General features: G+C 49.7%; 3 protein-coding genes and 1 pseudogene across 4 annotated transcripts; 3 read left to right on the plus strand and 1 right to left on the minus strand.

Annotated features, from left to right (window-relative positions):
• The first annotated feature begins 37,622 nt into the window (after window positions 1-37,622).
• Window positions 37,623-38,726, plus strand: LOC147981101 (uncharacterized; annotated as a pseudogene).
• A 1,208-nt stretch (window positions 38,727-39,934) lies between these two features.
• Window positions 39,935-44,362, plus strand: LOC125545757 (exocyst complex component EXO70B1). 2 transcript variants are annotated; one of them, XM_048709791.2, is made up of 2 exons: window positions 39,935-42,139; window positions 43,974-44,362. In XM_048709791.2, the coding sequence occupies exon 1, from the start codon at window positions 40,124-40,126 to the stop codon at window positions 42,116-42,118; it is 1,995 nt and encodes a 664-aa protein (XP_048565748.1). In that variant the 5' UTR covers window positions 39,935-40,123; the 3' UTR covers window positions 42,119-42,139; window positions 43,974-44,362. The 2 variants fall into 2 exon arrangements, with proteins under 2 accessions (XP_048565748.1, XP_048565747.1); XM_048709790.2 differs by having other exon boundaries at window positions 39,938-42,139; window positions 43,991-44,362.
• Window positions 44,363-44,510: 148 nt separating this feature from the next.
• Window positions 44,511-46,974, minus strand: LOC125545759 (SNF1-related protein kinase regulatory subunit gamma-1-like). Its single transcript, XM_048709792.2, has 2 exons — window positions 45,627-46,974; window positions 44,511-45,548 (listed from the first exon to the last, which is right to left on the minus strand). Exons 1-2 carry the CDS (start codon window positions 46,850-46,852, stop codon window positions 45,269-45,271), a joined length of 1,506 nt encoding a protein of 501 aa, XP_048565749.1. The 5' UTR covers window positions 46,853-46,974; the 3' UTR covers window positions 44,511-45,268.
• Window positions 46,975-47,127: 153 nt separating this feature from the next.
• Window positions 47,128-51,512, plus strand: LOC125545760 (putative mitochondrial import receptor subunit TOM20). The gene is made up of 6 exons (XM_048709793.2): window positions 47,128-47,351; window positions 47,472-47,550; window positions 49,521-49,690; window positions 49,858-49,905; window positions 50,305-50,385; window positions 51,014-51,512. The coding sequence occupies exons 1-6, from the start codon at window positions 47,250-47,252 to the stop codon at window positions 51,164-51,166; spliced, it is 633 nt and encodes a 210-aa protein (XP_048565750.1). The 5' UTR covers window positions 47,128-47,249; the 3' UTR covers window positions 51,167-51,512.
• The last annotated feature ends 11,672 nt before the right edge of the window (window positions 51,513-63,184 follow it).

Below are 63,184 nucleotides of genomic sequence, written 5' to 3' on the forward strand. Positions count from 1 at the left end.
CACTTGTGATGCATTTGGCATCGATGCCCCTCCATTGCTCACCTGGTGCCCCAATCTGGATCACCTAGTTTGCTACGGCGCCAAATTAACTCACGCAATGAAAAAACACTGCGTGGGAGAGAGAGAGAGCACTGAGGCAATAAAAAAACACTTGTTTGGGAGAGTGAGAGGCTGGTGTAGTTGGATTGATTGATTTGTTTATACATGTGGGTCTGTGTGCACAGCGGTGCCAAAATCTTTTGATTTGACATCGATGTGTATTATGTGGCATACTTTTGTGAAATATGGCATCGGCCACATAGTGGAAGGCAACAAATGCCCAAGCTCTTCACGTGCTCCTAGTTAAATGAGAGGAAACAGAAAGAGAGAGAGAGTGAAAAAATATCACTAGCCAGCCAACCCTATCGTATGAGCGAATGATATTGGTACCTCTTGATGACACGGCAATCTTATGCAGCCAGCTGCTCTAATATGTTCTCTTCTTTTGCAGATAAAAAAAGACCCGAAAGGGAAAAATGTGTTGCACTATAACAATCTCATCGAATGCCTTGATCTCCATCTTACAGAAATTGATTTGATCGACTACCGAGGCAGCACATCTGAGATTAAATTGGCCAGGTTCTTTGTTCTGGAGGCAAGTGTGCTCAAGGTAATGAGGTTTGGCGTTCTCTGGCGCAACAATGAATGGCGTGCTGATCACCGCAAGCGTCTAAGCCTAAATGACAAAGTCTTCGCAGAAGCTGAATTTTTTTTTGAAACATCAAGTGGCTAGAGACTCGAAAACTTATTTGCCCATTAGTGACTTGTCAGGGCGGTGGATTTCAGTTTGTACGATAATGCTGCATCCACCTAAAGTAACGAAAGCTCTTACGTAAACTTCCTAGTAATTCCCTCTTCGTAGGTGCAGCATTACTCCTAACATTTGTAATATCAGTTTGCAACTTGTAATATTGCCGTGTCCTATTCCTGCGTTTTCAAAATCCTGCGAATCAAACAGGTCCTGAGTTGGTGATGATGTTGTGCCTCCCATCTTTCACCAATAGCCGTCGGATCTAGATCTGACGCATACAAACCAAGCTTCTCCATTTTTTGCAAAAAGATGCCCACACTTGTTCCCTATTTACAAACAACTCCTTGTCTCTCGCAATCAGCCTTATCTCCTCCCCACCACATCTAGAAGGCCGTGGAAAAATCTGGCGCGATGGCCGCTGCCGGAGCCGTCCACCCCCAATCTTGGTGTTCCGTGCAATGCACGGGCATCTACGCACGGGAAATTATGTCGAACAGGGCTAGTTGTAAGCAGGATAGCTCTACAGCCATGATGGTAGTGACTGCAGACGGTGAGGCTGACTATGGTATGCCGAACACGGCGCCTATACTAAGGTGTCATCTCCGGCGCAGGGTCTTATCACTTCATTGTGAGGAGCAGCACGTAATAATTTGACCAACGGGTAGTACAGTGCTAGTACCCCTACTACTACATTGGTAGTAATACTACTAGTACTAGTAGCACCATTGTCTGGATTTAGGAGTACTACCACGTCCATCTGGATTTTAGTATTTGACTAGCAATATCTAGTAATGCATGTCACAAAAAATGTACTACTCCCTCTGTAAATAAATACATGGTGTTTTATTCCTATCGGCGAGAGAACTTAATGTTTTTTTGCTAACTAGAGTACTAATAGGATTACATACAATGAACTAAACACTGCATGTCATGTTTGGTAGTCTCAAGTCATTGAAAGCATGCACGGCCCACATCTCTCATTGGTTGATATGGCACGAAATAAGAAACAAGGAGGGACTTAATGCACCGTGCCTAAGTATTTTGGGATTATTTGGTTTTCGTAAGGTGACTTACACAACATTTTTGTTTACATGCATTAACATTTTATTAGTTAAATCAAAGGTCAAAACTTGGCGCAAAATGCAAAGGGGACCAATAAACCAGTAAACATCAAACTTCTCTCATTTGGCCCCAACTAGAGGTCCGGTGAGATGACTATACTGCACCAGCACGGAGGGGGACGCAGCTTCATTGACTTACGGCAACTACCTTTGGGTGAATGACACATGGGCCCAGGGGATGGCTGGCCCGCCAATCATACAGCCAAAGGCAGGTGCAGTAGAGGTGTCGGTGTCAAAACTGGCGGATCTCGGGTAGGGAGTCCCGAACTGTGCGTCTAGGCCGGATGGTAATAGGAGGCAGGGGACACGATGTTTTACCCAGGTTCGGGCCCTCTTGATGGAGGTAAAACCCTATGTCCTGCTTGATTAATATTGATGATATGGGTAGTACAAGAGTAGATCTACCACGAGATCGGAGAGGCTAAACCCTAGAAGCTAGCCTATGGTATGATTGTATGTTGTGGTTGTTGTCCTACGGACTAAAACCCTTCGGTTTGTATAGACACTGGAGAGGGTTAGGGTTACACAAGGTCAGTTACAAAGGAGGAGATATCCATATCCGTATTGCCTAGCTTGACTTCCACGCCAAGTAGAGTCCCATCCGGACACAAGATGAAGTCTTCAATCTTGTATCTTCATAGTCTAACAGTCCGGCCAAAGGATATAGTCCGGCTATCTGGAGACCCCCTAATCCAAGACTCCCTCAATAGCCCCTGAACTAGGCTTCAATGACGATGAGTCCGGCGCGCAGTATTTTCTTCGGCATTGCAAGGCGGGTTCCTTCTTCGAATACATCACAGAAGAATTTGAATACGAGGATAGTGTCCGACCCTGCAAAATAAGTTCCACATACCACCATAGAGAGAATAATATTTTCGCAAATCTAATTTGCTGACTTGTTTTGACAGTATGACGTTATGTCATGGCCCGGTGATTATTCGAACCGTTTCCTTTAACCAGCCCCGCACATAACGCGAGGCAGTTTTTCGACACGTCTTGTCAAAGAAGAGATCATGTCCCCTTATTACAGGATTCTCATCAATACGGGCGTGGGTAACCCAACCGCTCCATCGATTACGGCGCTTGGGGGATAAGCGAGTTTTACCAGGCAAGTGGGGACGCGTAGTTTCGTCCGCCCGTATAAAGAGATAAGGATTCACCTTTCTATCCACGTCTTCTTCCTCCTTTGCTCATCCATTTTCGCACACTCGAGCTCTAGCGCCCAAGTCCGCACTTCCCACCTCAACCTTCTCCAACCATGTCCGGAGCGGGAGGCAGGTGGATGGTCTCCTCCGTCACGGAGGGAGACATCAAGAAGCTGCGCGGAGCCGGATACTTAGCCGCGAATATCGCGCATCGGCTGCCCGCTGCGGGGCAGATCGTCCCTACCCCGGAACCTCACGAGAGGGTAGTTTTCCTCCACCACTTCCTCCGCGGACTGGGGTTTCCCCTCCATCCATTCGTCCATGGTCTCATGTTTTACTACGGGCTGGACTTTCATGATCTGGCCCCGAACTTCGTCCTCAACATTTCGGCGTTCATCGTCGTGTGTGAGGTTTTCCTCCGCATCCGGCCCCACTTCGGCCTGTGGTTAAAGACCTTCAATATCAAGCCGAAGATGGTACGAGGCCAACAAGCAGAATGCGGCGGAGCCATGGTGGGCAAGATGCCCAACGTTATATGGCTCGAAGGCTCCTTTGTGGAGACAATAAAGGGATGGCAATCGGCGTGGTTCTACATCACCGAGCCGCGTGACGCCAAATGGGCGTCAGCCCTCGAGTTTCGATTCGGATTCCCTACACAGCTCACTTCCTGGAAAGAGAAGGGCTTGTCGTGGGGTTCATCGGTGGAGCTGGATGGACTCCAGAAATGTATCCGGAGTATGGCGAGCAAGAAGCTCAAGCTTGTCAACACAGTCCAAGTTATGCTCATCCGCCGGATCCTCCCGTGTCAACAACGGGATTTTACCTTGTGGGAGTTTGACCCGGCCCGGCACCAGACTCTGAGCGAGCTCTTTGATACGACGCACAAGGACGTCTGGAAGGTGCTGTTCAAGGGCGCCAAGGTCCCTCCTTCTCTCGCCGAGGACCGCGGACTAAGCGCAAAGCGCCTAGCGCGTTCGGTGAGTTCAATACGTCTCGTAGGACATTTATTTTCCTAGCTTAATTATGCGTGGGGTCTAATCTCCATGCCTTTAACAGGACTGGGTGGAGATGTCGGGGCAGATTAACTGCCCGGCCCCTTTGCCCGAAGATACCGCGGGCGCTCTCCTGACGGAGATGCTGACTCCGGCTCCTTACAAGGTGCCGGAGAAGACCAAGAAGGCCAAGGGAACCCGAAAGAGTTACCGGTGCCAGGTGTTATCGGACTCATCGTCTGATAACTCTGCGGCACACTCCTCCCCCGAAGACGAGGAGGAAGAAGAAGATGCTCCCCCTCCAGGCGGGGGAGACAAGATAAGGAAGGCCGCCCCAACTGGGGAGGCCGAAGGGTCCAAGAAGGGAAGGACTCTCCTTCCAGACAGTTCCACCGCCGCCGACGAGGGCGAAGACGAGTGGTTGCCCAGGGCCAAGCCCCTAGGGAGATCGTAAGTATTCGGATACCAGAGTAACTCATAGAATTCCTTTGTCGCACTGTTTTTCCTAATGCCGGACATAATTGTGCAGGCCGCCACGAGCCACTATCGATGTATCATCGGACGGCTCCCTAGGCTCGTCGGACATGGATAGTGATCCAGTCCCGAACGCCACATCCCCTCATCCTGCCGACGACACCGAGGTGCTGTCTCAAGAGGCACCGGACCGAGGGGAGACAGTCCCGGAGGTGCCTCAAGGCGACCTTCCAGACTCCGGGAGCCGAGGGGACGGGGCCCTTGAGAACTCCGAGTTCGGCCCTCAGCCGAACACCACGCCGGAACCTCCAACGGTTCCAGGCTCGGGCAGGCGGCCTCCTTCTAAGAGGGGCAGACGCATGTGCCGGTGACCTGTGTCCATCCAGAGGCGCCAGACAATCTGTTGAAAGCGCTTCGTAGCGCTTCCGTCAACGAGGAGCACCGTACTGTTATGAGTGCGGTGGTCCAGAAGGTTCAGTCCGCCAAGAGCGGGTTGACTGAAGCCTGTGCCAGCCTTCTAATAGGCTTTGAGGTAAGTGTTTTAAAATGTAGTAGAAATATTACCACATAGACAGTAGCCCCTAATGCTTTGTTCGGTGTTCACAAAAAAAGCCGAACAGAGGATCAAATAATATCGCAGGAGTCTAATATAGGTATGTCAATATGCATACGCAGGCTTCGCTGCTGGCGTCCGCCGCACTTACTGCGGAGGTCGCTGTACTGAAGCAGGACCTCGAGGGGTCTAGGAAAGAGCTCGGCCTTGCCAAGAGGCAGCTCGAGGAGAACAAGGGTAAGTAATACCCTGTCTATAGATATGTATATATAAAAGAAGACCCGATTGCAAAATGACAGGATCATCGTATATTTACCAGGGGCCACGACCGAGCTGGTGACACTGAAGCAAGCGCTAACCAAGGCCGAGGATATAGCGGCCAAGGAACGCACCAAGCGAGAGAAGCGCGAGGCTCGGGTGGGCGAGGTGCAGCAAGAGCTTCAGGCTCTCGTGGCAAAGCACGAGGCGTTGGAGCTTGACTCAAAGACGCGGGAGTCTGAGCTTGCCGCGGCCCTCGAGAGCGCAAAAAGTGCCAAGGCCGAAGCCCAAAAGGCCCTCCAGGAGATCGATGTGATGAAGAAGATAGCGGTGGGTAAGGCTTTCTATATGCAAAGCAAGCATGTAAAAGTAAATTACCGATTACTTACCCGAATCCGGAGCTCTCCAGGTGCATTCGCAGATTTGCCCCGCAGTGTGTCCGATGCCGCACAATTTTACCAGGCCGAGGATGGAAGCTCAACGGAGAAGCTGTTCTGGTCTCAGTATGCTGAGGCCGAACATCCGGTGCCAATGAGCGACCAGCTGAAGCGGATGGTCGAGCTACATAAGGCGGCCGATCGGGCCATGAAGAGCTTTATAGTCCCGTTGTGGCCTAGCGATACCCTTCCGAACAGCTTCTTCGGCCTGGTGAGGCGGCTTGTGGATGCCTGCCCGCAGCTGGAGGTCGTCAAGCGATCTGTCTGCATTGAAGGTGCACGCCGGGCTTTCGCCCGTGTGAAATTGCAGTGGGTCAAGCTAGACGCTGTGAAGCTGATCAAGGAGGGGCCGCCGGAGGGCAAGGAGCACCGCCACCCCGAGATGTACTACGAGGGTGTTCTGCCGGGTGCCCGTCTCATAGCGGACGAATGTTCAAAAGATGTAATATTTGAGTGAGACTTGCTCGTTTTATCCTATATTTATGAAAACTTGTTTCATATGTGCTATGCAACGCTTGTTTGAATTTAAAATATTACCTTCTGTTTGGCTGTTTATCCAATCTGAGAGATGGCTAGTCCTCGGCTTCTGCCCCCATGCCACGAGTGCTGGGGTGTTCGGGATAAACCTGAGCACTCTTGTTCCCATGTTTGGGTCCTTCGAGGGAGGTGCTCAGCACAACGAACAAGGCAACCGGACTAATAATGCTTTATCACTCTCACTTAGCCATAGAATTCTATAATTTTAAATTTCGGCGAAGCCCCTGGTATTCGGAAGGCCGAATTCGGGGCGCGATACACGCCATTAAGCCGGACAGGGCCGGCCCCTCGCTCCAAGCGGCATAAGTCTTTAGGGACTTGAAAACCTCGCCGAACAGCGACCAGTCTCTCGCCTTATCATGACAGTCAGTTTTAGCTTTCTCTACTGAGGTGCTGAACCCAGCAAAACCGGGGCACAATCAAAGTAGTTCTCCTAGCGCTACCTTAGCCGATAGAGCGGAACGTAAGGTACCAAAACATAGGAGCCGGGCAAACCCAACATTTGACCAAAGACATGATTCGGAGCTGATGCATATAATGCTATAAGTTCGGGGTGCCGCACTTGTGAAAGTGTTTGGACTTTTCACACCGCATTGTGGGGTACGTAAGCCCCTAGTGTATTGGTCGTACCAAAGTGTACGGTTGCAAGGCGTCATTAATGAACACACACACACACACATATATATATAACAAGAATGCAAAAGTCGTAATGTCATGCATTGTTTATTCAAAAAAATTGCGTTAAAGCGGAGTGATACAGATAGTGCGATAAGCAAAGAGTAGGACTATGTCCCTTCCAAGGGCAAGCTGAGGAATGATATTAAATCGAATATTCCGCTCGTTACTATAATCCACCTGGGAATTCCGTGGTATGACGTAGCTGTCTGCCTCCTTGGTTGTTGCATCGTGTGTTCGGCAATAGTGCTGCTGGACAATGTTGCCAAAGATTAAGGTCCTGAAAAAAGGAAGAGAAAAATAACCAAGCGGGAAGCCCCTAGTGCGGTTTAAGCCGCGTCTTGGGGCGTGCCGCAGTTGTGCTCCCCTCCCCACCTGTGCCCATGGTATTTTTAATGCGTAATTATGTACGCGCGGCACGAGTTTCGCCGTTGGGCTGGGATTGGGGTGGCCGCCGTATTGCTACGCGAGCTCAGATCGCGCCAGGTGGTCTATTTGTCGATTGCTCCGAGCGCGCTTGAAGGTGTCCGGGCTTTGAAGCGCCGAACTGGTTGATTGCCTTGAGAAGCTGCTTTGCACTTCTGCTGCGAGGGTCGCGGTGTGCTCCTCTGTTCGGAGGGAGTGCTCTGTGTTTCCATTTACTGTAATAACTCCGTGAGGTCCTGGCATCTTGAGCTTGAGGTATGCATAATGTGGTACCACGTTGAATCTAGCAAATGCGGTTCGCCCGAGCAGCGCGTGATAACCACTGCGGAACGGGACTATATCGAAGATTAACTCTTCGCTTTGGAAGTTATCCGGGGATCCGAAGACCACTTCCAGTGTAATTGAGCCTGTGTAATGGGCCTCCACACCTGGAATGACGCCTTTAAAGGTCGTTTTTGTGGGTTTGATCCTTGAGGGGTCTATACCCATTTTGCGCATTGTGTCCTGATAAAGCAGGTTCAGGCTGCTGCCGCCATCCATAAGGACTCGACTGAGGTGGAATCCGTCAATGATTGGGTCTGGGACCAGTGCGGCAAATCTTCCATGACGGATACTAGTGGGGTGGTCCCTGCGATCGAAGGTGATCGAACAGGAGGACCAAGGGTTGAACTTTGGGGCGACTGGCTCCAACGCATATACGTCCCTGAGCGCATGCTTCTGCTCCCTTTTGGGGATGTGGGTTGCATATATCATGTTCACCGTCCGCACTTGTGAGGGAAACATCTTCTGCCCTCCGGTGTGCGACTGCCGGGGCTCCTCCTCGTCATCGCTATGCGGCCCCTTGTCCTTGTTTTCGGCAATTAACTTGCTGGCCTGCTTAAACACCCAACAATCCCTGTTGGTGTGATTGGCTGGCTTGTCTGGGGTTCCGTGTATTTGACACGAGCGATCGAGTATACGGTCCAAGCTAGACGGACCCGGCGTACTTTGTTTGAATGGCTTTTTCCACTGACCGGGTTTAGAGCCTTTGAATCCGGCATTGACTGCCGTATCTTCGGTATTTTCGCTGTTAATACGACGCTTATGTTTGTTGCGACGTGAACTGCTATTGCCGTCCTTGGTATCCGGGGTACCATGGTTCTTTGATATGTTATAACTGCGAGCCAGCCAGCTGTCTTCTCTCGCACAAAAGCGTGTCATGAGCGTCGTGAGAGCTGCCATAGATTTCGACTTTTCCTGACCAAGGTGCCGGGCTAGCCACTCGTCTCGGATGTTGTGTTTGAAAGCCGCTAAGGCCTTTGCATCCAGACAGTCGGCGATTTGATTTTTCTTCGTGAGGAACCGAGTCCAGAATTGCCTGGCCGACTCTTCTGGCTGCTGAATTATGTGGCTCAAGTCATCAGCGTCTGGTGGTCGCACATAAGTGCCCTAAAAGTTGTCGAGGAATGCGGCTTCCAGATCTTCCCAACAGCTAATGGAGTCCGCTGGCAAGCTATTAAGCCAATGCCGCGCTGGTCCTTTGAGCTTTTGTGGGAGGTATTTGATGGCGTGTAAGTCATCACCGCAGGCCATGTGGATGTGGAGGAGAAAATCCTTGATCCATACTGCGGGATCTATTGTGCCGTCGTATGATTCAATATTTATAGGTTTGAAACCTTCTGGGAATTGATGTTCCATTACTTCATCTGTGAAGCATAAGGGGTGTGCGGCGCCTCTGTATTGGGCTATATCGCGACGCAGCTCGAATGGGTCTTGCCCGCTGTGTTCGGCCCGGCCGGATTTTCTTTTACTATATCCGGTGTGACGTTTATCTTCTTGCAGAGTAGTGCACCCTCGTGATCCATAGATCGATCTTGCATGCTTTGCTTTGTCCTCCAATATGTCTCGCAGGTCTGGCATATCTCCGCATGCCTTTTTATTTGAATGGCGTCGGGGTGGAGGCTAAGCTTTTGGCTGGAATGCCTCTCTATCGCGGCCACGAGGTGGCCGATCAGCCGTATCATACGCTTCTTCCTCCAGTCAGGGTAGTAACCTGCACTTTGGGTAATTCTTGGAGGGGCACTCGAGTTTATATTCCTGGGCCGCGAGGACTTCAGTCCATCTGTCAGCTAGCAGATCTTGATCAGCTTGAAGCTGCTGCTGCTTTTTCTTCAGGCTATTTGCCGTGGCCATAAGCCGGCGCTTGAAGCTCTCTTGTTCGACGGGATCCTTTGGTACGGCGAATTCATCGTCGCCGAGGCTTGCCTCGTCTTTGGAGGGGGGCATGTAATTGTCATCCTCCTCCTCTCCGTCTGCCGCTCTCTCAGGAGAGCTGGCTCCTCCATCCTCCTGCTCTATATCTTGCTGGAGGGGATTGTTATTGTTTTCGGCACTATCCGGAGTGTTATTATCTCCTGTGCCGGTATCACCAATTTTGCTTTGGCGGGACTTAGAGCGGCGCCGCTGATGTCGGCGCTTGGGTTGCTTCTTGGAGGGATCGTCCTCCGCTATCTCGTCGCCATTGCCTCCTTTGGGTGTATCCACCATGTATATGTCATATGACGAGGTGGCTTTCCAGTGCCCTATAGGCGCTGGTTCATGTTCGTCTCCTACATCATCGTCCATACCGTCGATGTCTTCGGAGTCGAAGTCGAGCATGTCGGTTAAATCATCGACAGTGGCTATGAAGTGGGTGGTGGGTGGGTGTCGAATTTCTTCGTCGTCCGCATCCCAATCATGTTAGCCATAATCCGGCCATGGCTCTCCTGACAAAGAGAGAGACCTTAGTTAATTCAGAATGTCGCCGAAGGGCGAGTGCTGAAAGATATCCGCGGCGGTGAATTCCATGATCGGCACCCAATCGGATTCGATTGGCAGGGGCGCGGATGGTTCGGAGTCCGGAAAAGAGTCCGACACCTTGGAGTCACGGGCTTCGCGGAGGATTAGGCTGGTGTTCGGCTCGATTGCCGTTGAGACTGCAGCCCTTGAGGCGGTGTCTAGCCACCCGTCCTCGATTGGCGCAATTGGCTCCGAGCTAAGGGTCGGAGCTGATGCGGGCGCGGCCTCTGGGGTATTGTTCGGCGACAGAGCTAGGTCATACCCATCGTGACAGTGCGGCGCGCCCGGCTGTGGCTCGAATCCGTCGAAGATCAAGTCTCCGCGGATGTCGGCCGTGTAGTTCAAACTTCCAAATCTGACCTGATGGCCAGGGACGTAGCTTTCAATCTGCTCCAGATAGCCAAGCGAATTAGCCCGCAGTGCAAAGCCGCCAAATACGAAGATCTGTCCGGGAAGAAAAGTCTCACCCTGGATCGCATCGCTATCGATGATAGTAGGAGCCATCAAGCCTAACGGCGACGACACAGAGGAACTCTCAATGAAAGCACCAATGTCGGTGTCAAAACCGGCGGATCTCGGGTAGGGGGTCCCGAACTGTGCGTCTAGGCCGGATGGTAACAGGAGGCAGGGGACACGATGTTTTACCCAGGTTTGGGCCCTCTTGATGGAGGTAAAACCCTATGTCCTGCTTGATTAATATTGATGATATGGGTAGTACAAGAGTAGATCTACCACGAGATCGGAGAGGCTAAACCCTAGAAGCTAGCCTATGGTATGATTGTATGTTGTGGTTGTTGTCCTACGGACTAAAACACTTCGGTTTATATAGACACCAGAGAGGGTTAGGGTTACACAAGGTCGGTTACAAAGGAGGAGATATCCATATCCGTATTGCCTAGCTTGCCTTCCACGCCAAGTAGAGTCCCATCCGGACACGAGACGAAGTCTTCAATCTTGTATCTTCATAGTCTAACAGTCCGGCCAAAGGATATATTCCGGCTGTCCGGAGACCCCCTAATCCAGGACTCCCTCAAGAGGGCCAAGGAGTAGTACGAAATCCTACGCACCTACGCACGCTAACCAAGGGCAAGAGTGATCACTCGAATCGCAAGATCAGTTGACTAGAAACTAAGCTAGACCCATGGAGGCGATGAGCGCGAGCATCAGCTGGCTGTGCCAGATGGTCCACGACGCCGACCTGCGGCCCGGCACCGAGGAACGTCTCCAGGTAGTATTGCTTGAGGCCGCCAGGGCGAGGGGCCGCTTGGACGACAGCTTCGTCTCCTTGTTCGATGAGGTCCTCGTCGGTTTCCTCGACAAGTTCACCGTCGTCAAGAAGCTTGCGGACGACTTTGACGTAAGCCTCCAGCCGACGCGCCCAAGCTCTGCGATGCCCGCCACCCTCAACGGCCACTATGGTGACAACCTCTTCGATGCACTGGTGGCCCTGCGACTGCCCGCCGTCGCGCCGGAGAATGTCCACCTCGAGGTCGCGCTCGCCGCGCAGCGCCTGGTGCAACAAGACACCATCGACATAATCACCCACGTCTACGCGCAAATCGTCCACAAGGACTACTACATGCAAGAGGAGGACGATAGGACGCTGGCCTTCTTGGACCGTAGGGCAACCTTGGACGGCACTGTTCAGAAGCACGTTGAGCTCGCCGCCAACGCTGCTGCTCCTCACACGTCGGTTGGTGACCCCGACGCACTAGGGCGTGAGGATGTCGTTGATGGATCCGTATGTATTTTTATCTTTCTGTCAAATCCATGTAGTAGTATATGATACTACAGTAACTATCTTACCTTTCGCATCAACTTCATAATTTCCGTACGTACTCCATGCATGAACGGCGCCAGAACCAAACTTCTCATTACTCTAGGCAAAATTGTTATTTTCTATCTATCGGTCGCGCCATGGAGCAGAACCAAATTTTACAAGTTACGAGTTCAAAAGGAAAAGCCTGTCGTGTTCGCGTCGCACCCCCACACGGTTGGTCCGGCACGCCGCTCAAGCGGGAATGCGTGTGGTGTTGCATTTTCACTTACAAGCGGGACCGCAGTTGAGCAAACCGACTATCGGCAAACCCCCACCCCACCCACCGTGCGATGGCTGAGAAAACAGGAGGGAGAAGAGATGGCTGTAGCATGGACTCCAAGAAAATTGGTGTCGGATGGTGTTGGAAATATGTCCTAGAGGCAATAATAAATAGTTATTATTATATTTCCTTGTTCATGATAATCGTTTATTATCCATGCTAGAATTGTCTTGATAGGAAACTCAGATACATGTGTGGATACATAGACAACACCATGTCCCTAGTAAGCCTCTAGTTGACTAGCTCGTTGATCAATAGATGGTTACGGTTTCCTGACCATGGACATTGGATGTCGTTGATAACGGGATCACATCATTGGTAGAATGATGTGATGGACAAGACCCAATCCTAAGCATAGCACTAGATCGTGTAGTTCGTATGCTAAAGCTTTTCTAATGTCAAGTATCATTTCCTTAGACCATGAGATTGTGCAACTCCCGGATACCGTAGGAGTGCTTTGGGTGTGCCAAACGTCACAACGTAACTGGGTGGCTATAAAGGTACACTACGGGTATCTCCGAAAGTGTCTGTTGGGTTGGCACGAATCAAGACTGGGATTTGTCACTCCGTGTGACGGAGAGGTATCTCTGGGCCCACTCGGTAGGACATCATCATAATGTGCACAATGTCATCAAGGAGTTGATCACGGGATTATGTGTTACGGAACGAGTAAAAGAGACTTGCCGGTAACGAGATTGAACAAGGTATCGGGATACCGACGATCGAATCTCGGGCAAGTGTCGTACCGATAGACAAAGGGAATTGTATACGGGATTGATTAAGTCCTTGACATCGTGGTTCATCCGATGAGATCATCGTGGAACATGTGGTAGCCAACATGGGTATCCAGATCCCGCTGTTGGTTATTGACCGGAGAGTCATCTCGGTCATGTCTGCATGTCTCCCGAACCCGTAGGGTCTACACACTTAAGGTTCGGTGACGCTAGGGTTATAGAGATATTAGTATGCGGTAACCCGAAAGTTGTTCGGAGTCCCGGATGAGATCCCGGACGTCACGAGGAGTTCCGGAATGGTCCGGAGGTAAATAATTATATATAGGAAGTGCTATTTCGGCCATCGGGACAAGTTTCGGGGTCACCGGTATTGTACCGGGACCACCGGAAGGGTCCCGGGGGTCCACCGGGTGGGGCCACCTGCCCCGGAGGGCCACATGGGCTGTAGGGGGTGCGCCTTGGCCTATATGGGCCAAGGGCACCAGCCCCAAGAGGCCCATGCGCCAAGAGAAGAGGGGAAAGGAAGAGCCCTAAAGGGGGAAGGCACCTCCTAGGTGCCTTGGGGAGGATGGACTCCTCCCCCCTTGGCCGCACCTTTCCTTGGAGGAAGGGGCAAGGCTGCGCCCTCCCCCTCTCCCTTGGCCCTATATATAGTGGGGGGAAGGGAGGGCAACCATACCTAAGCCCTGGCGCCTCCCTCTCCCTCCCACGACACATCTTCCTCCTCCCTCAGCGCTTGGCGAAGCCCTGTTGGAATCCCGCTACTTCCACCACCACGCCGTCGTGCTGCTGGATCTCCATCAACCTCTCCTTCCCCCTTGCTGGATCAAGAAGGAGGAGACGTCGCTGCTCCGTACGTGTGTTGAACGCGGAGGTGCCGTCCGTTCGGTGCTAGGATCATCGGTGATTTGGATCACGACGAGTATGACTCCATCAACCCCGTTCTCTTGAACGCTTCCGCACGCGATCTACAAGGGTATGTAGATCCACTCCTCCCTCGTTGCTAGATGACTCCATAGATAGATCTTGGTGACACGTAGGAAAATTTTGAATTTATGCTACGTTCCCCAACAGTGGCATCATGAGCTAGGTCTATGCGTAGTTTCTATGCACGAGTAGAACACAAAGTAGTTGTGGGCGTTGATTTTGTTCAATATGCTTACCGTTACTAGTCCAATCTTGATTCGGTGGCATTGTGGGATGAAGCGGCCCGGACCGACCTTACACGTACTCTTACGTGAGAGTGGTTCCACCGACTGACATGCACTAGTTGCATAAGGTGGCTAGCGGGTGTCTGTCTCTCCCACTTTAGTCGGATCGGATTCGATGAAAAGGGTCCTTATGAAGGGTAAATAGCGATTGGCATATCATGTTGTGGTCTTTGCGTAGGTAAGAAACGTTCTTGCTAGAAACCCATAGCAGCCACATAAAACATGCAAACAACAATTAGAGGACGTCTAACTTGTTTTTGCAGGGTATGCTTTGTGATGTGATATGGCCAAAAGGATGTGATGAATGATATATGTGATGTATGAGATTGATCATGTTCTTGTAATAGGAATCACGACTTGCATGTCGATGAGTATGACAACCGGCAGGAGCCATAGGAGTTGTCTTAATTTATTTATGACCTGCGTGTCAACATAAACGTCATGTAATTACTTTACTTTATTGCTAACCGTTAGCTGTAGTAGTAGAAGTAATAGTTGACGAGACAACTTCATGGAGACACGATGATGGAGATCATGGTGTCATGCTGGTGACATTGATCATCATGGAGCCCCGAAGATGGAGATCAAAAGGAGCAATATGATATTGGCCATATCATGTCACTATTTGATTGCATGTGATGTTTATCATGTTTTTGCATCTTATTTGCTTAGAACGACGGTAGTAAATAAGATGATCCCTCATTAAAATTTCAAGAAAGTGTTCCCCCTAACTGTGCACCGTTGCGAAAGTTCGTCGTTTTAAAGCACCATGTGATGATCGGGTGTGATAGATTCTTACGTTCACATACAACGGGTGTAAGCCAGATTTACACACGCGAAACACTTAGGTTGACTTGACGAGCCTAGCATGTACAAAAATGGCCTCGGAACACAAGAGACCGAAAGGTCGAGCATGAGTCGTATAGAAGATACGATCAACATGAAGATGTTCACCGATGTTGACTAGTCCGTCTCACGTGATGATCGGACACGGCCTAGTTGACTCGGATCATGTAATCACTTAGATGACTAGAGGGATGTCTATCTAAGTGGGAGTTCATAAAATGAACTTAATTATCCTGAACATAGTCAAAAGTTCTTTGCAAATTATGTCGTGGCTCACGTTTCTGTTCTACTGTTTAGATATGTTCCTAGAGAAAATTTAGTTGAAAGTTGATAGTAGCAATTATGCGGACTAGGTCCGTAAACTGAGGATTGTCCTCATTGCTTCATAGAAGGCTTATGTCCTTAATGCACCGCTCAGTGTGCTGAACCTCGAACGTTGTCTGTGGATGTTGCGAACATCTGACATACACATTTTGATAACTACGTGATAGTTCAGTTAAACGGCTTAGAGTTGAGGCACCGAAGACATTTTGAAACATCGCGAAACATATGAGATGTTTCGAGGGCTGAAATTGGGATTTCAGGCTCGTGCCCACGTCAAGAGGTATGAGACCTCCGATAATTTTCTTAGCCTGCAAACTAAGGAGAAAAACTCAATTGTTGAGCTTGTGCTCAGATTGTCTGAATACAACAATCGCTTGAATCGAGTGGGAGTTGATCTTCCAGATGAAATAGTGATGGTTCTCCGAAGTCATTACCACCAAGCTGCTTGAGCTTCGTGATGAACTATGATATATCAGGGACATATATGATGATCCTTGAGATATTCGCGATGTTTGACACCGCGAAAGTAGAAATCAAGAAGGAGCATCAATTGTTGATGGTTGGTGAAACCACTAGTTTCAAGAAGGGCAAGGGAACAAAGGGATACTTCATGAAACGGCAATTTAGCTGCTGCTCTAGTGAAGAAACCCAAGGTTGAACCCAAACCCGAGACTAAGTGCTTCTATAATAAGGGGAACAGCCACTGGAGCAGAATTACCCTAGATACTTGGTAGATGAGAAGGCTGGCAAGGTCGATAGAAGTATATTGGATATACATTGTGTTGATGTGTACTTTACTAGTACTCCTAGTAGCACCAGGGTATTAGATACCGGTTCGGTTGCTAAGTGTTAGTAACTCGAAATAAAAGCTACGGAATAAACGGAGACTAGCTAAAGGTGAGCTGACGATATGTGTTGGAAGTGTTTCCAATGTTGATATGATCAAGCATCGCACGCTCCCTCTACCATCGAGATTGGTGTTTGCGTTGAGCATAGACATGATTGGATTATGTCTATCGCAATACGGTTATTCATTTAAAGAGAATAATGGTTACTCTGTTTATTTGAATAATACCTTCAATAGTCTTACACCTAAAATGAATGGTTTATTGAATCTCGATCGTAGTGATACACATGTTCATGCCAAAAGATATAAGATAGTAATGATAGTACCACCTACTTGTGGCACTGCCACTTAAGTCATATCGGTATAAAACGCATGAAGAAGCTCCATGTTGATGGATCTTTGGACTCACTCGTTTTTGTAAAGTTTGAGACATGCGAACCATGTCTATTGGTGTATATGCATGAAGAAACTCCATGCAAAGGGACAGTTTGGACTCACTTGATTTTGAATCACTTGAGACATGCAAATCATACCACATGGGCAAGATGACTGAAAGCCTCGTTTTCAGTAAAATGGAACTAGAAAGCAACTTGTTGGAAGTAATACATTTTGATGTGTGCAATCCAATGAGTGCTGAGGCGTGTAGTGGATATCGTTATGTTCTTACTTCACAGATGATTTGAGTAAGATGTTGAGTATATTTACTTGATGAATCACGAGTCTGAATTATTGAAAGGTTCAAGTAATTTCAGGGTGAAGTTGAAAGATCGTCGTCACAAGAGGATAAAAGATCTATGATATGATCATAGAGATGAATATCTGAATTACGAGTTTGGCACAGAATTAAGACATTGTGGAAATTGTTTCACAACTAATACAGCCTGGAACACCATAGTGTGATGGTGTGTCCGAACATCATAACTGCACCCTATTGGATATGATGCATACCATGATGTCTCTTATCGAATTACCACGATAGTTTATGGGTTAGGCATTAAAGACAACCACATTCACTTTAAATAGGGCACCACGTAATTCCGATGAGATGACACCATATGAACTATGGTTTAGAGAAACCTAAGCTGTCATTTCTTAGAAGTTTGGGGCTGCGACGCTTATGTGAAAAAGTTTTAGGCTGATAAGCTCGAACCCAAAGCGGATAAATGCATCTTCATAGGACACCCAAAATAGTTGGGTATACCTCCTGTCTCAGATCCGAAAGCAATAAGGGATTGTTTCTAGAATCGGGTCCTTTCTCGAGGAAAAGTTTCTCTCGAAAGAATTGAGTGGGAGGATGGTGGAGACTTGATGAGGTTATTGAACCGTCTCTTCAACTAGTGCGTGGCAGGGCACAAGAGTTGTTCCTGTGGCACCTACACCAATTGAAGTGGAAGCTTATGATAGTGATCATGAAACTTCAGATCAAGTCACTACCAAACCTCGTGGGATAACAAGGATGCGTACTACTTCAGAGTGGTACGTGATCCTGTCTTGGAAGTCATGTTGCTAGACAACAATGAACCTACGAGCTGTGGAGAAGCGATGGTGGGCCTGGATTCCAAAATGGCTCGAGGCCATATAATCCGAGAGAGGATCCATATATGAAAACAAAGTGTAGACTTTGGGAGAACTACTTGATAGTCGTAAGGCTGTTGAGTGCAGATGGATTTTAAAAGGAAGATGGACAATGATGGTAAATGTCACCATTAAGAAAGCTCGACTTGTCGTTAAGAAGTTTCCCGACAAGTTCAAGGAGTTGACTACGGTGAGACTTTCTCACTCGTAGCGATGCTAAGAGTCTGTTGGAATTATATTAGCAATTACTGCATTATTTGTGAAATCTTGCAGTTAGGATGCCAAAAACCATTGTTTCCTCGACGATTATTGAGGAAAGGTTGTATGTGATACAAACCGGAAGGTTTTGTCAATCCTGAAAGATGCTAATAAGTATGCAAAGCTCCAGCAATCCTTCTAAGGACTGGAGTAAGCATCTCGGAGTTGGAATGTACGCTTTGATGAGATGATCAAAGATTTTGGGTTTATACAAAGTTTATGAGAAACTTGTATTTCCAAAGAAGTGAGTGGGAGCACTATAGAATTTCTGATGAGTATATGTTGTTGAGATATTATGGATCAGAAATGATGTAGAATTTTTGGAAAGCATATAGGGTTATTTGGAAAGTGTTTTTCAATGGAAAGCCTGGATTAAGCTACTTGAACGTTGAGCATCAAGATCTATAAGGATAGATCAAAACGCTTAATGGTACTTTCAAATGAGCACATACCTTGACATGATCTTGAAGGTGTTCAAGATGGATCAGTCAAAGAAGGAGTTCTTGCCTGAGTTGTAAGGTATGAAGTTAAGACTTAAAGCTCGACCACAGCAGAAGAAAGAGAAAGGATGAAGGTTGTCCCCTATGCTTTTATCATAGGCTCTCTACAGTATGCTATGCTGTGTACCGCACCTGAAGTGTGCCTTGCCATGAGTCAGTCAAGGGGTACAAGAGTGATCCAAGAATGGATCACAGGACAGCGGTCAAAGTTATCCTTAGTAACTAGTGGACTAAGGAATTTTCTCGATTATGGAGGTGGTAAAAGAGTTCGTCGTAAAGGGTTACGCCGATGCAAACTTTGACACTAATCCAGATTATTCTGAGTAGTAAACTGGATTCGTATAGTAGAACAGTTATTTGGAATAGCTCCAAATAGAACGTGGTAGCTGCATCTAGGAGATGCCATAGAGATTTGCGAAGTACATACGGATCTGAATGTAGCAGACCCGTTGACTAAAACCTCTCTCACAAGCAACATGATCAAACCCAGAACTCATTGAGTGTTAATCACATAGTGATGTGAACTAGATTATTGACTCTAGTAAACTCTTTGGATGTTGGTTACATGGCGATGTGACCTGTGAGTGTTGATCACATGGCGATGTGAACTAGATTATTGACTCTAGTGCAAGTGGGAGACTGCTGGAAATATGCCCTAGAGGCAATAATAAATAGTTATTATTATATTTCCTTGTTCATGATAATTGTTTATTATCCATGCTAGAATTGTATTGATAGGAAACTCAGATACATGTGTGGATACATAGACAACACCATGTCCCTAGTAAGCCTCTAGTTGACTAGCTCGTTGATCAATAGATGGTTACGGTTTCCTGACCATGGACATTGGATGTCGTTGATAACGGGATCACATCATTGGTAGAATGATGTGATGGACAAGACCCAATCCTAAGCATAGCACTAGATCGTGTAGTTCGTATGCTAAAGCTTTTCTAATGTCAAGTATCATTTCCTTAGACCATGAGATTGTGCAACTCCCGGATACCGTAGGAGTGCTTTGGGTGTGCCAAACGTCACAACGTAACTAGGTGGCTATAAAGGTACACTACGGGTATCTCCGAAAGTGTCTGTTGGGTTGGCACGAATCAAGACTGGGATTTGTCACTCCGTGTGACGGAGAGGTATCTCTGGGCCCACTCGGTAGGACATCATCATAATGTGCACAATGTGATCAAGGAGTTGATCACGGGATGATGTGTTATGGAACGAGTAAAAGAGACTTGCCGGTAACGAGATTGAACAAGGTATCGGGATACCGATGATCGAATCTCGGGCAAGTGTCGTACCGATAGACAAAGGGAATTGTATACGGGATTGATTAAGTCCTTGACATCGTGGTTCATCCGATGAGATCATCGTGGAACATGTGGGAGCCAACATGGGTATCCAGATCCCGCTATTGGTTATTGACCGGAGAGTCATCTCGGTCATGTCTGCATGTCTCCCGAACCCGTAGGGTCTACACACTTAAGGTTCGGTGACGCTAGGGTTATAGAGATATTAGTATGTGGTAACCCGAAAGTTGTTCGGAGTCCCAAATGAGATCCTGGACATCACGAGGAGTTCCGGAATGGTCCGGAGGTAAAGAATTATATATAGGAAGTGCTATTTCGGCCATCGGGACAAGTTTCGGGGTCACCGGTATTGTACCGGGACCACCGGAAGGGTCCCGGGGGTCCACCGGGTGGGGCCACCTGCCCCGGAGGGCCACATGGGCTGTAGGGGGTGCGCCTTGGCCTATATGGGCCAAGGGAACCAGCCCCAAGAGGCCCATGCGCCAAGAGAAGAGGGGAAAGGAAGAGTCCTAAAGGGGGAAGGCACCTCCTAGGTGCCTTGGGGAGGATGGACTCCTCCCCCCCTTGGCCGCACCTTTCCTTGGAGGAAGGGGCAAGGCTGCGCCCTCCCCCTCTCCCTTGGCCCTATATATAGTGGGGGGAAGGGAGGGCAACCATACCTAAGCCCTGGCGCCTCCCTCTCCCTCCCACGACACATCTTCCTCCTCCCGCAGCGCTTGGCGAAGCCCTGTTGGAATCCCGCTACTTCCACCACCACGCCGTCGTGCTGCTGGATCTCCATCAACCTCTCCTTCCCCCTTGCTGGATCAAGAAGGAGGAGACGTCGCTGCTCCGTACGTGTGTTGAACGCAGAGGTGCCGTCCGTTCGGCGCTAGGATCATCGGTGATTTGGATCACGACGAGTACGACTCCATCAACCCCGTTCTCTTGAACGCTTCCGCGCGCGATCTACAAGGGTATGTAGATCCACTCCTCCCTCGTTGCTAGATGACTCCATAGATAGATCTTGGTGACACGTAGGAAAATTTTGAATTTATGCTACGTTCCCCAACAGATGGGACTCGTGTGGGTGGCGTGTGCCGTACTGCTAGACGTGAATGCTAGTTATGGCCCATGCCACCCCACTATATCGAGCCTATATCGAGGTACGTAGAACAAATTTCCTGCAGTCCGTGCTCAGCCCTCCTCTATCTCTCTTCTCAGCCAGCCAGCGGACGCATGGAGCCCATCGTCTGTTTGCTCACATGCGGCCCCACATGTCAGTGAAAACGCAAGAGGACCCGCTGAACCTGCACATCTTTCACCTCGATGTGCTGGTGATGAAAAACAAATCCAATAAAGATCTTCGGTGGCCGCTTTTGGAGTTACTGAAGAGTAGTAAGATTCTATTTACAGTTTAACCCAAGATGCACATCTCATGGCTTCAACTACCACTCTATTTTCTTTCATGACACGACCTAGATGCTGGATGTCCCACGTGTCGGAAAAAGGAGGAAGAACCTGACCAAATCTTCGGTTGTGCTCTCGGATTAGACTAGTTGTGCTAACTTAAAAAAATTATTGTGTACTCCCTCCATTCCAAAATACTTGACTTCCATTTGTCCAAAAATGGATGTACCTATATACTAAAACATGTCTAGATACATATATATTTTGACAAATAGAAGGCATGTATTGTGCAACGGAGGGAGTAGAATGGATGCAAGTTTTTGTATTGGGAATAAGAGTACATCCATATATTGATAGAGCGCAATTTAGTAGATGTTCTATCACTTTTAGCTAGCACATAGGCTAGAGATGAGATTAGTGCACTTGTTGATACTCCTACTAGAATAGAGGCTAGACATGAAACTAGATGCGAGGAGGCAACGTCTACTTCTTTACACTCGAAGAAGAAAGAAGCACGCAAGATCGAGCCTCCGCAGATCAACAATGAATGCATCGAGAAGGCACTAATCCAACTTACAGGATTAGTAAAATGTATTCTTGTGGTTCTTGTTTTCTTTGGTCTTGCTTTTCTAGTCAAAATTATCATTGGAGTTCGTGCAAAATGGAGGTCCGTTTGGGGTCGTGCGTTGGAGTTGGCCTTACAAGTGGGACCGCAGTTAAGGAAACCGACTATCGGCAAACCCCCACCTCGCCCACCACGCGATGGCTGAAGTTAGAGAAACGACGAGGTTGAAGAGATTGCTCTAGCACGGACTCCAAGAAATAATATGGTGTCAGATGGATGTCGTGGTGGTGGTGTGTGTCGTACTCCTGGACGTGAATGCTTGTTCTGGCCTATGCCACCCTACTACTCCTACTACTTACTCCTACTATATAGTACTAGTATCGAGGATTCGAGGTGCTGGTTACGTACAGCGAACACATTAACATATGGCTACAGTAAAAACACCCGCCCGACGCGCGAAGCATGTGAAGCTAGTACAAATAGTGTACTACTATTGTTGATTGGCCTCATCCGATAACCTGTTGCAATGCACGTACAATAATGTATTCAGAAAATATTTTTTTTGCCTCGTCGCACCACTCACTCAGAGAAGCGACTCGAAAGCCATTCATAAATTTAGTAAGTTTATCATAGGCATATCATTTTATTACATACAACAGGTCATCAACCCACATCGACAACGAGGATACATTATAAATACTAAAGTTTTCACCACACAAAAAATAACAAGCAATGAAATGAACTTCAACTCAACCATTCCTCGGTGTTGGAAATGCTTGCTTTGAACCACAAGTGATTCTCTGGGACGGGCCATCGATTGTCGATCTGGAAACCAACGCATGACTGATCATCCAGGCTGAAGCGGCCTACTATATCAGTACCAGGGTAGGGAACCACCCAAATGTCCGAGGTATAGACACAGTTGCTTCTCATAAATGGTACTATTAACGTTGTGTCAACAGCAGTTGGATCGCCTTTCACCATCATCGGATAGTTTTGACCAAGGAAGAGCGAGTTTCTCCAAGACTATCAATTATGTACCAGGGAGAAGGAGTTAGCGCTAGCACACTAGTATCCATCCCAAATACCATGCAACGGGTGTTGGAATAGGTCCGGAGAGTGCGACCATGGGAGACTACACCTGCTTCCTTAGCAGTAACATCATCAGTGGGCTGTATACACACAAGAAGAGGTGGTCCAACGGAATTAGTTGCCAGGCGCCACAGAGTATATGGGCACTGCTCGTCCTCATGCTCGTGATCATCACCATCGTCATCTCCCCCTTGGTTATAAAAATTTTCAAGTATAGGTGGTGGGATGTTCACAGGACCTTGGAAACACAAGAAGAAGGTTAATTAGTAAAGGGAAACTTGCTAACCCGCATGCATGTGGATGAAACAATTATAATTACTGTGGAAGACAAACATACCGAAACTACGAGGATCCCATGCAAAAACAGTGCCACGAGTGGTGGCAGCAAACACAAGGCCCTCGTATTGAATTGCATCACAATACTCATCCGTGTACAGAAACTGATTTTTGAGCAATATCCATCGAGTCGAACCACGAAGGACGGCAACAAGCTTGTCGAGGATAGCAACAACTTGATAGTTGTTGTAATTCCAAGAGCGGTTGGGAACTCGACAAATTTCTATCTTCCATAGAAGACAGTCACCATGATCGTATTTGAACATGCGTACAATACCGGTGTGCTCAACCTATGGGCAGTCTACTGAGATTTTTGGAAGTGGAACCCGGTCACGAGTGTACACATTCACAAGTTCCCACTCGCAGTTGGACCCAATGTAAACAACCCAATCTCCATTTGCGCTCGCCCAAGCCTTGCCCTCAAGCGATGGCATCTTAACATCATGCGTATCATTATCAAGCGGCATCAACTGGCACACGGCGAGGCCTTCGTCGTGCCGGCGCCAGTCATCAGGGTCACAGCGAAGAAGATAGGGGAGATCAAACCGCTCCTTGACTCTTGGGTTCTTTGTAATGATGTTATTAGTTGAGTCAAGAATGGGCTTGAACGAACCTGCCATGCTAGCCGAGGTGATGACGTCGCACCGATCAATGAGTTCCTCCACCACGTCATCTTTCAGATCGGGGCAAAATAACGGGGTCGTTTCCGGCCTGTTCCCTCCATGGAGAAGACGATCGAACAATGGCAAAAGAAAGGGTGAAGGGCTGAAGGAAAATGGAGGAGGGAGAGGAAGAGCGTGCGACAGCAATTCCAAATCGAGAGGGAAAGGCGAAGAGTCGGTGGACGGTTGCGAGTTTGCCACGGTTCACGAAGAGGCGCCCCGGCCTACACGTCTGTTCGGAAATACTCCTACTACTCGTCGTCGTCTCACTGATATGTTGGAACGGGACCACATGTCAACGAAACATGGTGTGTAATTTCTCGTGCAAAATGCAATATGGCCGTGTTGGCCCGAGGTGCCGCATTAGTTATCGACCTTTATTTTTTTAATGGCGTGCCAATCAGTTTTGAAGCACGACTAACTGGTACTGTAAGCAGAGAAAATATAAACTACTCTACCACTACTCCACCTCCAGTACTAGTAGTATAAAAAAGATATATAGGATGGAGCTTGAGCGCTTTCTTGCTAAGGGCTGCCCACTTGCTTCACACACTACTACCCTCTCTCCAGATCTAAAAAAGATGGCTCCTCTCTCCCTCCTCACCGGTGGTCACAGATCCGCCGGGGAAGAAAAGGTCATGCAGCATTGACGCACTCGTCGTCGGCGAGCAAGGTCACGCACTGACGACAAGGCCGTCCTCTCAGACATAGCGCCCGCGCGGGATGGCCTCCGTCCCCAAGCTCACTGTCGTAGTGTGTGCGGAGGACAACGACCACGAGCGAAGCCACTTCCCGCCGACCCTCAGGTATGCTACCTCTTTTCGAACCATAACCTTGTTTTATTGCCCCATCTGCCACGTCGTTGCATGTGGATATTTTTCCACTCCACCATCTCCCCATCTTGCTATCCTCTGCTCTGTTGGCCAAGCAGACGAAAACCATAATTTGCACTATTAAAGGAAACCCTACTTCATGCAGACTAATCCATGTCTGGGTTGAATAAGGAAAGGAAGGGAGACTGTACTGTCCAAGAGAGTAGGCATCGAACCCGCATATAGATTGAAAAGGGGAAAATCAGTAGCTAAGGAACGAGTCTCGTGTCTCTTGGTTGAAGAAGAGTAGAAAGGCATGACAACGCAATAGAGAATGACCAGGTCGATCGGTTTGTTGTCCTCGCATAGGAAAAAGGTGGCTAAAGAGAACAAAAATGGGACGTAATCCACATATGCTGCCTGGATATTTGTTGCTCTGGGCAACCATACCTCCCTCATCACTCTGCGTCCGTGGAGGTACATCGTACTGGTGCGCCCACTGTCCGAATGGGCCTCCCATGCTCTTATTGCCACTTTTTTTCTGTTAGTATAATGCCAGCAATCAAGTCAAGCAATGCTACTGCTAAAGTGATGCCACATTTAACTAATGCCGCTCTCAGTCTAATGCCACCGGTAAATTTAAGCAATGCCATTTAATGTCACTGGATTATTTCAGGGTTAGCTGTTAATTGTGGATGTATTAAATATTTTTCAGCTAAGGCATTCTAATGTTATTGCACAGCCAGTATACCAACGATGAAACTTGTTACTACCTTCAGATTTTTGCACTGTAATGCTTATAGATTACATACCTCACTTTCATGAGATAAGTTAATTTTTTTGTATAATGTCACCAAAATGCCAAGGCGCTAATGTCATTTTATTTTGGTTAAACTGCACAGACAATTATGAAGACAAGAGGAAAGGTCAAGAGTGGGCACCTCCTCCTCTGGTTGTTCTCTTGATTCGTTCGATCAAGTTTTTATGTTTGATCGATTATCAAGATTGGGATAGCAATTTTTAAGGTCCCCCCGAGTTCGAAATGATATTTACCTTGGAGGTACATGGTTTGCAATTTTTTATACTGTCATTAGTTAATAATGCTAGTTACCTTTAGACTTTTGTATTTGGTTTAATGCTCATGCACAGCTAGTATACCAATGCTGAAACTTGTTACCTTTACATTTTGTATTGTTAATTCTTATAGAAACCTTCTAGTGCTAGAGTTTATTGAAATATGTTCAGTAAAACCATTGTACTGTACCTTGTAATAAACTAACTACTCTACTGTTGCACTAGCCACTGGATTAGTGTATATTTGTAGTATTCGAATGGTGTTGCATTAGCGTATGGACATAAATAAAGTGTGGCAAGCTTTCCCAGATATGTGCTCAAGAAAACTACTACCTGTTTTTTCTAAATACTAGACGTTTGGGTACTTTAAATTGAACCGCGAAAACGTCTTATATTAAGGAACAAAGGGTGTAGAGTTCACTCAAATTATCCCGGTAAAGCTAGTCACACCTTTGTTAAAATTAATGTTCATTATGTTATCGGAGGAGGTCTGTATGTTTGTCTCTAATGCCTATCGACTACATACCTGACATCATGATGTAATGTTAAGTCATTTCCTTTTGTACAGTGTCACTGAATTGTCAAGGCGGTGATGGAATTTTATTTTAGTAGAACTGCACAAAAATTGCTTAAAAGAAGAGGAAAGGTCGGGAATGGCTCAGTTTTTCAGAAAAAACTATGTATGCCTTCCTGACATCAGCCATTGTTGCTTTATTTATTCCTTCAAACAGGTGGTTAGAAACAGTCTTACTACCTTTTCCCATTAAGAAATTGGAATGATTATATTTGTGAGTCTATGCTTCAACTAGTGCCACTTTTAGAGTAATCACACTTTCAATATCTATGCAAATAGGGATGCTCGATTTTAGTGGAACTGCACAAAAAGTCCAATTGGTTCAACATTAGGAGCATGTTTTTTTTCAAACCTTTATATCCAATTGGTGGCACTATGAGCTGTTCATTACGAAGGTACATGGTTTGCTACTATCTTGCTACTCTTTTTGTACTGTCATTAGATAGTAATACTAGTGATTTGCATGTGAATTTATTGGCAGGGTGGACCTACATTGAAGGTGCAGGACATGATTTAATGATTGGATGCTCAATTTCGATTATATCGATTTCACCTCTTCCATCACTGCGAACATGGATATCCTTGGTCTGATGAAGAATAAGCGCTATATTTCTGCTCTGAACCAGCAAATCAATTCAGTATGAAATTGTCCAGGGCAAAACATAACTGTATCAAATTGTCCAGTGCAGAACATGACAGATGCTAAGCGGAAGAGACATGTTTAAACCGAAAATACAAGGTGTGGTATATGTTTACTAGCTTCTTGATATTTGTGCAGACAGAGATGTCTGCCCGTTGCTATTTGGCAAACAAACAAAGTGTCCGCAATTTTGGTTGAACTGCACAAGAGATATTGTAGTCACTGCGTGCAGTGCCATTTGAAAATAGACACAAAAATATTGGATAGTCACTTCATGGACTGCAGAAAAGTAGTATTGTACTATTTATTGGCCAACACTAGGTGCTTCATGACTTTGGTATGATTATACAATGGGCATCATTTTGCCTAAGTTAAAGTTTGTATTCCGAAAATAGTCTCGCGGTGTGATCGAGAGAAGACCAAATCATATTGCAGTGGATGTTCCTTCATCATGTGTGGTTCATTCTCGTGGTTCCAGCTGTTGGTGAAACCACTTACGTTTGCAAGAGGAATTGTAGACTTCACAAACAAATTTGTCTTTCAGTTTGTACTGAATGTTGGCCAAGAGAAGCATCCATGTTAGTAGGAAGAACAAATGTTTTTTCTAGATCTTTGCTTTTGGAGCTACATATTTGTATATGATCTGTGAATCACTGAGATGCATTAACATGTTAATCTTATGTATGGGAATCGTACTAGTTAGTTTTAGTTGCGACGCAAGATCCGAAGTGGCTGATCTTTGCTTTTGGATCTACATATTTGTATATGATCTTTGAATCATTGAGATGCATTAAAAGTTACTTATTTCTGTTCGCTCAGTGTTTACAAGTTACTGATCGATCACTAGCTAGCCTACAAATGCGCTCCTGATAATTTTATTTGCGACGCAAGATGCGAAGTGGCAGTTTTTTGAATAAAAATGCCTACCTCTGAAGAAACTGACAAGCTACACTATCGATCCTACACGGATAAAATTGCCTACCTCTGAAGAAGTTTAAGCCTAATTAATTATGTGAGCAAAGCAGCAAGACCAAGGCATGGCAATAATTAACGGCATGCAGAAGTTTAAGCCTAATTAATTCCAGCGATTTAAGTGGCTGCATGCGTGCCCTAGGCTGCCACTCGTTGCATGCTGCTTCGCGTACTGCCTGCGAGCGATTCTGAGTGCTTGCATGCAGCCGGCCGTAATTAAGGCAGCTAACTGATGCGAAAAAAGATACGCTTTAATTGTTGCAGGCTTTTTAAATCCGTGGAATCATTATTGACAAGGAGGGAGATGATTCGAGTGCACTCGTTTGACTGCCATGCCATCGTGCGACCCAGACGGGACGGGACGGCACAGTCATAATTTTAGTTTCTCTAGTTTTCCACGGCAAGCTGGCGCGCTAAGCCATTATGCATTGAATTCCGATGACCGTCGCGCTACCTTCCGCCTATAAGTACTGCTTCCCGGCCTTCTCCGGTGCCACCGTGACCCAACTCGCCATATCCTCATAAGCCCCCACCGGCCCGACGTCGCTCGCCACGTCCGCCATGCCCCCGCCCGTCCGCGGTAGGAGACGCCGGAGGCGGTCACCGCCGGAACTAGTGTTTGGGTTTTCACCGGAAGGCAGACGGAGGGAGGAGGCATTCTATCTGTCTTTAGATGGCAATGCGGAGATCGAGGAGTTGTTGGAGCACGACCGCATGGCGAAGGAGTAGGAGTTGTTGGAGCGCGACTGCCTGGCGGAGGAGCAGCGTATCGCTGATTTGCGCCGCCAGTGGGATATGGAGCAGCAGCGCACTGATGCTCCGAGTCGCGAGCAGAATGCCCGCAACTGGGCCGACTACGTGGAGGCCGGTGCCCGGCAAATAGCCCTGGAGGCTGTCGGGCAGCACACGTTCGTGACGCCGATTTTTACTACCAGCTCGTCAAGTGGGTTTCCCGCTTGGAAGCCGAAGCTTCGGTGGACCACGCCGGCATGGAAAGGGCCAACGCGCGCGAGCAACACGCCCTATCGCACCTCTTGCAAGTCCGAGGCGAGGCGCACGACGCCGGTGCCGGCGTTTAGCATGTACCACAGATGGCGGCCGGCATCGTCTAGTTAGCTAAGAGTAAGTTAGTACTTGTACGCTACTGGAGTATTAGTGGGAGTAGATAGTTAACTTGGCTATGATGGTTGTCAATGTGGAAGTTCAGTACTCTATATGTGGATCAGACCTGTTACTTTGCTCTGAATATTGAACTTTCTGTTTGAACGTATGGAATGGGATGTTATTTTTTTAAATGGGTTGTATTTGTCTTCCACGGGTTTAGAGGCTGACTTGTGGGCCTAGCAAGTTGACGCGTACACAATCAGGAGATGATTGTACGTGGAGAGGATGACAGCAGGGACCCGCCAAGGTCATGGCAATACGCAAGCAAGTGCCTCCTTATTTCAAGCCAATAAAAAATGGCTCCTCCTAGTGGATTTCTGACTTCTGGGTCCCATGCCATTGTCAACGTAGTCAATAAACGAGAGAATTGCACAACGAGCAGCTGACACCAGGGACCCAGCAACTCGCCTAGTTATTTTTATTTTGGGTTAATTTGATAAATGCCACTCCAAATCTGGTGTATCCGAGAAATGCCACTGCAATTTCCAAACTTTGAAAAATGCCGTTTCATGCCATTTCTAGTGGCATTTTTCGAAGTTTGGAGTGGCGTTTTTCAAAGTTTGCAAACTACAGTGGCGTTTTAAAAAGTTTGCAAAAATTGCAGTGGCATTTTTCAAAGTTTGGAAATTGCAGTGGCATTTTTATGAATCGCCATAATTGGAGTGGCATTTATCTAATTTGTTTTTGAGACGGAAGCGGGATGTCAACTGGGTTGTGCGGTACACTCTGGCCTATCTAAACAACCTTTTCTTTTATGTTTACCACAGACCAGCCCAGTAGTTTTTTTTTTCTTTCTGAAAATGGCTAGCCCAGTTTTTTTGTGATTTATCAAGTAAGTCGCTTTATCAGGCCTGTTGGGCTGCAAATCTTTCAAGACGAGGAGAGCTTCATTCGGCTGGCCGAGAAAATGGCCTATCAGTAATGAGAAATGGGATGTACATTTTTAAAACACATCAAACCGGCAATTAGTTTTAAATATCTTTTTTTTCATTTCGAGATTTTAAATTGCATTGATTTTTATGCGTGGACAATTTATTGGATTTTATATTGATATACATTTATTTTTAAAATCAGTCTGAATGTGACTCGAAATTTCAGGATTAAAAACAGTTCAGACCGCACCGACATATGCAAAATTTCGTATAATTTTTTAACCATGGCCATAATATGGGTTGTAATGCTAACAAAAATAATATGGGCTCGAAAAACCCGTAAGAATTAGCAAATGGGCTATAAATTATTTGAAATAATGGCAGATAGGTTGTATGTTGTTTTCCACAGATTTGAGTCTTTCCACGGATGACCTGTATACTGTTGGATGTCCATCCAACGGCCGTCGTGCTTCTTCAATCTCGGCTCTTCCTGCTTCAGCCGCTCAAACAAGCGCCGGCGGGACTGCCTGCTCCCTCCTCCCCGCGGCCGACTGTGCTGCTGCGCAGGCCTCACCGCCCCACCGTACTCCCATCGCTGGCCTAGCCATCCCTCTACTCACCCACACCTACTGTTATTCTCCGGCGACGGCACACGAACCAGTAAACCCTCATACAGTCATACTCCCCTCTGCGTGGGAAACAAAAACAACTGCCGGGTCTTCCCTGCCTCCGTGTTGTTCCCTTCCTAGGCCTCGCCGTCGTCCACCGCCCTGGTGCTCTCGGCGTGGCGTGGTCAACGTGGTCAACGACCGACATACATCTGAAGTGGACTGTACGTGGAGAGGCTGACAGCTGGGTCCACGGTCGCACGCAAGGAAATGCCTCCTTATTACGCGCAAAATAATGATTCCTCCACCTGACATCTGGGACCCACCGAAAGGGCCTCTGTATTTCACGAAAAAAACATTACCGCTGCTGACAGCTCGGGCCCACCAGCTATATCTTCGCACGCAAGGAAGTGCCTCCTTATTACGCATAAAAAAATGAATACTCCCCCTGCTAGCTGGGACCCAGTATAGTGGGCCTACTAAGTTGACGGGGACGAAGGGCTTTGTCAACTTAGTCAATATGCACGATTCTAGCTCGACTGATCGTACGATGTCCATCCAACGGCCCTAGTGCTTCTTCAACCTCTGGTCTTCTTGCTCCAGCTGCCCAAAGCAGCGCCGGTCGTGCCGCCTACTCCTGCCTCCCGTGGCCGGCTGTGCTGCCGCGGAGGCCTCACCGCCCCCATACCACTCCCACCACTGGCCAGGCCATCCCTCCACTCCACTCACCCACACCCCCTGTTATTCTGTGGTGACGACATCGTAGCCGAACCAGTGAACCCTCGTACTCCTCTCCGCGTGGGCATACACTGCCGCGTCTTTCCCGGCTCCACGTCGTCCCCTTCCTAGGCCTCGCCATCGTCCACCGCCGTGGTGCTCTCGGTGCGGCATGGTCAATGTGGTCGACGACCGAATTCCATCAGAAGAATACTGTACGTGGAAAGGCTGACAGTTGGGTCCATGGTAGCCGTAAGGAAGTGCCTCCTTATTACGCGAAAAATAATTATTCCTCCACCTGACAGCAGGGACCCACCGGACGCCCACCAGTATTTCGCGAAAAAAATGTTTGCCCCTGACTGCTCGGACCCACCCGAGGGCCACCGTATTTCGCGAAAAAACGTTCCCCCTGCTGTCAGCTCGGACCCAACGGAAGTGCCTCCTTATTACGCACAAAAAAATGAATACCCCCTGCTAGCTGGGACCCACCTTGGTGGGAGGCTGACTTGTGGGCCTACTAAGTTGACGGGGACGGAGGGCTTTATCAACTTAGTCAATATAAACGATTCTAGCTCCAGTGACCATACGATGTCCATCCAATGGCCGTAGTGCTTCTTCAACCTCTGGTCTTCTTACTCCAGTCGCCCAAAGCAACGCCGGTCGTGCCGCATGCTCCTGCCTCCCGTGGCCGGCTGTGCTACCGCGGAGGCCTCACCGCCCCCTACTATTCCCACCGTTGGCCAAGCCATGCGGCGACGACAGCCTCACACCGCAGCCGAACCAGTGAACCCTCGTACTCCTCTCCGCGTGGGCTTCCACTATCGTGTCTTCCCCGGCTCCCCGTCGTCCCCTTCGTAGGCCTCGCCGTCGTCCACCGCCCTGGTGCTCTCGGCGCGGCGTGGTCAACGTGGTCAAGGAACGACTTCCATCGGACATGGACTGTACGTGGAGAGGCTGACAGCTGGGTCCACAGCCGCAGCAAGGAAGTGCCTCCTTATTACGCGGAAAATAATGATTCCTCCACCTGACAGCTGGGACCCACCAGACGGGCCACTCTATTTTGTGAAAAAAACGTTTCCCCCTGACTGCTGGGACCCACCAGCTACATCTTCGCAAGCAAGGAAGTGCGTCCGGGCAAAAAAAACGATTCACCTCCCTGACTGCTGGGACCCACCAGCTACATCTTCACAGGCAAGGAAGTGCCTGACAGTCGAGACCCACCTGGTCGAAGCGTACGTAGCGTTGTCATTCTGGTCGCGAACATGTACGTACATATATACTGGTGGATGTAGAGGCGCGCACGTGTCGTAGTAGAGGCGCGTACGTGTCGTAGTAGAGGCGCGCACGTAGCATGTACACGTACGTACAACGGCCAGGGGGCAAGAAAGAAAATACGGCCACGTATGTGTACATACGGGCGGGGTCTCGAACGCCTACTCGCGCATACGTACGGCCAGGGCTCGTGTACATGGCTGGGTCGGAACGGAGAAACAGCGTCGTCGTCGTGTTCATGGGGAGGCAACAGAATGCGTCATGTTCATGGGGAGGCAACGGAATGCGTCGTGTTCATCAGGAGGCAACGGAACGCGTGGGAGCTAACCGGCTGGGTCGGAACGAAATGCGTGGTCGTGTTCATCGGGAGGGCTTGGACGGAACAGGCGATGGAAACGAGGCCTAGCATACCACACAACGGAGGAAACGGACGTCCTACGTTCGGAACGGGGTCCTATTGATCGGGAGGGGTCTGGTGTACCGCAAAACAGAGAAAACGGACCTCCTACGGTCGAAACGGGGGTCCTGTTGATCGGGAGGGGTGTGGCGTACCGCAAAACGGAGGAAACAGACCTCCTATGGTCGAAACGGGGGTCCTGTTGATCGGGAGGGCTGTGGCGTACCGCAAAACGGACGAAACGGACCTCCTACGGTCAAAACGGGGGTCCTGTTGAACGGGAGGGGTGTGGCGTACCGCAAAACGGTCGAAACGGTCGAAACGGGGGTCCTGTTCATCGGGAGGGGTGTGGCGTACCGCAAAACGGGACTCCACGAGATACTGTTCATCTCCACCGTCGACCTCCTCCAGCCTTCACGGGCTCCTGTTCATCCAGCCTCCACCTTGCGCTACTCCACCGGCTACTGTTCAACCACCCCTCCACGGGCACCCCTCCACCGTCTACTGTTCATCCAGCCCTCCACACCACGGGGTCCTATTCAACCACCCCTCCACGGGCACCCCTCCACCGTCTACCGTTCATCCAGCCCTCGACCACACCACGGGGTCCTGTTCATCCAGAGGCAACGCCACCGCTCACTGTTCATCCAAATCCCCCGCAACGCTCACTGTTCATCCTAGAGGCAGCATCGATCGGCTTCAGTTAGCAGCAGTAGCGAAGGAATCGCTCGATCGGGTTCAGTTAACAGCCATCGATCGATCGCTCGGGTTCAGTAACGTGTAGCCTGCAGTGCAATCGCTTGGGTTCAGTTAGAGCCCAACGCCTCGCTTGGGTTCAGTTAGAGCCAACGCCTCGCACACACGCACGTACGTGTACGAGAGAAACACGCATCGCTGGGCCCCCGACCTCCCACCGTAACCGGGAACTCCTCGAAATTTTCCTCCCCCTCGCTTCTACCACGGTTTTTTCCGTCATGGACGGCCCAAAGAATGTCATGCAGCTGCGTCTCCGGCCCGCCCAGGATGAAAAGCCCATTTTCTGTCATGATTTTTTGTCATAGAAGTAGGATCCCACCACGTCTATGATGATATTGGGTTTTGTCACAATTATCGTCATAGAAGTGTCATATGTATGACAGAAATTTTTTTCGTTCGGCCCAAAATGTCACGGATGTGTCTTTTTTTAGCGTACCTAGTGCATCGGGTCTAATGAAAATCTTTTGTGACAATACTGGTGCAATTGTCTTGGCAAAGGAATCCAGATTTCACAAGAGAACCAAACACATCAAGAGACGCTTCAATTCCATCCGCGATCAAGTCCAGGTGGGAGACATAGAGATTTGCAAGATACATATGAATCTAAATGTTGCAGACCCGTTGACTAAGCCTCTCTCACAAGCAAAACATGATCAGCACCAAGGCTCCATGGGTGTTAGAATCATTATTGTGTAATCTAGATTATTGACTCTAGTGCAAGTGGAAGACTGAAGAAAATATGCCCTAGAGGCAATAATAAAGTTATTATTTATTTCCTTATTTCATGAAAAATGTTTATTATTCATGCTAGAATTGTATTAACCGGAAACATAATACATGTGTGAATACATAGACAAACATAGTGTCACTAGTATGCCTCTACTTGACTAGCTCGTTAGTCAAAGATGGTTATGTTTCCTAACCATAGACATGAGTTTTCATTTGATAAACGGGATCACATCATTAGGAAAATGATGTGATTGACTTGACCCATTCCGTTAGCTTAGCACTTGATCATTTTAGTTTACTACTTTTGCTTTCTTCATGACTTATACATGTTCCTATGACTATGAGATTATGCAACTCTCGATTACTAGAGGAACACTTTGTGTGCTACCAAACATCACAACGTAACTGGGTGATTATAAAGGTGCTCTACAGGTGTCTCCGATGGTACTTGTTGAGTTGGCATAGATCGAGATTAGGATTTGTCACTCCGATTGTCGGAGAGGTATCTCTGGGCCCTCTCGGTAATGCACATCACTATAAGCCTTGCAAGCAATGCAACTAATGAGTTAGTTGCGGGATGATGCATTACGGAACGAGTAAAGAGACTTGCCGGTAAAGAGATTGAGCTAGGTATTGAGATACCGACGATCGAATCTCGGGCAAGTAACATACCAATGACAAAGGGAACAACGTATGTTGTTATGCGGTTTGACCGATAAAGATCTTCGTAGAATCTGTAGGAGCCAATATGAGCATCCAGGTTCCGCTATTGGTTATTGACCGGAGACGTTTCTCGGTCATGTCTACATAGTTCTCGAACCCGTAGGGTCCGCACGCTTAACATTCGGTGACGACCGGTATTATGAGTTTATGTGATTTGATGTACCGAAGGTAGTTCAGAGTCTCGGATGTGATCACGGACATGACGAGGAGTCTCAAAATGGCTGAGACATAAATATTGATATATTGGACGACTATATTCGAATACCGGAAGTGTTCTGGGTGATTTTGGAGAAAACCGGAGTGCTGGAGGGTTACCGGAACCCCCCCGGGAGAAGTAATGGGCCACATGGGCCTTAGTGGAGAGAGAGAGGGCCGGCCAGGGCAGGCCGCACCCCCCTCCCCCTCTGGTACTAATTGGACTAGGGAAGGGGGGCGGCGCCCCCCTTTCCTTCTCCCTCTCCTCCTTCGACTCCTCCTCCTGGCGCGCCCTGCAAGGGCCGGCCGACCTCCCCCCTTGCTCCTTTATATACGGGGGCAGGGGGCACCCTAGGACACACAAGTTGATTGTTCCAAGCCGTATGCGGTGCCCCCCTTCATCATAATCCATCTCGATTATATCGTAGCGATGCTTAGGCGAAGCCCTGCGTCGGTAGCAACATCATCAATGTCATCACGCCGTCGTGCTGACGGAACTCTCCTATGAAGCTCTACTGGATCGGAGTTCGTGGGACATCATTGAGCTGAATGTGTGCTGAACTCGGAGGTGCCGTACGTTCGGTACTTTGATCGGTCGGATTGTGAAGACGTATGACTACATCAACCGCGTTCTCATAACGCTTCCGCTTATGGTCTACGAGGGTACGTGGACGATACTCTCCTCTCTCGTTGCTATGCATCACCATGATCTTGCATGTGCGTGGGATTTTTTTTTAAATTACTACGTTCCCCAACAGCCAGCGTGGCGAGGCAGATCTTGCGGGCGGAGCAGTAGGATTCGAGCAACGCCTCTTGCTCCACCAGGTCTGCATCCGGCGCGAGCTGCTCCTCCATCTGCAGATACTCCTGGAGGAGGTTGTTGTTGTAGTTGGCGTCGGCCTGTGCCTCCCGGAACTACTCCTCCCGCTCCTCTCGCTCCATGTCCATATAATGGGCACGGGCCTCACCGATGGTCAGGGTGCAATGCACCAGCGAGGGTGAAGCGGAGGAGGAGGGTGTCGTGGAGGAAGAGGAGGGTAGCGCTGGATCGTCGTCGGAGGCGTCCTCCGTTTGCACGTCCTCTAGTTGCCTGCCGGCCTGCTAGTAGGAGGCAATGGCGGCCATGGCCTTCTTCTGCGGTGGGATCCATGGCGGTGGGAGTTTTGGCCGCGGTGGGATCCATGGCGGGGAGTGCTGTGGAGAGGGATGACTGTGGCTATGGCCGGGACACCGGGGCAGCGGTCTATATAGCACCGGTGGGCGGTAGACGGACAAACAAGTGGTGCCGGAGGACACGTATCGGCAACAGTGTGCCATCAATGCGGGCGGCAGATGGACGGACGGGCGGCCGTCATGTCGTTTGAACGTGAATCAATCACCTACACCGGGAAGCAGCGTGGACGGCGCACCGTTTCAATACCGGCACCAGTGAGCGGTCGCGTGTGCTCTGGGCGGGCATGAATGCGGGCGCTGACACTCTGGAGCGGCCCTGGACGAAATCACATGGGAGAGGGTGAGGGTTTTTTGGTGGGTTAGGGCGGTTAGAAATGGGCTTGGGAGCGGTTCAGACTCCAGTAGACCTTCCCCACTTTTGTCTCCGCTTTACGGGATAAATCACGTCCGGACCGCCCCGCAGATCAATACATGCCCGCATTGGATGGCTTCTGTGATTCAAACAACGCAGTCTGAATCATTGTGAGAGTTTTGCGGGTCGACGTTGGAGATGCCCTTAGAGCAACTCCAATGGGGTGACCCATTTCGTCTGCTTGCGTCCGTTTGGGTCGGCGCGGACAAAAGTGGCAGCCCAACGCGTCGACCCAAACCCAAATCACGTCCGCTTCGCGTCCGCGCCGACGCATTTGCGGCCCAAATTTGCGCCCCAAATGCGTCGGCGCGGACACGGAACGGACGTTACGCGCGCCTTCTCGGTGTCCGCCTCGTCCCCACCTGGCGGCCGTCTAACTACCCGCTGCCCACGCGGTCAGCTTAATTTATGACCACGGGCCCACGCGTCAGCGACGGTGGTCGTCCTTTTTTAAGCCGACCGTGCGGCGGGGCCGTCCTCATCCAAAATCGCGTCCACATCTAGCCAGCTCTGCTCCCCGTCGCCGGCAAACCCTAGCCACCACCACAACGAGATGGGGCTCTTCTCCGGCACCGGCAGCAACAAGGCCAAGGGCAAGGCCCCCGCCGTCCCTTTCCCATCGGAGCTCCTCCCGCCTCCGCCAGCACTGGCTCACCGGCAGAGGCAATGCGTGAACGTGCCAGTGCACCAGGCGGAGTGGCACTGGCAGCACCGCGTGCCTCTGTCGTACCCTGACGTCACCCTGCCGCACGACTGGCATCTAGATCCAGAGAGGATCCCAGTGTCGACGGCGCCGCGGTCGACTAGGGCGCACGCGGAGGAGGTGCGGCGCCGGCGGGCGCTGCTGATGCCGGAGCAGCGCCGCGATGACACCTACGCCATCGACTCGCCGAACTAGAAGCGGTGGTTCTCCTTCGAGCATGAGGAGGCGAGGCGCCGCAGCGTGCGCGAGGTCGACCGCAGCCTGCCGCCGCCCCCGCTCGTCGTCCGCGAGGAGGACCAGGCGGCGGAGGACGCCTACCAGGCGGCCCTTGCAGTGGTCTACCGCGAGAGCGAGGAGGACGAGCGGCACAGGGTGGAGGCGACGGAGGAAGAGGAGGCCCGGTATGAGGCGGCCATGGCACAGGCCGTTGCCCTTTCCGTGGCCGGCAACTGTGTGGTGCCGCCTGTGGCCCCGCCGTCCCCTCCCCGACGCCGCGTCAAGGCCGACCCGGAGCCGCAGCCGGAGCCCGAGCCGCAGCCGTCCTCGATCGGGCGCTACTCCTGGACGGGAGTACTGCGCGAGTGGGTGTCTGCGCCACCGGTTTGGATGGGGACGACGCCGACGCAGGAGGCGGCCTACCTCGAGATGTGGCGCCAGCGACGACTGGCCGAGGAGCGCTGTCGCGGCGAGTACGAGGAGATGCTCGAGCGTGACCTCGAGGAGGACCAGCGCGAGGCTGAGGAGGAGGCGCGCTAGGCCGCGGCTGCACAGGTGGCCACACAGCCCCCCGCGCCGGCACTGCTCGTGCCAGAACAGCCCCTCGCGCCGGAACACCTGCCCGCGGCCTACATTGCCGCCGCCCTGGGTCGGCCCTGCGCCGATACTCATCGACCTCACCGACCCCGAGGAGGAGGAGGAGGACGACGCCGCCTAGGACTGCGCGCCGCCTCGTAGTTTAGGTTGTTTTTATTTTTCTTAAATGTTAATGTGGACGCGTGATAATTAATGACGTTTTTTTAAATATGCATGCGTTCTAATATTTTTCTAACGCCGTCAAAATGGATCGGGCCAGCGTTGGGCGCACGCGCCAACCCAAACGCGGAAGCAAACATCCATGTCCGCCTGGCCGACCAAAACAAATAAAAAATGAACAAAATCGCTGTCCATTTGAGTCGGCCCGTTGAAATTGCTCTTATATATTCGCCATTGCTTGGCTTGTGGCATGCTGGCGGTTGTGGTCGCCGATGGTCGTTGTCAAGGTTTGCGGGCATCGGGCGCCAGCCCCTTATTCATTCTCTTCCTTCCGTGTTCCACCTTACGGGCGGAGCTTGATTGGATGTCGCCCAAGCATCTTAGGCCCTAAGACATTCCCAATGTAGTTTTTTTTGCAGTTTAACATATGTAAATTAATCTCTACCGCCATAACCTAAACGGGTTCAAATGTACACATCTTTCGTGTTCGTGCTCTGTTGAGAGAAGATCAGAAAGCGATGAGTGTCGCTTAGATGATCAGGTTTTTTGTGATGAACGTATCTACGATTAAGGGTTTCAGTTTCAGGGTGAGAATGTTATGCCTGGGCATGGAAGAGCGGCAACATCTGAACAGTTCATCCAATTTCATCATGAAATGCGTGATTGTGAAACTCACATGCAGCTATAAAATGATTTGGTCGAGTATATGTAAAATCATGTTGGTAACCAATAAATGTATCCTTTTTATTTGGCTTTGTAAAACTATGTGAGACAATTTAATTTTTATTCGGCTTGTAAAACCATGTTTTATTTGGTTCTGAAACTATGCTTTATTTTTTGTGAAACTATATATTTGCTTGTGAAATATGCAGAGTGTTCATTGAAATGAAGACCAGCCAGCCACGCGGGCAAATATGGGTCGACGCGTTGAACGCATTGCTGACCCAAATCAAAAAAAGACAGCATCGAGTGGCGGCCGATCCACACGGATAAATGTGCTGTCAGTTTAGATCGGCGTGTTAGAGTTGCTCTAACCGGAGTGCGGAAAGGCGCTCACAGACGGGTTGTGTTTGCGTATGTTCAAAGCTAAAGTGTATGGTCGCCGGAACGAATCTGATCCCGGTCCGGTCCGTACGACAAAGCCAGTGACCAAAGCAGGAAGATTACCATCAGTCCAACCTTTTTTTAGCCCAGACAGACATCTAAACCACCCGACGACTTGCTCAAACCCAAACCCAAACCAAGGCCAGCTCAGCAGACCAGCGACTCGCCTCCCCCCTTCCGCCTCCTCTCCCCTTCCTCCGCCGCGACTCCGCTGCCCCCTTTCACACCGCCCTCCTCCGATCCAGAAGCTCAGGCGGCGCGGCGCGGGGGACGGGATGGCGGCGGCGCCGCCCGACGGGCAGGAGAAGGTGATCGCGGCGGCGCAGCAGATCGTCAAGTCGCTCGCCAACTCCAAGAACGCCGCGGACGACATGATCCGCATCCTCTCCGGCTTCGACAACCGCTTCTCCCTCATGTCCGACCTCTTCCCGGCCGCCGGCGCCCCCGACGCCGCGGCCGGCTCCGAGCCCCTCCCGGAGGGGGATTACGCGCGGGAGGGGCTTCCCGGCCCCGGCGGCGGCGACGGCTTCGGCGACGACGACGACCTGGAGGACGAGAGGGACGCGGCGGTGGAGGACGCGCTGCGGCTGGTGGAGCAGTGGGACTCCCCCGCGGCCGGCGACCGGCTGGTCTTCGAGTCGCCCGAGGACGCCGAGGAGTACCTCGCCGCCGCCGCCTGCCTCATGGGCGAGGCCGGCCCGCGCGTCGAGGCGGCGCTGCAGGTCGCCATGGCGCGCCTCGAGGAGGAGTTCCGCCAGCTGCTCATCCGCGGGACCGCCTCGCTCGCCGCCGAGGACCTGCACGCGTCCCTCCTCCGCCGCCTCTCGCTCACGGTGCCCACCTTCCACTCCGCCTCCTCCGTCGACCTCGACTGCCCCTCCTTCGCCAGCCACGCCGACGAGGGCGACGAGTCCGCTTCCGCGGCCAGATGGAGCTCCGCCTCCGACGGCGAGATCTCGCCCTACCTCATTTCCCCCGACACCGTCAGCACCCTCAAGGACATCGCGGACGTCATGCTGCGCGCCGGCTATGGGCCGGAGCTCTGCCAGGTCTACAGCGAGGTGCGCCGGGACACGCTCATGGAGTGCCTCGCCGTGCTTGGGGTCGACAAGATGAGCCTGGAGGAGGTGCAGCGCGTGGAGTGGGGCGTCCTCGATGGCAAGATGAAGAAGTGGATCCAGGCTCTCAGGGTCGTCGTCCAGGGCCTTCTCGCCGAGGAGCGCCGCATCTGTGGCCAGATCCTTGCTGCCGACGCAGATGCCGAGGAGGAGTGCTTTACTGAGGCGGCCAAGGGGTGTGTCCTTCAGCTGCTCAACTTCGGTGATGCCATTGCGATTGGCAAGAGGTCGTCCGAGAAGCTGTTCCGCATTCTTGGTATGTACGAGGCGCTAGCTGAGTTGCTGCCAGAGCTCGAGGCCTTGTTCTCAGGCGATGCAAGGGATTTCATCAAGGAAGAGGCAGAGGGGATACTGGTCAGGCTAGGGGATGCGGTGCGTGGCACGGTCGCTGAGTTTGCCAATGCGATACGTGGGGAGACTTCTCGCAGATCACTGCCAGGGGGCGAGATCCACCCGCTTACGCGTTATGTCATGAATTATGTGCGACTGCTTGCAGACTACAGCCGCTGGCTGAATCATCTTCTTGATGGTTGCGAGACTGAGCTGGAAAATGGGGGTGACAATGCGGATATGACTCCACTGGGTCACTGTCTGCTCATACTGATCACACATCTATTGGACAAGATTGAGGATAAAGCGAAGCTGTATGATGATGAGGCACTGCAGAACATATTTTTGATGAACAATCTGTGGTATGTTGTGCAGAAGATCAAGGATTCAGAGCTTAAGAGTTTGCTTGGGGATAACTGGATCCGTAAGCGCCGTGGTCAGATAAGGAGGTACTCCACAGGGTACCTCCGATCCTCATGGACCAGGGTATTAGCTTGCCTGAGGGACGATGGGTTGCCACAGACAACAGGTTCATCGAGTGCACTCAAGGCTGCTCTGAAGGAAAGGTTCAAGAGCTTCAACTTGGCTTACGAGGAGTTATACAGGACACAGACAGCATGGAAGGTTGTGGATCCTCAGTTAAGAGAAGAGTTGAAGATTTCCATCTCGGAGAAGGTCCTTCCAGCATACCGTTCGTTTGTTGGAAGGTTCCGAGGGCAGCTGGAGGGGGGAAGGAATTTCGCAAAGTATATAAAGTACAACCCTGAGGATGTGGAGAACCAGGTCTCAGATTTCTTTGAAGGGAAAAAATTGAATGCTTGATCAAACTGTCTATGTTTGAAGGTGAGTGCTAAAGTGCTATAACTTTCAGATTGTGCTTTCATAGATTGTTCATATCGGTTTATAGAAGGCTGTGCAGTCAGATTTTTCTTTTTAGCAGCTGCATAATTAGATTTGCAAGATCATAATGGTACCTTCTACCTTGCAATTCAATTGGGCATTTTGGATGACGTATGCTAAAAATTAGTCAAGTTTACCTAACTACTGAGATACTACAGAGATTGCACCCCTATATTATCCTGCGCTTGTAAAAATGCATCACAAATATACTCCCTCCGCACGGGTTTATTGGCCCCCCTCGTATTTAGGCTCAAACTTTCACTATAAATTTGACTAATAAAATATAAACTATATGTCGCAAAACACCATACCATTGGAATCCTCTTTCAAATAAAATCAGCATATAAATCATATTTTGTTAGTCTAGATGGTCAAAGTTTGACCAAATACGACGGGCCCCAGTAAACCCGGATGGAGGAAGTACATTGTTCCGTTGATTTTGTAGTTTATCGAGCAATGTTCATGATAAATTCGTGAGTAACTTATCATGTTTGTATCTAATAGAGTAACAAAATTTGATTTCTCATCTGATCATGGTTTGTTATTCTTCTCGGTGCAACTTTAAGTTGTAGGACTGTACTCTTTCCTACATTTCTTAATAATTGAAGAATAAGGCTCTTAGAGCATCTCCAACTGGACTGGCCTAATTTGGGCCCCTAGACATCTGCGAAAGCGTCCGGACAGTGTCCGGTGCCAGTGCACGCAGCTAGGGGTGGGCATAGAAACTTAGGAACTGAATACCGAACCAAAACTGTTACCTAAAAGACCGAAATGTTGGTTCTTATCCCTAGTACAGATAAATTCGGTGTTCACTTTCACTAACAAATTAGATAAGGTCAGTTCGGTGTTACATCGGTTAAGCCGATAGAAACCGACCTGTATGGCAGGGTGTTATATTCCAGTGGAATGAATCGCGCTCCTAGCCTCCTAGTCCTGGGAACGTAGACACCCACGACTCCCACATGGTCATGTCGTTGATGCCAGGACATTTTTAGCACTTTGCTGACGCTTAGTTTTGTTTGAGCGGCTTCGCGGATGCTAAGTAGGCCTGGCATCCAGCAGCCAGTTAGGATACTAGTCGGCCTGCAACCAGGTTCTCTGGACGCCATGCCCGTGGGCCTGCATGCAAGCCCCAAGCCCAACATACATATTTCTTCTATTGTTTGAACCATTTAGCTTTTAGCATCAGACGACAACAGTAGTCCAATTGATTTAATCCCACCTCGCGTGGGTAAAGAGAAGAGGCAAGATAGCTCAGCTATAATAGGGATGGTTGTGAGTGGCGAAAGCACGTATATGTGAAACATTTTTTCGGTACAAACCGGAAACTGAACCGGACATGGCGGACTGCCTGGACACCCTCATAACCTCCCCAAATATGGGCTGGATTTGAGGGGTGCTGGTAGCGCAGGCGTATAGGGATGATTTGGGGGGTCTCTGGTTGGGTAGGCTTTTTCACTGTCTCTCCTGTCCGGGCACTGTCCAGGCTGTCCGCCCAGCTGGGAGAAAGTGAGGGTTTGAAGATGCTCTTAACTACTGCATATTTGAAACAGTAATCTGGATTACCTGTAAGCGACATATTTCCCCTAGTGCAGTGAACTGGTTTTCAAATGGTATATTGTTCCTTGCTAGACGAGTTTTTGGCAAATCAACAAATTTGTAATGTTTATGAAGCAGGAAAATTCCCCCCAAAAAAATTATGACCTGGGTTGCTTGTCATGCTTTAGTCATGGATTTAGTGATTTACTTGAGTGTAATCAACAAACTTAATGACCAGGTCCTTTATCTCTTCAGGGATGTCATATCAATGTTGGTGGTTACAAATACCTGGCAAAATTGATTCAGGCAGTGTGCTAGTAACCTGCCCTACCATCATGCTTGTGGGGTTCGAAGATGGAGAAATCAATTTTGACTGCTGGAGCAGAAATATTGTGAATGCAAGGCACCCTGGCCGGAATACTTTGCGTGTCATCTTTGACTCTTTTTAAGGGGAGTGCTGACATTGGCGCTTCCACATGGGATTTAGGACAGTGCGGTGAGCTGTGTAACTGTCATTATTACAGTTTACCCTTCTTTTGTTGATTATTGACTATTGCTGGATGGTCGGTGGTTGGCATCTTATGTACAATTTATACAGCAGTTATGTTCGCTTTCCCCTTGTTTCAATTTTCGTCATCTGCTGTTTAGTTGGTTGCTGGGCAGGAAGTATAGTAACATGTTGATGATAAAAGAAAAGTAAGTACAGTAGCTTATCGGATAACTAAAAAGACTACAACTTACGACTTTGAATCCAGTTTCGTGAATTCTTGAACCTCGTTATCATAAAGGCAGTGTAGCAGTTTCACTGTGCCCTGTTTTAATCTTCTCAGTTCATAGAGTGGGTTTTCGATTTATGCAGTTTGCTTCCATCTATTGTCATTGTGCTGTATTGCACATTGATGGTTGTTCTGCTCCTTATCTTATATACGTATTGCCTATTTTGATAAGTCTGGGGTCTTTTATTTGCGCCTTTATTACCATCTTGGACAGCTCATAACCTGGGAGATAACATGCAGAAATGTATGCTGTCAAAGTATTGGATGCCTATTCACAATGTCATATCTTGTGGTTTAGAGTTACATTCCACAGACCTTTGTATCCTTGTCTACTCTGCAGCCGATGGCTGATACTCCCGCGGTGTGAATTTACATCACCGTCCGTATTAAGAATAGAGTGCGTGTGTAGCTTCAGACTTGAGCAGATTCTGCGCAAGCAAATTCGTAATCCGTACAGCCTCTAAGATTATCCCACATAACGGAGACTGTGTTCCATATCTAAATTCCGGTCGTTGACATGAACAGAGCCACATTGTTCTTCATTATGATGAGCTAGGTAGCTGGCTATGCCGAACTGACAAAACTGAAACAAATGAAACTAGGTTCTAGCTTTAACGAAGCACTAAGGAGAGTGAAAATTGGAAGAGGAAGAAAACACCGAGAATCACTACCTAGAGAAAATGGCAGAAAGATTATATCCTGATCTTGGCTAGGAAACAAACAGAAGGCTTAATTTCTCTAAGAAGGATTCAGAATTTCAGACCCTGCTGTTCTGCGGCATGGGGATGACGCCGTTGAAGAAGTCCCCGAAGTATCCCGGCGGCTCGTAGACGAGCTTGGCGATGATGTCCCTGAGCGTGATGAGGCCGTCCAGGTTGCCCTCCCCGTCCACCACGTAGATCCTCTGCCTCTTCTCCGCGTCCAGCTTCAGGATGATCTCCTTCATGTTGTCCTCCCTGGTGCACGTGATGATGCTCATCTGCTTCTCCCCCGAGCACTGCCGCGCGCTCGCGATGAACTCCCTCGCCGTCAGCGTCCTGCATGCATGCATGCGTTCGCCGGCCGTCAGCGTCATGAACAAGCTAGGTTGATGATGATCTGATGCGATCACGCACCTGTAGTGTCCGGTTGACTCGGAGGCCGTGAGGAGGTGCTTGACATCCTTGATCATGATGCTGCCGACGGGCTTGCCGGCGGCGTCCACCACGGGAATGCCGCCGACGCCGCGCCGCCTCATCTGCCGGAACGCCTTGAGCGCCGGGTCGTCCTCGCAGACCTTGACGAGCCGGCTGGTCTTCATGAGGGGGAGGCCCAGCTCGGCCAGCGTCTTGGTGCCCCAGTCCTCGAACCAGCTCAGCCCCACGCACTCGGCCAGCATGTGCACCACCGCCGCCTGCGTCACCATGTTGCTGATGGTGCCCTCGCCGATGTCCACCACGGGGAGGCTCTTCATCCGGTACTTGGACAGCAGCAGCAGCATGGTGAGGAACGTGTCCGAGCTCTGCAGCGCCAGGAACGGCGCCCACCGGAACGACCCGGAGATGTCCTTCACCTTGGTCTTCCGGAACAGCTCCGACGACGGCAGCGACCCGAACGCCTCCGCCACCGCGCCCTCCGCCTCCGACGCCGGCGCCGCCGGCTTCAGCTCCGGGTCGAGGGTCACCGTGCCGAGCTTGGCGGCCATCTCGTCGGCGCCCAGCGCGGCCGCCGAGGTCTCCGACTGGTGCAGCAGCCAGACGGCGATCCCGGCGAACTCCACGATGCCGATGTAGCGGTCGATCCAGCTGGCGTCCTCGGGCGCCTCCACGTTGCGCACGGGCGCGCCGTTGATGCGGTTCCGGGAGAGGATGTCGACGGCCTCGGCCAGCGTGGCGTCGGAGGGGATGTCCACCAGCTGCGACCCGAAGGTCTGCGGGAAGGAGGAGACCGGGATGGCGTCGAAGCAGCTGTTGAGCTTGTCGCTCCGGCTCAGCTGCGGCTGGTCCAGGCTGTCCCAGATGTCCTCCACCCGCATCCCGATCTCCGCCTCCGGGCTCCACCGCGCGCTCAGAGGCGTCTCCGCCGCCGCCGCATCCTCCTCCCCCCGCTGCTCCGGCTTCGTCCGGATCTCCCGCCTCGCCTGCATGGCTCCCGCCTCCTCTCTCTCCCCTGTCGGAAGCCTCTGCTCTACTCTGGTCTTCTTGGCTCCCTCGTCCACGACCACCAGTGACCTCGCGTTGCTCGGTCGCTTCCTCGGCCCGACAATGGTGGCGCGAGCGAGCTGCCCGAAGGTTTCGCGCCAGAACGGCAGGGGACGCTGCCAAGTGGTTCGCCGCCCGGCAGCTGAGCTCCTCTGAAACATGCACCAAAATTCCAGCAAAAAAAAAAGAAACGGAATTCCTCTGGACGGCAACGGGCCGAAATTCCCAGTGGGCTTCAAATGGGCCCAGCTTGCGAACTGCCGAGCTGGGCCGGGCCGCGGGACATGCTTTTCTATCTCCTCCCGCAAGTCATGCCGGGGACCCGCCGTGGACGCGCTGTCTCGCTGGCAGGTGGGGACGAAGCTCGAAGGGCCCGCCTGGCAGCCTCCTAGAAAAGCGGTGCGATCCCCTCCCCTACATCAACAACTACTAGTTCCCCACCCCCGCCTCCGTCGACGCCTCCCCCAAATCGAAGCGAGGCCTAAAACCCTAGGTAAGCCCCCGGCACCGCCCCGCCTCGCCGCCGCACCGGATCTCGCCGTCGCCGTCGCCGTCGCCATGGACATGGCAGCGATGAACGACCCGGAGAGGCTCTTCTTCTTCGACCTCGCCTGCAAGACCGCCAAGTCCACCTACGACGAGAACCCGCTCGACGCCGACGTAACGCCTCCCCCTCCTCCTCCTGCTCCGCTCCGGCGGTTCGTTCCGAGGGGAACGCGACTGCGGCGGCCCCGCCTGATTTGGTCTGATCTGATCTGATGTTTGTTTTGTGCGCCGCAGAACCTGACGCGATGGGGCGGCGCGCTGCTGGAGCTGTCACAGATGCAGAACGGCCCTGAGAGCCTCAAGTGCCTCGAAGGTACGCCGCGAGATTTGCTCCGTGTCGGAACTTAGTGGCTTTGACTGATTATTCCTAGAGAAGTTGGAACTTGGAATAGATCCTACCTAACAATTTGGTCGCGGCCTTTCATTGTGTTTGCTAACATTGCCATAAAGGTTATTGTGTTCAACGTAGTTGTGCTTTTATGTCCACTAGTTTTTTATTTATATCATGTGCCAGTTAGTTGTATCGAAGGTATACTTGAGAAATAAGTTACTCTGATTTGTTAGAAAATAGGAGATCATTATGGATGGTGGTGTGCTGAACACTGCAGTATTTGGTTGGTACAATATTCTCAACCACAGAACAAACATTAATATGGTTGGTAGTGCTAGTGAACAACTGAACATATCTGCATTTGGCGTTTGGAGTGTGTTAACAGCTTGTTTTACCTTTAATGGTTAGATGAGTGCTTGTAGCATGCTTGATTTGTGTGTGGTTTTGTTCCCAGCATGTACAGAACATGTAGTTGCATTTGTTTTATGATGGAATTTATGCTGCCAAGCACAATGACCTTCCAAAATAATCTGACACAGACTGATTGTGGAACTTCAGTTTGGTTGTTTTCATGTACTATTTGCTTGCTTTATTTTGTTGTATCATAGAGCTGTGTTCTGGATTCATCTGTAAGTAGGATTACGTGCATGCCTGTCTAGTTGGAGTGGTAATAGGCACTGATAATTTGGAGTTCGCATATAATCACAAGACTTGTGCCTGAGTGAGCGTTTTATGGCCACCAGTTTTTATTTATACCATGATGTTAGGTATACTTGAGAAATAGGTTACTCTGATTTGTGAGAAAATAGGAGATCATTATGGATAGTGTGCTGAACACTGCAGTATTGGGTTTGTTGGTACGATGTTACCAACCACAGAACAGACATTGAGACAGTTAGGCCATGTTTGGAATGTCGTTTCGCTAGCAATTACACCTCTAAACAATACACGTCTCCGTCTGTCGTTTCGCTTCCAGCTGGAAATCGCCACTGGCTCCGTAATTTACACCTGTAAATTAAATATATGTGTATTCAAATACACCCAATCCAAGCGCGCCCTTAGTAGTGCTAGTGAACATATGTGCACTAGATGTTTGGAGTGTGTTAACAACTTGTTTGACCTTCTTTAAGATGAATGCTTGTATGGAACTTGCTTGATTGTGTGTATGGAACCTGCAACTGCATTTGTTGTATGATGGAATGTGTGGTGTTCTTTCTAACATTTATATGGAGCCTGTAGTTGCATTTGTTATGTGCGTTTATCAGATTGATGGTAATGGCGGTGTTTGTATATTTAGAATAACAGGCAGATTTAGGGGTCCAAGTTATTTATGCGTGTGAACAGCATTACTGTTTCTTTTTGGAGTCGTATTTCCTGTGTAGTAAAAAAAGTGTGCTAGGCGACAGCAGAACGCCTAGCTCTTAATCATGCTAAGCATGTGAGTAGGTGAGATAGGTGCTAGGCAGTGGCCAAGTCCACTATCAGTGCCAAGTGTTTTGCTGTGGTGTTCAATGAAGCAACACTTCAATTTATGAACACTTTTTGTGGTGGTTTGCTGTAGACCCACACATTAGATTCATTTCAAGAATTCACCACATGTCAGATATTAGGTTACTGGATTCAAATTTATATTGCATTGTAACACCAGGCTGAGCCTATGCTGCCAAACAAAATGACCTTTCAAAATAATCTGGCAGAGATTAATTATATAACTTCAGTTTGATTGTTTTCATGTACTATTTGCTTGCTTTATGTTGTTATCATAGCGCTGTGTTCCAAATTCATCCTTAAAGTAGGATTACATGCATGTTTGTTTAGTCGGAGTGATAATTGGTACTAATATTTTGGAGTTTGCATACAATTATATAGCTTCTGCGCGACTTACTGTTTTTTGAGTTTATGATTGGGGTCAAAAGTGGGGTATTTGGCTAATCTAGTTTTATTTCTTATAGATGCTGAGTCTAAGCTGGATGAAGCACTGAGAATTGATCCCAACAAGGCTGATGCACTCTGGTGCTTGGGGAATGCCCTGACCTCTCGTGGATTCTTCACTTCGGAAACTGTCCAGGCTAATGAATGCTTTGAAAAAGCAACTGGTTGTTTCCAGAGGGCTGTTGATGTGGTATGTGTAGTCTGCTTGAGTAGTTTGCATGTTCCATGCTGGAGGCTGATCCATGGGCCTGAGATCATATGCACGCAGTTTCACACACAAGCCTCTGAAACGGTTTCTGTTAATAAGTTTCTAAGCATATTCAGCTGGAGATTGAGATATGTGCATGTTTCTTGTAGGAACCAGCAAATGAGTTGTACAGGAAGTCATTGGATTTGTCATCAAAGGTATGCTTTGTTCTATCATCATGTTTGGCTATATCTTTGCTCAGTTATTATTATACCATTATACCATTTCATTCAACTATTCGAGTTGTTTTGATGCATGTTTTTGAATCTTCTCCAGGTTCCTTGTTTTATTTGATGCTTTCAACATAATTTAAAAGCTGACAACACCCCATGCCTATGATAGAAAACTTGTAATAGGTCTTACTCAGATTGGCTCACTAGCAATGCAAGAACTTCTAAGCTGTAGGGGGAATTTGAATCCCCTAACTACCCTGTATCTGTAGTTTCTTTGTATCTAAATTAACTCTGAACCTTTTATTCGTAGCATAGCATATTTGAGTATGCCTGCATATCACTTTGTATTGCCTTTCTGTAACATTTGTGTGCAATCACCCTCAGGCACCTGAACTGCATATGGAGATCCATAGGCAAATCGCATCTCAAGCCTCGCAAGGAGCACCCTCGTCCTCAAATGCAAGGGTATTTTGTTTAACATTGCTGTGCTTACCACTTTTTTGCTTATTACATTTTCTGCCCTTGACATATGTAAGGAGTCCCTATTTCTTTTTACTGTACATATTTTTTGGTTCTGTTCATCTCATTTCCTGTGAGTACCCAGAAATCTGCATTTGAATTGTCGTACATGTGGATCCTTAAGACATCCTTCTCTCATTGTACTAGTCAATCCAGTAGTGTTAACAAGAGTGAAGATATATTGTTTCAGTAAACAGGCAGTGGATGGATCAATATATCAGTAATTTTAACCCTTCGCACATTTGTCTTATACCCATCCTATTGCTGTCAATTCTTTTAGTAAAGAGGCTGTGTGAAAACAAATTGTTTCACTAAACAGGCAGTGGATACTCAATATTTTTTGATGTAATATCTGTATTTCCCCCCTTGCATTTCTAACAAAATACATAGCCCTGTTTTTTTCTTCTTCTAATTGATGTGCTACATGCTATGTATGCCTATTCTGCCATATGACCTCGAGTATATTTTCTTGGCCATACATCTGGCCTTGATTTTTGACATTATGTCCACACGCCATATATACTCTACTCTGTTCCTTGCTGTACCTAACATGAGAATTTATTGTGGTTTGCAGCAATCAAGGAAAAAGAAGAAGAACAATGACTTCTGGTATGATCTGGCTGGATGGGGAATTCTTCTCGTTGGCATCGGTGTTTGGCTAGGAGTGGCCAACAGTCAAGCCAAGGAGGCACAACCACCTCACATGTCACACCAGCCTAACATGTGATTCAAGACGAGACTTGGAAAAAGGGAAACCTGCAAATGGCATGCCTATGTTAGGACTTAGCAAAAGTTATGGAGAGGAAATGGTGTTTCCATGTTGCGGTTTTTTGTGGAATTTTTCGACATGCGGCGGGCCTTGATGAGGTTTGTCTTGTCATATGACGCTGGATATGCTTCTTACTTCATGCGCTTCTCTTGTTAGCGGGAACCATTGCTGTGGTTATGGCCTTTTCACATGCCCTAGATAATACAGTATTGAGTACTGATGTGCTTATAAGCGGCATATACCTGCTTTCTGTGATCATTCTTTTTGTTTGCCAATAATTTGTAATTGACTTTTGACGTGCTCATCTCATACTCTCTATTGGTGTCTGTTTGGCATTTTTTTTCTATATTAAAATGCATGCCATCATGTTATCTACTCTCGTCGCAGAAATGGATGTATCTAAAACTAAAATACATCTAGATACATCCATATCTGTAACAAGTAATTTGGACCGGAGGGAGTATTTAGGAACGGAAGGAGTATTTCGAAGTTGGTTGGAACCCGACGGGACAGGCATGCGCCCATGTTGTCACACATGCAGGCCTGGCAACATGCCTGACCTCGTCCCACCTAAATTATGGGCAACGTAGATGTGAGCGCAACCAGAGTTCTAACGTGCATGGAAAGGTTGGCCTTGCGCTATCTTTTACATGTACTCCCTTCGTTCCTACAACATACGGATGTATATAAATATATTTTAGAGTGTAGATTCATTCATTTTGTTCTGTATGTAGTTCATAGTAAGATCTATAAAAAGATTTAGGAACGGAGAGAGTATTCACCGAGCTGTTGGCGCGACGCGTCCGGGTCTCCGGCCGGGGGGCTGCACTGCACATGCCGTCGCCGGGAGGTACGGGTACGGTGTCCGTCCGTCCGGCCGTGTGGGGGCTCCAGAGAGATGGGCTTGAGTTGATTGCTGCATGTTATTAGTAGCATCTAATGATCTCCATGTACTGCAAATCAAGAAAAGCCCTATCGTCTCGTCCCTACCCCATCCTACTGCTTTGGAGATGATGATCCCTTCTTCTCCATCCTGCCCAATCAGGAGGGCTGTCAGACCCGGCAACGACACACCTGCGTCCACCTCTTGGTGAAGACATTGCATTTGTTCTTTTTTTTTTTCCGATGTTGTGGCCTTGAGTGCGCACTTCCTTGTTGAAGGGGCTGCTTTGTAAGTTTATGTCCTAGGATGCAGTTAAGCTAGGCAGAAGATGGTAGCCGGCCTCGGCCTATAGCTAGGACTTGACTCATGGCATGACCCATCCACGGGATGTTTCCTTCGATAGTGGGCATCCTTATGATAGGATGTGCTCCCCTAGGACCCGACTTATGTCACTCATGGCGGTGCACGTAGGACGGCCGCACAAAGACGGCTTAGGAGGGGAGAGGTGTAGGGTAGCAGCTGCTGAGGGCAATGTGGGGGATGGATTGGGTTCAACACAGCGCACCTCAACTCCACAGGAGGATGCTTCCTTCTCACGCCGGCCTGCGCCTACGACGAGCAGCAGCTGCCGCTACAGGAGCAGCCTGCCGGCCGGCCGGCCGGACCATGGCATGCAATGCAATGCACGGGCGATGGGGCCTCCCTCCGCCGTGCGCTGACAATCCGTCACCCCTCATCACCACCCCGTGTCGGGTGACTCGGCTCCAATCCATCATGCATCCATGGGCTGCGTACGTTGCAAGCACCAGTTTTATTGACTCGTACCACCACAAACGCACGCTAGCTCCCTGGGATCTGTATGTAGTGGCTTAGGCAAGATCGGTCGAATTAGTCAAGCTTTTGTCAACACAATGAAAGAGGATCCTCGGCGTCGTAGCCACTTAGCCTGTAGCCAGACACTTGCAGTGGTCGGTTAGTGTAAACGGGAGGAAATTTCGTCAGCAAGGTTGAATCTCAGGAGCTCTGGCTGAGAAAGAACATGGTCGTGTGGAGAGAGTGTTAGAGAATATTACTGTAATCCGTTGCGTTGTAATCCTAACCTTCTTCTTATTCCTTGTTCTATTCAAACTCCTTCTTATCTCTTGTACGCCAAGGCAAGGCTTCTGCCACACATCAATATATACGAGACGCGGCTCCCCTCGAGGAAGTAGGAACGCTTATTATCTTTCATGGTAATCATAGCCACCTCTTCTCATACATCTAGCCACAAACCAAAACCCTAGAACCGCATATTATCATCACCATGGCTTCTTCAGTAGGCGTCGCCCTCAACCTCGGTTCGCCGCCATCAGAGAAGCTAGCAAGAGGAAATTTCATCCTCTGAAAGACCCAGGTGCTCCCGGCCCTGTGAGGTGCGTAGGTAACCGGGCTCTTGGACAATTCTGACGCCGCTCCGCCCAAGACTGTGGAGGTCACGAAGGCGGACAAAACGACGGCCCTAGAGCCGAACCCTCTGTACAGGCCCTGGATCGCCAAAGATCAGCAGGTCCTCTCATATCTTCTTAACTCCATGTCTCCAGAAATTCTTGCGCAAGTCGTCGGGAAGGACTCCACCTATGAGCTCTGGACGACGGTGAACAATCTCTTCGCCTCGCAATCACAGTCCCGGATCACCAATCTAAGGATCGCGATCACCAACACCAAAAAGGGCACAATGTCGAGCTCGGCGTATATGGCGAAGATGAAGAGCCTTGGGGATGAACTAGCTGCTGCTGGTCGTCCTGTCTCTGATCCAGAGATGGTGGACTACATCCTGGCAGGACTCGACCGCGACTACGACTCCGTGGTGGCGGTGATCGGCGCTGTCAAGAACACAATTACCGTCGACGACCTCTTTGCTCAGATCTCCGCCTTTGATCAGAGGATGGAGATGTTGGGAGACTCGTCATCAGGCGGGTTTCATTCATCTGCCAACGTCGTCTATAGAGGCCGCGGCCAGTCCCGTGGCAGACCCCGCCGGCGAGGAGGAAGAGGGCGCGGCCGCGGTGACCGTGGTGATCGCTAGCCCTCTCCTGCAAACAGAGGAGGCGGATTCAGAGGACGCCCTCGACAGCAACAGCAACAGCAGGTACGCGAGTAGCAGCATGACTATCCTGAGTGCCAGATATGCCTCAAACATCATCCAGGAGGTGCACGTGTCTGCTGGTGGCGCTATGAAGAGAGTGATCAAGAGGAAAAGGAGGCGCATGCTGTCTCCTATGGCGTGGACACCAATTGGTACGCCGACAGTGCAGCAACAAATCACATCACAGGTGAACTTGACAAGTTAACAATGCGGGAGAAATACAACGGAGGCGACCAAATTTGCACGGCAAGCGGTTCTGGTATGAATATCACTCACATTGGTAGTTCAATTGTTAAAACCCCATGAAAAATTTGCACCTTAAAGATGTCTTGCATGTCCCTCAAACTTCAAAAAATCTTGTTTCTGTTCATCGATTCACCCTTGATAACAATGTTCTTATAGAGTTTTATCCTTACTTTTTCTTGGTCAAGGACTTGAGAACAAGGAGAATTATTCTTAGAGGACGGTGCGTGGGAGGCCTCTATCCACTCATATCATCATCATCATCTTCATGGTCCAATAAACAAGCAAACATTGTCACCAAGCCATCATCATCAAGGTGGCATAGTCGATTAGGTCATCCATCTTCGGTCATAGTTAAATATGTTCTTAGCAAAAATAAACTCTCTTATGAGAATAGTGTTGAGTCAGTGTGTGATCCGTGTCAACAAGCAAAAAGTCATCAATTACCTTACCCTATCTCTACTAGTGTGTCTACTGCTCCTCTACAACTTATATTTTCAGATGTATGGGGGCCAGCCCCTACCTCAGTTGGGAGATTTTCTTACTATGTAAGTTTTATTGATGACTATAGTAAATTTACTTGGATTTACTTGTTAAAGAAACGATCTGATGTATTCCAAGTCTTCATCAATTTCCAAAATCTTGTTGAACACAAATTGAACTCCAAGATCATTGCTATGCAAAGTGACTGGGGTGGTGAGTATGAAAAATTGAACTCTTTCTTCCAAAAACTTGGTATTTCACATCATGTTTCTTGCCCTCATGCTCACCAACAAAACGGATCTGCTGAAAGAAAGCACCGTCACATAGTTGATATGGGACTAGCATTTCTAGCCAATGCATCCATGCCACTCAAGTTCTAGGATGAAGCGTTCTTAACTGTCACATACCTTATCAATTTGCTTCCAAGTAAAGTCATAAAATTTGAAACACCCATTACACGGCTCCTTGGTGTCACACCCAACTACACATCCCTTCGTGTTTTCGGTTGTGCATGTTGGCCCAACCTTAGACCCTATAACACACGCAAACTCGCTTTTCGCTCCAAAAAGTGTGTCTTCTTAGGCTATAGTCCCATGCATAAAGGGGTTAAATGTCTAGATGTTCCTACTGGTAGGGTCTACATATCCAGAGATGTTGTCTTTGATGAGTCCGTGTTTCCTTTTGCTTCCCTTCATCCCAACGCCGGGTGCACTTCTCCGCAAGGAAATCCTCCTTCTTCCTCCACATCTTCGGTCTTTTGATCATGGGGGCGACAGTTGTACTAATCAAAGTGATGATATTCCTGCTGGTACTGGTCCTTCTCTGTTGCCTGTGCAGGTTCCTGGTGAAAATGATGCTCAAAATGATCAAAATTTCAAAAATATAGCCCAAGATGATCTTATATTTCATGCTGAGGAAGGAGACGAACCTGGCACGGATGACGAAGCTGATCCGGCGGCGCCCGCAACTCCTGTGCGTGTGTAGACCTCGGATCACGTGACAAAATCAGCCTCGGATCGCGCCCCTACCAGCTGCAGCGCTGGTACAGCAGCAGGCAGGGCCAGGCGCGGGGCCGGATCCCCCTCGCCCAGCGCGCGCCACTCCCGCGCCGCCACCTCAGCAGCAGGCGGGACCGGATCCCCGACCGGACCCCCCTCGCCCAACGTGCGCCTGCAACCGCGGTTGGGCGGTCGATCCACTGTGCCGGCTCGGGAGGCTAGCACCCGTGTGGCCTCAGCGGAGGCGGCCACACCAGCGGCTACACCAACAGCTACGGGATCTTCTGTACAGGAGGCGTCAGATTCGCCTGTGTTAGCACATGCAGATTCTTCAGGATCCTCTGCGGCGAGTGCTCCTGTGGTTCATGTCATGGTTCTAACTCTGACAGTGATGTAGGGGGGTATGTATGGAGAGGCTAGATCTTAGCTATGGAGGAGTTGTAAGCACACGAGGATTACGAGTTCAGGCCCTTCTCGGAGGAAGTAACAGCCCTACGTCTCGGTGCCCGGAGGCGGTCGACTGAATTATGTGTGTATGAATATCAGGGGTGCCAACCCTTGATACTAAGGAGGGGGTGGCTTATATAGAGTTCGCCAGGCCCCTCCAGCCCTCAGTAATGCAAGGTTTAAAGTACATTAAGACTGGGGGTTACTGGTAACGCCCCTAATAAAGTACTATGATGACCATAAAAGCTACTTAATGACCGACCATTTGCGTGCAGGGTGACTTTAGATCTCCTGGCAGTCGAGTGGTTGGACTTTGGTCGAGTGATTGCTTCGTGGTCGAGTGTCTTGAATCTGTCGAGTGGGATACCTCCAAGTCGATTGAAAGGTGACTTCTTCTAGGGATGTCCTTGGGTAGGATACTTAGGACAGGTCCATGCCCCTATCCTAGGTACATAGCTTCATCATTAGCCCCCGAATGGATCGAGGTTCGAGTGGGGAAGGAGTTGGGGATCTTTCCGACTGGTTCTTCATGTTATATGAACGTCTTGTTTTGGATCAATTGTCACAGATGACGTCGTCAACTTCTTTCAGTCGCCTTGATCCATTCTTGGCCTCTTGTCGAGTGAATTTCTTTACTTGTGAAGTTCCGAGTGACGATGTGAAAGGGATCTTCTGTTTGACGAGTTGTTCTGCGGCCCGCGGATTTTGCGGGATTCGAATTTCGGGAAGCGCGCGGGACGGGGGCGGCCGCAGTAATTGGATAGGATAGGACAGAAGCTCCTCGATCCCCGTGCCACCTTTTTCGCCACGTACCGCGCGCGCGCCTGTTGCGGGATTTGACGGGATTGCCTGGGCCTACCAGTCAGCCACTCGGAAGCGACCTCTTATAAGCTGCCGGCTCGGGACCCCCGAACAGTGCGCCTTCACTTTTCCTCCTTCCTAAACAAAATCCTCCGCCACCTCCGCTCCCACCTTGGTGCCGTAGGTCTATTCGAGCTTCACCGGCGGCGATGGTGAAGGAGCGGACGTCGGCTCTGGAGCGCGCAAAGAAGGCGGCGGTGCAGGGGAAGGGGAAGAAGTCCGCTCGGGGCGGATCTTCCTCGAGGACTGCTCTGCCCAAGGATTGGATCCAGGGCGACTGGATGCCGTCGGTGATTCGGCAGGATGATCTCGATGATCTGGTCGAGGGGGATTCATTCCCCACGAATCTGCGCGCCTCCCGGGGAAAGAAGTCGAACCCCAGCCTCTTGATGGTGAGTGCGTCCTCCTCGCCACCCATATCGATCGTGGATTCTCTCTGCCTCCTCATCCTTTTTTCCGGAGCTTCTTGAACTTCTTCGGAGCGCAGCTCCATCACTTTACTCCCAATTCTATTGTGTATCTTGCTGCTTTCGTTTCCTTGTGTGAAAACTTCTTGGGTTGCCGCCCCCATTGGGGACTCTTCAAGCACATCTTCACTTGCCGCTCTCAGTCGGTCAAGAAGGCCAAGTCGAGTGACGAACGGACGCAGGTGATCCAGCTGTGCGAGGGCCTGGCGATCCAGATGAGGGGAAAAAGTTCCTTTCCGTCTATCACTTTTCCTGAGTCAGTCCGTGGGTGGCAGTCGACTTGGTTTTACTTTAAAGACCAGGTGACCCCAGGACAGTCGACTGGGCTTCCCCCTTTTTCTCTGAATCGAGCACAAAAACCCGCCTCTCTGAAAGTGACGCCGGAGGAAAAGGCGCAAGTCAAGGTGCTGGTCGGTCGAGTGGTTCAGCTTGTCCGCGAGGGTGTGACTGGCATGGACTTGTTGGAAGTCTTCCTTCGGACGCGCATCCAACCGCTTCAGGCTCGTGACCACCCGATGTGGCTGTACTCGGGTCTCGAAGACACCACTCGGATTCACCCAGAGGAGGTCACTGACGAGATGTTGGAAGGGTGGCTGTCGAGTATCACAGGGAACAAGGATAACTCCCGAGGGGCCAGGAGGATTCCTCCACTCGACCAAACATACGAAGTGGACAAGGTCTGACCTTGCGTTTCCGACTGTGATCTTGCTTTCTTTATTTGTTCTTTTTGGATCAGTCGATTGACTTTTGTCTCGTTTGTTGTCCTCTAGGCCACTACTGAGATGTACTCGACACCCAATGGAGCACAGGAGCAGGCCGAGGAAGGAGAGGCGAGCGGAGGCGAAAGTGGAGACGAGGGAGAAGAGTGGGAATCTGACGGTGAAGGAGAGGGGGATGACGACGACGACTCCAGTGAAGAGGAGGAGGAAGAAGTCGAACCTCCCCGCTCGGAACGGTGATCCAGGCTTACACACGACCCTGTGCGGGAACGTGGTAAGGCGACTGTCCCTGTTGGGCAGTCGTCGAAGCGCCCTCGGACCTCATCTCCAGCGCCGAAAGAAAAAGCTCCCAAGCACCCACGCGCGACGCCGTCCAAGCCGCCCAAGGCTCTGCCCAAGATGAAGATGATTGTCCCCACCATTTCTGGGTAATAGTAGAATTTGTTTTCCTTTGTCGAACGTGACGGACTCTTGGTCGACTCATTGAATAAGCTGTCTGACTTTCGAAATTTGCAGTGCTGCCACCTCGGAGATCTCCGCCAAGGACGATGATCAAGAGATGGAAGACGCTGTTACCTCCAACCCCGGTACGATTACTGATGCTCAGCTTTTAGTCGACTGGCGATTTCTTATAATTCCGGTCGATTGGATTTTTCTTGTAGCTCCTCCTCATGTCATTGACCTCCCTGATGATGACGACGAAGTGCCGCTGAGGGCGCGAAGGAACAGGAGGGCGCCGGCTGGCAAGACCCCACAAACTACTCCGGCGCCTGAGGCCGCAGTCCGGGAGGGTGGTGATACCACTCGGGTTTCTGTGACCTTCGCTGAACCTCTGACGAGTGTCCGGCCTTCGACGTCGACTGCAAATCCGCCTTCGCTTTTTGCCACACACCACATCCCTGAGGACCAAGTGGGTGCCGCTAAAGAGGCTATACGCAAGGCGGGGATCATGATGGAGCAAGTGAAGGTGGTTCGGGAAGCCAGCCAAGCAGCTTATGACGCGAGCTTAGCTCTTCAGAGCAACGTCTAGGTCAGTCGATTCACCGCTTGTTCTGTTAGGATATGCTATCTGAAGAATCTCTTTTCCAAAGATCTTTATATCTGTACGCCCACTGGATGTGTCTATTAATCTTTTTGACGAGTGGGGGCACGCTAAGTGCACCCACTGGGTGTAGTCCCCGAGACTACAATGGACTGCTGGCAGTCGACTGTAGTCTTTATATTGTGTTGCTTTAGCTGAACTTCTTCACTCGGTCTGGTCAGGCCATGTCGAATGAATCTGTACACGGTCGGCTGCGGGCAGTCGATTTTTTTTGGTTGAACCAGTGAGGGCACGCTGAGTGCACCCACTGGGTGTAGTCCCCGAGACTACTATCGAATGTTTTTGATTCGGCTGCAGTCTTAGAAACGCCATCATTGTCTCTTGGTTACTCGGAAGCAACTTATCTTGGATGTCTGTCGACTGATTTTTTGCAGAAATCCTGCTAACTTGTGGCTCGCTACACTGAGTTGGAGAACAAACAGATCCAGCTGAACCTTGACTTGAAGCTTGCTCAGGAGAACTTGCAGAAGGCGAGGGACGAAGCAAAAGGTATGGCTGGTGAGCTTTTGTCGACTGTCCTTTCTTTCTGGCCGTCCTCGATGTTGATCTCACTTGCTGTTTCGCAGACAAAATGGAGGAGGCTCTGAAGAAGAAGGATCAAGACCTTGCCGAAGCGCAGAAGGAGGCCCTGAACAAAACGAAGCTTGCTGAAGAAAAACTGGCTTCAGTCGGTACTCTTGAAAAGGAAAACTCCAGGCTGAAAACTGCTCTCGACGCGGCTAATCGAGAGGTCAGCCGTCTAAAGAATGGCAATATAGCTCTGAATGACAAGGCAAGTGAACTGGCGGGGAAGAGGAACGATCTGGAGGCTTATCTCGGTGGACTCGCCAAGAAGCTGTTCGTCATGCTCGAGGGTAATTACTCCGGCCCGACTGACTTGCAGTTACCAAATCTGCGTAGAGCCACTGACTTATCCTTGAATTGTGTTTACAGAATTCTGCCAGAACTTCGAAGAGGAGACCGGTCGAGTGGAGACAGACTTGGACCCCATCAATTCTCTAGTGAAGGATGAGGCTGCTATGAACGTGCTCCGACTGGAATCTCGTGTTGCCGGCGTTGTTGACTATCTTTCTCGGTTGAAGGTTGCGATGTCACGGATCGACACGTCGCTCTGGCCTAGGACGACACTTTAGAATGACCTTGAGTCCCTGATGACTCGATTGAATGAAGTTCCAGGTCGAGTGGCGGAATGGAAGAAATCTTCTGCTAGATGTGGCGCTAACGTCGCTCTGTCTCTGGTCCCCGTCCACTGCAAGGAGGCGCGAGAAGAAAAGTTGGCCGCCATCCAAGTTGCCAATACCAGGAAGCACAACTTTCAAGACTTCATGGAGACTTTCATTGCTGCTGCCACTCGCATTGCAGACGGGATCGACTTGGACGAGTTCGTCGCCCCTTTCAGTCCTCCGCATGAGGAATAAAAACTTTTATGCTTCACTTTAAATTTGCCTCGGAATGCCGAGTGGATTTTGTAACCGTTAAACTCCGTCGAGCTGGAGGCTCGAGTACTTTGATCTGCGGTTTAGAACCTTTGGATCTTATCTGAACTTGATTTATCGTTGAATATCTTCATGAATTATCTGTCGAGTGGAACTTGTTCTTCACTCGAAATAACTTTGTATTTGTGGTGCAACTCCGAAGGAGAAGGTAGCAGTTAATTTGCACCTCGTCGTCCTTGCGGATTGGGATGTGTTCCGTACTTAGGCGAGCACTGGGCTGCAGATAAGCCTCCGAGTGGAAGGTCTGCTCTCCGCTCGGCAGGATTTTAAAAACTTATGCGAGTACTGGACTGCAGCTAAGCCCCCGAGTGGGAGGTCTGCTCTCCACTCGGTAGGATTTTTTCAAACTTAGGCGAGTACTGGACTGCAGCTAAGCCCCCAAGTGGGAGGTCTTCTCTCCACTCGGTAGGATTTTTTCAAACTTAGGCGAGTACTGGACTGCAGCTAAGCCCCCCGAGTGGGAGGTCTGCTCACCACTCGGTAGGATTTTTAAATACTTAGGCGAGCACTGGGCTGCAGCTAAGCCTCCGAGTGGGAGGTTTGCTCTCCACTCGGTAGGATTTTTAAACACTTAGGCGAGCACTGGGCTGCAGCTAAGCCTCCGAGTGGGAGTCTGGCTCACCACTCGGTAGGATTTTTAAACACTTAGGAGAGCACTGGGCTGCAGCTAAGCCTCCGAGTGGGAGTCTGGCTCACCACTCGGTAGGATTTTTAAACACTTAGGTGAGCACTGGGCTGCAGCTAAGCCTCCGAGTGGGAGTCTGGCTCACCACTCGGTAGGATTTTTAAACACTTAGGCGAGCACTGGGCTGCAGCTAAGCCTCCGAGTGGGAGTCTGGCTCACCACTCGGTAGGATTTTTAAACACTTAGGCGAGCACTGGGCTGCAGCTAAGCCTCTGAGTGGGAGTCTGGCTCACCACTCGGTAGGATTTTTAAACACTTAGGCGAGCACTGGGCTGCAGCTAAGCCTCCGAGTGGGAGTCTGGCTCACCACTCGGTAGGATTTTTAAACACTTAGGCGAGCACTGGGCTGCAGCTAAGCCTCCGAGTGGGAGTCTGGCTCATCACTCAGTAGGATTTTTAAACACTTAGGCGAGCACTGGGCTGCAGCTAAGCCTCCGAGTGGGAGATTTGCTCTCCACTCGGTAGGATTTTTAAACACTTAGGCGAGCACTGGGCTGCAGCTAAGCCTCCGAGTGGGAGTTTGGCTCACCACTCGGTAGGATTTTTAAACACTTAGGCGAGCACTGGGCTGCAGCTAAGCCTCCGAGTGGGAGTCTGGCTCACCACTCGGTAGGATTTTTAAACACTTAGGCGAGCACTGGGCTGCAGCTAAGCCTCCGAGTGGGAGTCTGGCTCACCACTCGGTAGGATTTTTAAACACTTAGGCGAGCACTGGGCTGCAGCTAAGCCTCCGAGTGGGAGTCTGGCTCACCACTCGGTAGGATTTTTAAACACTTAGGCGAGCACTGGGCTGCAGCTAAGCCTCCGAGTGGGAGTCTGGCTCACCACTCGGTAGGATTTTTAAGCACTTAGGCGAGCACCGGGCTGCAGCTAATCCTCCGAGTGGGAGGTTTGCTCTCCACTCGGTAGGATTTTTAAACACTTAGGCGAGCACTGGGCTGCAGCTAAGCCTCCGAGTGGGAGTCTGGCTCGCCACTCGGTAGGATTTTGAAACACTTAGGCGAGCACTGGGCTGCAGCTAAGCCTCCGAGTGGGAGTCTGGCTCGCCACTCGGTAGGATTTTTAAACACTTAGGCGAGCACTGAGCTGCAGCTAAGTCTCCGAGTGGGAGTCTGGCTCACCACTCGGTAGGATTTTTTTATAAACTTAGGCGAAACGGATTCGCAGCTAAGCCACCCACTGGGGGATTTCACACGCAAACAAAAGCAACAACAATTATAGGAAAATTTGTAACACTCTTGTCTTTGATAAATAGACTACAAAAGTTTTTCTTATTACATCTCATCCGAGTGAGAATTCAAGTGTGAAAGGGGCGGAGCAGTTCTGCATTCCAAGCTCGTGGCTCATCGATCTGGCGATCGACATTGTAAAGGTGATACGCTCCATTGTGGAGGACTCTGGTGACGATGAAGGGACCTTCCCAAGTAGGAGCGAGCTTGTGTGGTTTCTGTTGATCCACTCGGAGGA

This window comes from Triticum urartu, chromosome 3A (genome assembly GCF_056163025.1).
Source record: "Triticum urartu cultivar PI428250 chromosome 3A, HENAU_Tu73, whole genome shotgun sequence".
NCBI classification, from domain to species: domain Eukaryota; kingdom Viridiplantae; phylum Streptophyta; class Magnoliopsida; order Poales; family Poaceae; genus Triticum; species Triticum urartu.

Coding starts and splice junctions, on each gene's coding strand:
- LOC125545757 (XM_048709791.2), top strand. CDS start 40,124: ATGGCGGCGGCGCCGCCCGACGGGCAGGAGAAGGTGATCGCGGCGGCG.
- LOC125545759 (XM_048709792.2), bottom strand. CDS start 46,852: ATGTTTCAGAGGAGCTCAGCTGCCGGGCGGCGAACCACTTGGCAGCGT. Junction 45,549..45,626: donor GAGTCAACCGGACACTACAG/GTGCGTGATCGC, acceptor GCATGCATGCAG/GACGCTGACGGCGAGGGAGT.
- LOC125545760 (XM_048709793.2), top strand. CDS start 47,250: ATGGACATGGCAGCGATGAACGACCCGGAGAGGCTCTTCTTCTTCGAC. Junction 47,551..49,520: donor GAGCCTCAAGTGCCTCGAAG/GTACGCCGCGAG, acceptor TATTTCTTATAG/ATGCTGAGTCTAAGCTGGAT. Junction 49,906..50,304: donor CATTGGATTTGTCATCAAAG/GTATGCTTTGTT, acceptor AATCACCCTCAG/GCACCTGAACTGCATATGGA.